The 60,531-nt window shown below is 38.8% G+C and overlaps 5 protein-coding genes across 9 annotated transcripts; 3 read left to right on the forward strand and 2 right to left on the reverse strand.

Moving 5' to 3' along the window:
• Positions 1-7,342: 7,342 nt before the first annotated feature.
• Positions 7,343-26,643, reverse strand: LOC121856242 (cleavage and polyadenylation specificity factor subunit 1-like). Its single transcript, XM_042351617.1, has 26 exons — positions 26,576-26,643; positions 25,467-25,672; positions 24,757-24,968; positions 24,212-24,510; positions 23,603-23,853; positions 23,221-23,402; positions 22,738-22,900; positions 22,289-22,395; positions 21,770-21,943; positions 21,024-21,266; positions 20,434-20,640; positions 19,880-19,998; positions 19,453-19,563; positions 18,839-18,966; positions 18,568-18,653; positions 18,231-18,358; positions 17,803-17,950; positions 17,356-17,508; positions 12,459-12,644; positions 11,825-11,914; positions 11,477-11,604; positions 11,027-11,210; positions 10,697-10,873; positions 9,985-10,178; positions 9,530-9,717; positions 7,343-9,290 (listed from the first exon to the last, which is right to left on the reverse strand). The coding sequence occupies exons 2-26, from the start codon at positions 25,648-25,650 to the stop codon at positions 9,082-9,084; spliced, it is 4,251 nt and encodes a 1,416-aa protein (XP_042207551.1). The 5' UTR covers positions 25,651-25,672; positions 26,576-26,643; the 3' UTR covers positions 7,343-9,081.
• Positions 13,090-16,990, forward strand: LOC121856243. Of its 5 annotated transcripts, none has more exons than XM_042351618.1 (5): positions 13,090-13,372; positions 14,525-14,557; positions 14,870-15,019; positions 15,221-15,318; positions 15,510-16,990. In XM_042351618.1, the coding sequence occupies exons 1-5, from the start codon at positions 13,105-13,107 to the stop codon at positions 16,098-16,100; spliced, it is 1,140 nt and encodes a 379-aa protein (XP_042207552.1). In that variant the 5' UTR covers positions 13,090-13,104; the 3' UTR covers positions 16,101-16,990. The 5 variants fall into 5 exon arrangements, with proteins under 5 accessions (XP_042207552.1, XP_042207553.1, XP_042207554.1 ...); XM_042351619.1 differs by having other exon boundaries at positions 13,318-13,372; positions 14,443-14,557; XM_042351620.1 differs by lacking the exon at positions 13,090-13,372 and adding an exon at positions 13,379-13,532 and having other exon boundaries at positions 14,443-14,557.
• A 796-nt stretch (positions 26,644-27,439) lies between the features above and the next one.
• Positions 27,440-41,969, reverse strand: LOC121856245 (N-acetylglucosamine-6-phosphate deacetylase-like). The gene is made up of 9 exons (XM_042351623.1): positions 41,780-41,969; positions 35,538-35,992; positions 35,165-35,304; positions 34,602-34,736; positions 33,965-34,094; positions 33,477-33,565; positions 32,589-32,727; positions 32,166-32,342; positions 27,440-31,922 (listed from the first exon to the last, which is right to left on the reverse strand). Exons 2-9 carry the CDS (start codon positions 35,785-35,787, stop codon positions 31,693-31,695), a joined length of 1,290 nt encoding a protein of 429 aa, XP_042207557.1. The 5' UTR covers positions 35,788-35,992; positions 41,780-41,969; the 3' UTR covers positions 27,440-31,692.
• Positions 41,970-43,640: 1,671 nt separating this feature from the next.
• Positions 43,641-51,520, forward strand: LOC121856164 (galactosylceramide sulfotransferase-like). The gene is made up of 7 exons (XM_042351491.1): positions 43,641-43,764; positions 44,194-44,252; positions 47,505-47,624; positions 49,586-49,720; positions 49,961-50,129; positions 50,271-50,360; positions 50,725-51,520. The coding sequence occupies exons 2-7, from the start codon at positions 44,200-44,202 to the stop codon at positions 51,466-51,468; spliced, it is 1,311 nt and encodes a 436-aa protein (XP_042207425.1). The 5' UTR covers positions 43,641-43,764; positions 44,194-44,199; the 3' UTR covers positions 51,469-51,520.
• A 97-nt stretch (positions 51,521-51,617) lies between these two features.
• On the forward strand, positions 51,618-57,031 carry LOC121856165 (protein OPI10 homolog). Its single transcript, XM_042351492.1, has 4 exons — positions 51,618-52,392; positions 53,401-53,530; positions 53,728-53,912; positions 54,373-57,031. The coding sequence occupies exons 1-4, from the start codon at positions 52,354-52,356 to the stop codon at positions 54,622-54,624; spliced, it is 606 nt and encodes a 201-aa protein (XP_042207426.1). The 5' UTR covers positions 51,618-52,353; the 3' UTR covers positions 54,625-57,031.
• Positions 57,032-60,531: the final 3,500 nt, after the last annotated feature.

Raw genomic sequence — 60,531 nt, forward strand, 5'->3', positions numbered from 1 at the left:
TAAGGGTCTAATATTTTATGAAATTTCGTATTAAGGTAAATAGATACGTTTTTAATGTTATTTGGTCTATTATACTACTTCTACTACTACTACTACTACTACTTCTACTACTACTACTACTACTACTACTACTATTAGCAAGTGGTGGGAATAGAAGGGATAGTGGTAATGATTCTAATTGTGGTAGTGGTGGTGGTGGTAGAGGTAGTATTAGTGGTGGTAGTGGTGGTGGTAGTTGTGGTAATAGTGGTGATCTAGGTCAAGTACAACTAGATTCTGTCGCTACCCCGAGCCAGGCTACCCGACACACACACACATACGTACACACACACACACACATACGCACACACAGTCATGCTACCACCACTACTGCCCCTCCCTCCCATCCTCCTCCTCTTCCTTACCCCTTCTCTTTCCTCCTTCCTTAATCTTCCTCCTCCTCTTCCTATCATCCTCCTTCATTTCCTTCCTCATCTTTCCTTCTTATTACCCCCTCCTGCTTCCTTACCATTCCTTCTTTCCTCCTTCCTTATCATCTTCCTTCTCATAACCACCACACAGTTGCTAGTTGTATCATCATCACTACTACAACTACTACTACCAACACCATAACCACCACAACCAAACCACAACCAGACCGCAACCAAACCACAACCAGACCCTAACTAACCACCATCATAATTATCCCCAGTCAACCTTGAACTTGTATTTAGGAATGGTAATCAATTGACCCACTTCCGGGGGTCCCTTGTGTGTGTGTGTGTGTGTGTGATATGTTAGTGGTAGGGGTGAGAGAAGAGTGTGTGGTAGGGGTGAGAGAAGAGTGTGTGGTAGGGGTGAGAGAAGAGTGTGTGGTAGGGGTGAGAGAAGAGTGTGTGGTAGGGGTGAGAGAAGAGTGTGTGGTGAGAGAAGAGTGTGTGGTAGGGGTGAGAGAAGAGTGTGTGGTAGGGGTGAGAGAAGAGTGTGTGGTAGGGGTGAGAGAAGAGTGTGTGGTAGGGGTGAGAGAAGAGTGTGGTAGAGGTGAGAGAAGAGTGTGTGGTAGAGGTGAGAGAAGAGTGTGTGGTAGGGGTGAGAGAAGAGTGTGTGGTAGGGGTGAGAGAAGAGTGTGTGGTAGAGGTGAGAGAAGAGTGTGTGGTAGAGGTGAGAGAAGAGTGTGTGGTAGAGGTGAGAGAAGTGTGTGGTAGAGATGCGTGTGGTCATATAATCCAGGGTGTTGTGTCACGTTATGCTTACCTGTGATCGATACTTTATCTAGGTTACTGAGCCACCTGCCCACACCTGTCCTGCCCACACCTGTCCTACCCACACCTGTCCTACCAACACCTGTCCTACCCACCCCTGTCCACCTCTATCCTACCCACCCCCTTCGCTGATGCATTATGGGTCTTACTCGTATGGCTGGTATGGTTAGGTTAGGTTATGTGAGTCTTGGTGAAGGTAAAATAGTTAACAAGTTGAATAAATTAACACGGAACTCAAAAAGTTAAAATATCCTTCACGCTGTTTGTAAAAGTCGCGGAAATATCTGGTTTGAGCTTGGAAATTCGCCTTTATGTTGTGTTCAGAAGAAAACTCACTCACAAAATACCTAAAAAAGTTGAATAAATTACCATAAATGTGCTTACCTGATTAGTATAAATGTTTGTCATGTCTCCAGCAACTAAATGGCCATGAATCTGGTAGTTGACAAGCTAAAAGTCCTCTGAAAAGTACACAATATTGACGTAAAAAACCACACATACAAAAAATCATGTTTATAAAATTACCTATGTGTTTTTTTCTTAGTTCATTAATTGTATGTTATAAAAATGCTCCCAAAACACTGTAGTCGCCTAAGTGTTTAATTACACCCAAGTCTTTCTAAAACAAGTAGGACAATTTTATATTATTGTATATAATTTACTTTTAAATTTAGAAATTCTGTTATTATTATTCTGTTGTTTAATAATACTATACACTTTTTTTACAATACTTTTTTTCTTAATTTTACGAGTGATGAAAAGTAGGTCAGAGTACAAGGTCAAAATAACACCGTCTTATAATGTTGGTGTAATGATGTAGTGAGGATACTTTTCACATGGGGGGGGGGAGTAGTAATTTTCTTCCTCTTTCTTTCTTTATTTTTAATTAATTTTTGCCATTCCGTTTCTCTTCTCTCTCTCTCTCTGACTTCACTTTCTTTTACAGTATTCTCTCTCCTCTTTCTCTTCCTTTCTCTTATCTCTCTTTCTTCTTCTCTCTCTCTCTCTCTCAACATGTTTCCCTGAGAGACAGAGAAAGATATAGGATTTGTTTATATTTTCTTATAATTGATTGTAGTTCTTACCCCCGCCGCTAGGAAGACCATGGCGCTTCATTACGTCATAAAGTCCATGGTTCACCTACCCTAACCTAACCAAACCTAACCTAACCTAACCTAATCTAACCTAAACAAACCTAACCAAGCTTTACCTAACCTAACCAAACTTAATCTAACCTACATAGTATTACGATTTCTTTTACTTCAAAACACTCAAACTCAAGCTCCCTCCTACCCCCCCCTGTAAAACACCCAAACCCCAAGCTTTTCCCCACATTAAAACACTCAAACTCAAGCTTTCCCCTTTAAAACACCGCACTCAAGCTTCCCCCCACTTTAAATCACCCCACTCAAGCTTTCCCCACATTAAAACACTCAAACTCAAGCTTTCCCCTTTAAAACACCCCACTCAAGCTTCCCCCACACTTTAAAACACCGCACTCAAGCTTTCCCCACACTTTAAAACACCCCACTCAAGCTTCCCCCCACTTTAAAACACCCCAACTTAAGCTGACACCTTCACCGACGCCATCTTACCTACTCCCACCTTCAATTCCCCTTCTTGGCTGACCCCATTCTGTCCTGCAACGTCTTAACACGAACGTAAACAATGGATCCACATAACTCATAATCACCCACGTCCCCCCCCCCCCCCCTACGCCGCAGCCCCCACCCCCCGACCAAAATATAGGTTAATGAGGCTGTCGTGGGTTATGGACACTGAATTAAACTTAACACACATGGGAAATGTTTCATCTCACTTCACCCTTGACCTTCTATCTGTCTGTCTGTCTGTCCTTTTGTCTGTTTGTGTCTGTCTGTCTGTCTGTCTGTCTCTCTCTTGTCGGAATCTTTATCACTCTAACCCTTGACCTTCTCTCTCTCTATCTCTCTCTCATAAGCCAACCACCCACAACACTCCTCTTATGGTTCTAATTAACCTAACATATGACTTACTCCATGCGTCGTGTGTACAGTATATGTGTGTATGTACGTGGTGTTGGGTGTACCGTGTATGTATGTACGTGGTGTTGTGTGTACCGTGTATGTATGTATGTGGTGTTGGGTGTACCGTGTATGTATGTACGTGGTGTTGGGTGTACCGTGTATGTATGTACGTGGTGTTGGGTGTACCGTGTATGTACGTACGTGGTGTTGGGTGTACCGTGTATGTATGTATGTGGTGTTGGGTGTACCGTGTATGTATGTATGTGGTGTTGGGTGTACCGTGTATGTATGTACGTGGTGTTGGGTGTACCGTGTATGTATGTATGTGGTGTTGGGTGTACCGTGTATGTATGTATGTGGTGGGTGTACCGTGTATGTATGTACGTGGTGTTGGGTGTACCGTGTATGTATGTACGTGGTGTTGGGTGTACCGTGTATGTATGTATGTGGTGTTGGGTGTACCGTGTATGTATGTACGTGGTGTTATTGTACCGTGTATGTATGTATGTGGTGTTGGGTGTACCGTGTATGTATGCGTGGTGTTGGGTGTACCGTGTATGTATGTACGTGGTGTTGGGTGTACCGTGTATGTATGTACGTGGTGTTTGGTGTACCGTGTATGTATGTACGTGGTGTTGGGTGTACCGTGTATGTATGTACGTGGTGTTGGGTGTACCGTGTATGTATGTATGTGGTGTTGTGTGTACCGTGTATGTATGTATGTGGTGTTGTGTGTACCGTGTATGTATGTACGTGGTGTTGGGTGTACCGTGTATGTATGTATGTATGTAATTGCCGAGGTAACAACCCTCATCAAGGTATCATAAATATACCTCCTATAAAGAGTATATTTGTTCCCATTTGATATAGGAGAAGAGTATACCACTTTTCATAGACGCTATATAACTATACCTCCAGAGAAAACGAGGTTAATGAGGGTAGACTGTACTAGATTCACCTTATGGCTTTGTTTTTCTCTCTCTGTCCACCCGTATTTTTACTGACCTTCGCATAACTTGTATTTTTTGCTTACCAATTACCAGGAACCTAATCTAACCTAACCTAAAACACACACACACACATCCTCATCTCCTTGGGCAAATTAGTCAGTGTGTGAACTGCTGTAACATTAGACCCCAGCCTCCCTCCCTCTCTCAGCAATGTCTTTCTCACAGTAGATGTAATTCAATATATAGCAGAGGTGTAGTTCAAGGTCAGGGGGTGAGGGGGGTCAGGGTGGGTGGGTGAGGGTGGGTGAGGAGGAGAGGGGTGAAGGTATGTGTGTGTGCATTCACAAATCGACGTCTTGTGGTAATGGCGTTCTTATTTACCAGTGAGGAACAGTACGTTTGGCCATGACCCGGGTGTATTTATGTATGTATGTATGAGGACAGGATAAGTATGATTAAATTCTTATGTTAGGTTAGATTAGATTAGGTCAAGTTACGTAAAGTCCAACAATGTTACATAATATCCACGTCATTTCAAAATTGACCAATGTTATTTTTACCCCACAACCTATTTCCTCCCTGGCCACCTCTCACGGAAGATCCCCCCCCCCCATCCCCTCCCCAGGCAATTTTTTCCGTGTTTCTGGCCACACTGAGACACAATAACGTCACATCTCTCAACACTATCATTGTCTGGTCTCACTCGCCCTCCAACACGTAGTGACTCCAAGAACATTTTTTTCTCCCCTCCATTAGAAATTTTATTGTGAAAAAGGTTAAGTATTGAAGCACCAGACCCGGATTTAACCTAATTTTAACTTAATTTACTCTAACCTAACCCGAATTTAACCTAAAAACTTAACCTAACTTATACTAAACTAATCTAATCTTACCCTAACTTAAACGTAACCTAACCGTAACCTAACCTAATTAAACCCAATGTAACGTAACCTTAATCTATCCGGAACTTGACTAAAATAACCCAACCCACCCTAACCTAACCTACCTCTCACCTAGCTTAACCTAACCAGCCTGACTTCACGCTCTAAGAACCAATCAGGTGTGCTGAAACTGACGCCATTATCTGACGTCACCCCCCCCTACACACACACACACACACACATAACAGGTCATATCATCAACAAAGGCTTATGAGACGCTGGTAATTCAACAACAATAACAACAATAATAATAACAATAATAACAATAACAACAATAATAATAACAATAACAACAATAACACCAATAATAACAACAACAATAATAATAATAACAACTACAATGAACCTGGCTGGTGGGGGGACTATCCTGTATCTGGTTTAGTAGGTCATAGTGCTGACCAACACACGCGAGGGGAAGGTGAGGGAGGGGAAGGGGGAAGGTGAGGGGTGGAGGAGAGAGGGAAGGGGAGAAGGTGGTGAGGAGTGAAGGTGAGGGGAATAGGAAGGGAAGGGGAGGATACGATAGGGGGAGGGTGAGGAGAGGAGAGGGGAAGAGAGGGGAAGAGAAAGGGGATAAGAGAAAAGAGGAGAGGGATAGGTACACAAGCAGGCAGGGGGTGAGAGGAGAAAGGGTAGGTGAATGGTTTCTCTCACTTTCTCAAGGGAGGTGAGAGAAGATGGGGGAGGGAGGGGGGGACCGTAAGGGTAAGTAGGTAAATGAGGAGGATAGGTGAGAGGGAGAAAGTGAAGGGTGAGAGAGGAAGAAAGAGGGGGATGAGAGGGAAAGTGAGAGGGAGGATATAGTTTACTCCCCTCTATAAATATTCACCAGTCACCCCTCTTCATTGTTGCCCCGTTTTCTTTATCATTATTAAATCAGAGGAGGATGAGTTACGTTTGTCTGTACGTCCGTGTGTACCTTAATATGTGTACGTCTGCAAACTCGTGTGCGTGGAGTGTGTGAGTGTGTGGATTAAGCTACCTTCACCCTTATCTTAAACGTCAGGTGGCACTTTCTACCACCTTGACCCTGGCTGTGGCATCTCATGTGTCAGGGGTCAGTTATCGGTGCCAGTGTCTCTCTTATGATGATGTTATGTGGCGGAGGTGGAGAGGAAGTGGGGAGGATGTGGAAGAGGAAGAGAAGAGGAAGGGGAAAAAGAGGTAGAGAGGCAAGATGATGTGGAAGAGGAAGAAAAGGAGAGGAGGAGGAAGATTTCATTGTTTATTCACTTGATCCTCCATGACACAGTGGAGGAGTGATACAAACACCAGTCCTCCTCCCCCTACCTCTACCTCCTCCTCCTCCATGAACGTGTGACCTCCTTCTCCAGACAACAGATGCCACTGTGTGTGTGTCTAGGATGAGTCTGGCCAGTCTGTTAATCACATAAATCCGAGTTAATTGGCCAGTCATATAAGAACTTTGAATCACCTGAAGAATAATCTCCATCCCAGCTTATTTCACCTGAAGATTAACCACCCTAACATTATTTTTTGGGGGGTGAGGTTAAGTTAGGTTAGGGGGGTTAATCTTTAGGTGAAATAAGCTGAGGTGGAGATTCTTCAGGTGATCCCAATTTTTTTTTCAGTCTAGGTGCATTTCTAGTTTTAGGTTAGGTTAGGTTACACTAGGTGGCTACGCTAGGTTAGGTTAGGTTAGGATTCCTACCTACGACAAAGTGCACTCGTGTTAACTATCATATCACATGTATGACTTTAATCCAACTTACCCTTGAGAAGTTAAGCACCAATGTTACTTCAAATATAACCCTCACTCTGCTCCCCCCTCAGCTGATGCCCCACTAGGTTGATCTAATGTCTATTGTTCTCTTAGTGGAGTAATGCTTCACCTTCTACTGACTCACAATCCATGCAGTATTTTGTGTCTCTGTTTAAAAAAAATATAAATTCTATCTAAGTATAATGTTATAGTAGATGATGATAATAATTGAGGAACACAGAACTGATGTAGGATAAGTGTCGGTATGGCCTGAATAACAATATGTATGACGTCTTTCGTTAACATTAATTAAACCTAAACTAACAATGCTACAATCTGCCACTTGAATCATTAAAATATCTTAACTGGTTCCAAAGTTATGGTGATTTGAAGGTTTGTAAACTTTAACTTATCCTACCTCAATTCTCTGCACCTCAACTGGCTTCAAAGAGGTTAAGTTTACATAATAAATAACCATACAGTATTTCTTAGTATACATATATTACCAAAGAAACTTCATAGTCAAATAGTCTATAAATATACATATGGTATGACCTTTCCTCTTAGTCTTACAAGTATAAAATCAACCTTATCAAATATTCATCAAAATCCTCTTAAAACTGAATACCTCTTGATCTATGCAACTAATCTCCGTCCACAATAGAGTACATATAAAAATAGTTAATCTGATGGTTTAAAAGATGTTTCCTCTCTGGTTTAAAAGATCAAGTACAGTACAGAGCTGAGCCGTGTGCAAGAGGGACGTACAGTAAAGTGAAGTCTCCATCTAACGGCTTATGTGAGAGAGGACAGTCCATTATATCGAGGTCTGTTAGATAAGAAACCTCCATCTAACGACCTATACAGTAATGACAGTCCATTATATCGAGGTTTGTTACATAAGAAACCTCCAACTAACGAGGCTTCACTGTATGTACTGAGTTACTTCAATAACTGTATATAGTGAGTACTGTTAACATCTTAACTAATATAAAGAAATACTTGAGGTACAAATAATACAGTACAAACTAAATACAGCAAACAAGTCACTGTCTCTTAAGGAATAAACAATAATATCCAACAAACACACAAACTCTAATGGTCTGGCAGTTCATCAATATCTATGTCTCTCTTCCCTGTACAGTCAATCATTAAAGTCCATTCACCTCTCCCTCTGAACCACGAACCACAGGATTCAGATTCGTGAACCCGAAGCCGTAAACTGATACATCATTCTGTCCATAAATGCTCCGGATTCACGTGTCGGGGTTCGTGATTCAGAGGCGAACGGACAGTAGCAATTGTTTATACATTTTCTCTCCAGACTAACTTAAAATTCCTACATCATAAACTTATACAATTAAGAGTTAATTAAAAGGTAGGAGCCAGGTAGATGGAAAATTTACACATAGTAGCACATTATCTATTGACTTAATTTACCCCCTTGAAAATTTAATAGTAATTTAGTTCAACAAGCACATCATATTGAACACAATGTCAAATATGAACACTGTGGCTCCTTCCGTTATCAACCCATATTGCCCACTCACAGATAAGGATGAAACCGACGGCTCTACCCACTGAACTTGACCAATACCTACGAGTAATAATCAACCGGTAGTCACGGAGAGGAAAAGACAACGTCCTCTTACCGTAACCTCGGTCGAGTGTCACTCGAAACATTCAACCAGAGGAGGAAGCATTAAACACATCGCTATAGTTACCATTCAACCATACATAAAAAATAACTTAAAATATTCTGTGGTTGTGAGCAGATTATGTATAAATCAGTAGAAGTATACATGTATACATTATGACCGTGAATGTATACGGATATACATTAGTGTATACAGTATTTCAGTATACGGGGGGGTTGGTGTATTTCAGTCTATTTCAATCATTATTGCCCTGTCTTGCCACCCTGCAGGACAATGCAGTATGGTGAAGAGTACTAGTGTGTGGTGAACAAATGGGACTCGATTCTACACCTACATGAACAAATGGGACTTAATTCTACACCTACAGGAACAAATGGGACTTGATTCTGCACCTAAAAAAAATGGGACTCAATTCTGCACCTAAATGAACAATACGGGACTCAATTCTGACCTACAGGAACAATATGGGACTCAATTTTGTACCTACAAGAATAAATGGAACTCAATTCTGTACCTACAAGAATAAATGGGGCTCAATTCTACACCCACAAGAATAATGGGACTAAAAGTGAGCCGTCATCCGGTCGATCTCCATCAAGTCTTCAATGATGTCGTCAACCTTGGCTCCGATCTTCTTGGCTATCTCGACTTTCTCAGGCGCTGGTAGGTGCAGGTACGACCAGATAAGCTCGGCGTCCAGGACCGCTCGGGAGGGATTCGTGTTGAGTCTGTAGCGGCTTTGGAATGTGCGGCATGCCTTCGGATTTAGACCTGGAAGAAGACGTAGAGTGAAGGGCGTGAGTTTAGCTCCGAGTGAACATGATCTGAAAATACTTCTTGTTACTACTACTTCTACAACTTATTTTTGCTACCACTACTAATTATTATTATTCTGACTAACTATTTACCACTACTACTAACCAATAACATTACTACAACTACTAACCAATAAAACTGCTACTATTTAATGCAACTACTACTAACCACCACCACAATAATCACCCACATACCAGCAATATGAGGGAGGTGTTGTACTAGCAGGTTATAGATCATGGAGAATCTTCTGTACGTTCTCTCACTAACTGGCAGGACGTAGCCGATGGAGCCGTCGAGAGTTGCCATCATGGTAATGTGTCGCCGTTCGATGTTCTGTCCAGCTCGCCGGTCGCTGGACACATCTCCTAGCCGGCAGCGGATTCTGGAGGAAAAAAAAAAAAATAAAAGTTAAGTTACAGGTCAATACAGAATGAGGATGATGTGGATATGGTTAAAATTTATTACAATATTTCTCTTAGTTCCAAGTTAAGTGGGCCCCAGTGTTCAAGTTAGGTTAGGTTTAGGGTTCGGATAGGGTAGGGTAGGACTAATTACTACTGAGAGCCTGTTTAACCAACCACAACTGGGAATTAATCACACAGGTACAACCAATTCCCAAAGTCAAACTACCATACGACACTTTCCTCACCTGAAGAAGCAGTTAACATGAGACCCCAGGTGAAAGTCCCCCTTCCTGATGAGCCGTGTTCCCCCAGCGCTCTCGTGTGACTCCGGGTTATACGTAAACACCACCAGGTTCCTGTCGGCATCGCTGGCTATGAAGGCCAAGGTCGAGTTGTCCACTAGGTACTGAACGCCATATACTTGTAGGGGTTTGAGGTCCTGCGGAGGAGAGCATTATTGACGTGGATGCTTCGATTACGTCACCTCTTCGTGTTTTTATTTATGCGTTTATTTTACTGAATAGAATGTAAATAAACTGGGAAAAAACGTTAAAATATACAGCCAACCGAACCTAATAATCCTAGGTGATTTTTTTTCCATTAGGTTAGGATGACTTGTGTATTGTGCCATTTCCAATAATTTTTAATACGCCGAGACAAACACCACAATAAAGACTACATACAAGAAATAATAAAAGCTAAAGTAAACATTTATATTGGAGATCATTGTTAAACATATTTCTATTTCAAGTCACAATTAATAACAAAAAAGCCAATACGATATAAATTAATAGTAGTAAAAAAAGGTCACATGATTACCTTTAAAGGGAATTATTTTACAGGACAAATCATGACACAACATTCTGGCTACAAGGTTTGATAATTAATTGAAGTCTATTGTCTTATGGAACTGGAATATTTTCAATCTACATTAAAAAAACCACATAAGCGCTTTACCCTGGAGACAAGCGAGAGCGTTCTGTTCTCTTCCTGAAACCGCAGCAGCAGGACAGATTTACAGACGTCAGCGGCAAGGATGAGGCTCTTGATGCACGTTAACTGGTGAACGTAGATCTGAGTGTCTATAAACGCTATTCCCACCAGGTCGGTATTCTTCAGCTGCCAAATATACACCTGTAAACACAACACACGATATTCTCATTAACTTTAATTCGGAGATACAAGTCTAGCCCAGAATATGAGCACTTGAGATGGGTATGGACTCATAATATACTCATGATATAGGTGTGACATTTTTCTTATATCTACTGTGTGTTACTCCAGCACCTTCTGTCCTATGGCTGACACGAGGAGGCCCATACAGTGAGCCAGAGCGGTGACGGGGCCCTTCTGCTCCCCCTCGTACAGCATCTTCAGACGGTTCTTGGTGAGTGGCTGCCCCGGCTCCGGCACCACATCGATGACGTCGAAGATGAGAATTCGTCCACGGCAAGTGATGTCTTCGCCAAAGCTGTGAGTTAATGTTGAATATATGTTAAAATATTGTAGTTGGTGTGTATGAAGACTGAAGGGGGGGGGGGGTAAAGGAATATTCGGGGTTGGATCATAGTTGGTGAGTGAGGGAAGCAAAGATGCAAGCACACATATACACACACACACCAGATATAAAGACGCATCACATACAAAGACAGACAGACAGTGAGACAAACTTACTGCTCTGTCCCCCCATAACTCCCACTCATCAAGTAACGAAGACAAACGACCACTTCAACTCACCAGTAGGTCGTGCCGAGGGCCAGGTAGCCCCTCAGACCAGACCTGTCTCCCTCGTAGGCCAAGATGACATTTTTGAAGCAAGTGATGTGTTCCCACGCCTCTAAGTAGTAATCTGTGTTGGGGATCATCTGCGAGACACAACAGTACTTCCGTTAGTCTATGTCTATAAGATATTCAGGTAAAAAAATATTCTCCCAGGTCTTTACTATGAAGTCTTAATATTGTAATAACTTCAACTCTAATAACCTAACTGCCCCACAATGATGTTAGGGTGGTTAATCTTCAGGTGATATAAGCTGAGGTGGAGATTAGTCAGGTGATAAAAAACAATCATGATTCCAACTTTACCTGCCAATTGACTGGAGAGAAGAGCTGGATGGAAAACATGGGCGCTTGTACCTGGAGAAAACGCTCGTCTCTTTCCTCCTGTATTTCCTCCTACCAAAACCAAAATTAAAGTTCAATGCAAAGTTCAGTAAAAAATAAAGTTCAGAGTAAGTTCAATACAGTTCAATAAAAATAAAACTATCGGTTCTCAAGAGTGAAAAACAAACACACACACACAATACAAGATCTCTAATTATCAGAAGAAAAACAAATTACTGCATCTAAATTTAGTGGACCTGCAAAGACTTCTTGAACGAGGTGATCCATAAAACGATATAAATTGCAAATGGCCTCATCTGTGACCTCAGCCCCAACTACACCATTGACACATTGAAATGATCATTATTCCCTCCTCTTCAAGAATGCAGGGGGAGGGGAGGGGTAAGAAGTGTTAACATAGAAGGAACAGAAACAATAGATTCTCATACAAGGGGGTAAATTTTGTATGCTTTTAACCTCTTCATTACAGGGACGCCGCTTTTAATATTCTATTCAGCGAAGACCAGATGATTTTATTCAGGTTATATGGGATCCTGTACTGAAGTAAAATAAAATATAAATGAAAAAATTAAATACAGAGCGAGTCAGATCTTACCTTATCATCTCCGTTAAACTTCCAGATTTTGAGAGTAGGTTCAGAGCTCGACGTAACAACGCAGTAAGTCTTGGTCTCCAGGTGGTGGACGATGAAGTGCGGCGTACACCTCAGTGGCACCTTCCTCACTGGCCATGGAGCATCGTAAGACAGGATTGTGGGTAATAGGCAGATTCTGAGGGATTCCTGAAAAAGATGAAATGAGAGTAAATGAAAAATCCTGAATGTTGGAACAAAAATAGAAATACTGTATGTGAAGTTTATCAGTTTGGTTAGGTTAGATAAGGTTAGGTTAGGTTAGTTTAGGTTAGGTTATACATACATTATAGGAAAACAATTATTGCATAAGATTACTGATAAGCCATGATGGACTGAGAAATAGGAAATGGTGTTCGAGCGCTTTCATGCATTATCGAGACGTCTTCAGAATCAACAGATATTTTCATGTATTATCAAGACGTCTTCACAAACAACAGATGCTTTCATTTATTATCAAGACGTCTTCAGAAGCAACAGACGTGAGGGGAATACACCAAATAAATACAGTACGGTAATTCCAGGCCAAACACTAAGTAAAACAAGATCAGTTTAGTATGGATCAGGTCCCACAACTGTCTCGCTGTAGTTACCCCTAAATAAATTTACTATGAATGGGTCTAGTGAGGAAAACACCCCCATTTATAATTATACTCCAATTTTATATATATATCTAATAACTACAGGTACAGGGAGGACAAAAAACAAGAAAAGAAACACCACCTCAGCACCAAGTCCCCCCCCCTCGGTTAAGAGAAAACGGGAGGAGAATTCTGTGCCAAGTCTGGTGGTGGAGAGGAGTAAAAATAGACCAGACTCTGCCCGACCATCCTCCTCCCTCCCTCAACAAAAACAATCCCTCCACCCACTGGACTCTGGTGAGCACCCTTTACCCTCTACGGTGTCGGCACATCAATTCATCGCCGCTAATTGTGACATAAACAAGTAACCGTGACGATGCAGGATAAATAAATCTGTTAATTCTCATCCATCACTGTAAATATAAGCCAAATATGTCTCAATAATCAACTACATGAGGTGATTTTCTCATTAATTCAGAATCTTTAGATAAATTAAAAGCCATAAATAAAACAATTACATCAGGTAATAACTCTTATCAGTGCTTTATCAAGACTTTTACCAAATGACATGTGATATATCTACTGGAATTCCTGAAATATTTACAGTGGGGCCTTCAACAGGAGAGGATCTGCTGGCCTAAACACATACAAATACGTTAATTAAATAGTGATACATATGTGTGTGTGATCAGTATGGAGGCATAATTTCATGTGTAATAAATGACTCATTCTTTGTGATCAAGTAAGTGACAATAGTTCTCTTTTTATAATAAATATACAAAATATATAAAAGAAATATATTAAAAAAGTGACACAGAATAATACAATACATAGAGCAATGAAGAAAATATAACTCATCAGTCAAGTGGATAAAGTTTGTTTGTTAAATAACATAAGTAGGAAATTTCTGAGGCAAGGGAATAATTTACTTGTGGTAATTATGAAGTTAGAAAAACATGATATAAAGTAATTGTGAATTACCGAATTTGTGTGTGGGGGGAGACGAGAGAGAGGAAGGAGGTGGGGTAAGAAAATTGCTGAATACCGTCTGGAATTTTTATCGAAACGGTGAATCATGTGTTGAAGAGTTTGTCAAGAGGAGGTAAACTTGTTCTTAGTGTAGGTAAGAGATTCTGTCAAGGATATATGTCGTCACCAAGCTTGTTTAATACAGGGGTACGTCTCCATATCTACCCCCATTACTCACCTATACCTACAGGAAATCAATTATGTAGTGGCAGTTATTTACATATTAATAGTAGAGTGAGAAGCAATAAGCCACACAGATCATAATTTTCTTCTCATAGTCAAACTTCTAATAGAATTTTCTTATAATGTTACTTGAGTTATTTTCTCTGAGTCTACAGGAAAACACGACAGCAGATTCTATAGTGTTTAAGACTCTGACTGTGGTGGTCCTTTGGCACTACTGAAGTATTGATTTTCCAGAGACTTGGACACTTGGACACTGTTTGGCAAATGGTAAATACAACATGTGTTTTCAAGATGTCTATTGAATTACAGTTTGTGTTTCTGATTGTGAATAATACTTCTATAGTTTTCCATCTTGTTTTAGTATTTTCCCATCGACTTCCAAGCCTATTCTCCGCCACTCCCTATTATTCCCACCTTTCTTCAGAGTTTCTGATCGACATTAAACAAAAATGAGATATAAACAATGATAAAAGAGAGATGGATGAATAGAAAGGTTACTGAACTATCAAATGTTCAGTCTTATGAGGATATTTCTAAGGCCATTAAGGTAAATACGACTAATTAATTATCCCCCGACAGATCGCCTCACCATCATGGCCGAGAGTGACCACGAGACCCTCACAAGTGAATCTGGCATGAGGAAGTTTTTCCGAGGTATTCTGCCACACTGGCCGGACTCATCGCCACAGGGAGGAGCAACGCCGGTACATAATGAAACATTGGACACGGGTGAGCAAATAAACTCTTTTAAACTTGTTGTAGGAGAAGAATGTCAAAGTAGAGAGTGTGTGTGTGTGTGTGTGTTTCTCTTGATCCTGACCACCACGTGATACTGTACTGTGGTAAAAGTTAGTGCTGTAAATGGGAGTAAATACGATGATAATGTACTATTTTTACGTGGTTAAGTGCGTAATAGCTCCCCTTTAACAGGTAATGGGGAATTCCACTTCACAGACAACACACGCCTCAAGAGGAAGTCATCTCTCCTGAGGGAAAAGGATGAATCAGAGGACTCAGATTATGAGGAGGTAAAAATCAGCCACACAAACAAATACAATAATAGAATCAAGCAAAATCAATTGAAATACAATACTGTATTCTGATGATGTATGAGATTAAGGTTCAGTAAAGTTGGTTCAAGGTCCCTCAGGTGTCACGCAGGGGATCTGTCATATTACGTGTGTTGTCCTGTATTGAGTTGATTTATTTCTTCATTCAGAATCTTCCATCGTGCAAAAGACAGCGTATCACAGTAGCAGCCATGAGTCGTCTCTTTGCCAAGTTCAGCCTTTGTGACGGAGAACACAGCAACGACGTACCACCCGGGGATAAGAGTGAAGACACATCAACAACCAATTCTAACTTGGATGAAAAGCTCGCCATTCCAGCACAAACATCTCAACCAGATCCGAGCTCGTCTGGGAACACGGAGGAGAAGGATGTCTCCACGGCTCACAGCAACAACAACGATGAAGACATTCCTAACATGAACAATAAAGTGAGCGAGTTTAAGAAAGTGAAACGTGACAATAAACCCGCAGACCTCGATGATCCGCCAGTGGGAAAACGACGGAAAACCGGCGACGTCGCATCGGAACGGGAGGAAAACGACGAACGTCTCCCGGAGAAAAGCGACGCGCCATCCGAAGACGCCGGGAAAAACAACAAACGGCAAGTCGAAGTAAACGAGAGTGACAATGATGAAGACAAAGAGCGTTCGTCCAAAGTAAAACGCACCAGGAGACTGAGAAGGGGACTAAGACTGTGTACAAACATAACCTGCTATATTGAACAAGTCCTCTACAACTAAGACAACACACACAGTAATCACCAAGAACAATCACTAATATTTAAGATCACATACGAGTAGTTCATAAAAGATATATACGTGTGCGTGTGTGTGTTTGTGTGTGTGTGTGTGTGTTTGAGGTGATTTTGTTTTAGCATATTTTAGAGAAATTTTACAGTGTATCTTGGACGAGTGCAAGCATAGTGGCAATTATATATTCAAGAGACGGTGATAACTTAATACAGTACTGAAAATTGACGAAACATTGCCAGTACAGTATTCAACTTTTCTCCCCGTTTTATGCTTAAGGACACTGAATGATTACCGACAAAATAATACGGTTAGAGAATGATGTGATGACTATGTTAACGTCTTAGTCTCTTAGTTGGTAAATGTTAGAATGACAACGTTCATCACTCATTTTATACGGCAATATCAAATGATCATTTCATAGTAATTTTTTTTTTACCATAATACTGTAAAAAGTTCATGTACTGTAAATAGTCCCATTTTATGTATTAGTGATGTTATATTATAGTAGTAATAGTGACTGGTAATTGGGCATGAGGAACACATTCTCCATAGCCCCAGTACATCACAGGTACTGACTGATAGGAGGCAAAGATATGCTTACTGAGTGGCCAGTCAATTACTCTTCCCTGAGTGGCCAAAAAATTAAGCTCACTGAGTGGTCATTCAATAAATGTCACTGAATTATCTGAATGTTAAAGCTCACTTATTGGCCAGTGAGTCAAGCTCTCTTCTCTCAGTGTAGGCTATGTGTTCCACTGCATGAAGCTGAGAATGAAGGTTGATAGACAGATTCAAATAATATTTTTGACACTGCTCATTTTCAACTGATGGTCATTATTATGTTACACAGACATACTGAAACATTAAATAGTGAAGAGAACTATATTCTTTTCATTGACACCAGCAGCCTTTACCCACAAGGAGTCAAGATGGCCAGAACACAGAATAAAAACTCTCTTCTAACTCCCACAAGAGATGTTTTCAGCTATGGTGTTCCCCCTCACATAATAAAATTACCACAGAGGAAGTAATGTCCAATAATACCGGATCAAAGACAAATATGGATATACCTTCACAATAACTCAATACGATGCAATGGGAACAAACACAGTCATGGGAAATACAACCTTCACATTCCCACATTCCAAAAATGGATATAATTAAAACTTCTAAACTCTCTCATAACTTACCATTTTTAAGAGGAATAAAACCAACGGAAGACATACCCAGACAATAAACTCACCTTGCGGTTAAAATAGAGGAATCCGTTCTGACAGTTGACATTCCTGAAGGGGGCGAAGCACTTGACAGATCCATCCACGCTCATAGGGTGGTACCTCAGCTCCCCTCTCACAGTCATAAATATCCAGTGAGGGTAAGGACCACATATAAATACCTGAAAATAACAATATATAATGTAGGTGTGATAATGAACTTCAATATCCTAGTGCAGTATCTATGGGGCCGATAATGTGTGATGTCTCGGAGTCTCAGGGTTCATGAGTCTTAGGGTTTAGGAGTCTCAGGGTTTATGAGTCTTAGGGTTTATGAGTCTCAGGGTTCATGGATGGGAGAGAGAACTACCAGGAATTTTTTAATGGGTGTATGTAACAAAACGGATCGATAACGAACGTGTGCGGCCAACTGTCGTGCGGATCGTTTTGGCAGTTTACACCTGGTCGACTCTTACCCCACTGTACACGCTGATGCTGCTGAAGGGACGTAACTTGGACACTCTGTCTATCTTCTTCTCCTGGCCTCCTTCCTCCTCCATACGTTTCCTGGTCCTGCTTGAGCGCTTCTCTCGGAGGATCAAGTTGTGCTCGATTAACCTCATTCTGTCCAGTAATATAAACAGTTATTTAATGAAGTACACTGATAACTTCTCCATACAACCTAACACAAAAATTATCTTACCAATAACATGTATTTCAAATTTTTGCTCTAGGAAAAAATAATAAGTGAGATATAATTATGGAATATCTTTAATCATCCCATCTGGAGCACAGGTAAATCCTCACTGACCATCCACAGTCTTTCAAAAGGACAAAACTATATATAAACAAACAAACGACTAATTTACGAATAAGAATAAACACCGACATAGAAATACCGTACCTAATTTTGAGTTGAATGGGAGCGAGGTTTTCATAAAAGGGAAAAACTTCGTACATAAGGAGATCCTCGTCGACCCTCGCCATCAACACGGGCCGAAGGTTCCTGTTACCCATCCCAACCAACAGGACCTGAAGAAATATACAAATAAATCCTCAACTAATACAAATATACTTCAATAACAATACACATGCACTATATCCATCCACACCAAGTATCTAAAAATTTCACTTATATCTGGCTGACGAGATGACTTTACAATTCCCCGATTAAAAGATACACTGACACACACACACACACACACGCCAAACTGCTTTATACCCCCCCCCGTTAAACGTACCTCGTGGATGGTGGGAGGATTTTCAACAAGAATTGGGATTGAAGGTGCAGTGCTAGTTTGGCTGCTGTCTGATAGTACCCTGTGTCCTGGGGGGAAAAAGATGTATTTTACTCATTAGCACCTGTTCATATGCTAGGTATCAATAACAATAATAAAATTGTAGGAAAGACTAAAAACATGAAATAGAAACAAATAAAACTCCAGTAATAGTAGAAATAACACAAAACATTTAATATGATAAATTTTAGTTACTTGAAACAGAAACACTCACCAACGGAGAAATTTTTAACACAGTAACACAATCTGACGTCCGGGAGTGTGTACAGCTCGAGGTTGCCATTCTCCCGCACCCCGACCAACCAGTACGTGGGTCGGACCTCCTTCTGCCACTTCTTCCACCTAAAATGTAAATAAAAATAAAGATATAATGGAAACAGTAATCCGCCGAGTCACCCAGAGTCAGGAAATTAGCCGGATATATCGGAGTTTTCAATAGTGAAAAAAAATAAGATGGAGGATTTAGTCATTTTAACTTTCTCAATGTAAGGAAGTAAATGTCACATAACTTATAAACAAATGAGACCAATGGGGAGGGGGGGTTAGGGGGCCAAATCCACCAGAATCATGTTACGAGATGACCGGTTTTGTTTTGTTCACGTTAGATTATGTGTATCTCTGTAACGCACTGTACGAAATGAATCAAAATGGTCTCAGACAATAGGAAATTAAATGTACCTTCAGACTACATTACATTATTATCTTTAAATCAGTTAGGTTTAAGTTCTAAGTTAGCGTGATTCGCCACTTTTACCCCGAGCGCCTTACATAACGTTACCGGTAATTCGCTACAATGAATACGACTCAAGACAGCCAAATTCCACTCACCAATTGTTCTGGTTCTTCTCCTGACTGGCCTGTGGGGTGAAGGTCTTGGGAGGGTCGAACACCGAGATATCTGTGTTCCCGTACAGCATCTCATCCTCGTCGTCTAATTCCCTTAGGAGGAAAAAAGATAACAAAATTTAGAATATATTAAAACCCAGACAACAAATCATAAAACATTCACCAGGAAAACTAAAACTAAATTCTAACTTTCACTCCACAAAGACTATAATACAATCAACAGGACAACAAAAACTAAATCCTATCCACAAAGACCATTTCTCACTAAGATGAAGGGGTCACTGAAATAAAAAACCAAGGTAATTCTTCCTCCTTATTCCCTATAAACACTTGTTAATTTTCTCAAGTTTTATTCTGTTCTCTATCAGGTGACCAAGCAAATAAAACACACATACTCTCAACAACTTACTTCTTTATGTCTGCATCTGTTCTGAAAATCTTAGGGTCTTTTTCTCTGTCTTGTGGGTACTGAGTTGTGAAGAGGCCGGACACGTCACAGTACGCACATATAGTCTGCAGTGGGAATTTCTGAAAGGGGGAATAAAGTTATGATAAACAGACAAATGTTGATGATGATGGTAATGAAACTCTCAACTATTTTCTTCATGTCTCTTCTGTTGCTTTATCACACCAGACATTTATTCTGGGAGTCTTTGTGCTTGTGTTCCCATTATGAAGAGAGGAATAAAAACAAAAAACAGAAGACATTAAAAAACACACAGATCCATATCAACTAACTGTATTGTGAAGTTATTTTTCTTATTTAATCTATTTGTAAATGCAATGACGCCACAGACAAAATAGCCCCCCCCCCAAAAAAAAAATCTCACCAAACCGAATTTAAAAACAAAGATGACTGATAAATGATTCACAGCTGCACAGGCCTATTAAAAAGGTTCCTCATTCTCTCAAGTCATGATTGGCAGTTTGGCACACATAGAGCTAGCAGAAACATCAACATACACCGGCATTTATCGGCTTGCTGGTGGTCAGTCTGGGAGGCAGAGACCGGGTCGTGACGAGGGTGAAGATCATGAGAGTGCCGTCGTTAGCCAGGACTGCCAGGTAGGGGTCAGCTAAGGTTGCCGCCACAAGAGGCGAGCCGACGTCCAGAGGAACATGTTGGATCTGTACTGTACCTTCCAGCAGTCTCACACCACCGCTGGTCACCTGGGAAAAAAAGAGTTAATAAATACCTGAAATAGCTAGATTATTATTCAAGGTGATGTTTACCACTCCAGGAATCTTTAAGTTCGATGGTGATGAATGTAACACATTGGGTAAATAATGGACACAGTTAAATAGTGAAAATAATTGCAGTACAGTAAAGGGAACAATTAAAAATGAAGCAAAATGATTAAAATACAACACAAACTTGGCTGAGTGCATCAACTGAGACATTCGAGGGAAAATGTCTTCTGAATTGGTCAACCTCCTCAGTCTACGCAAGTGTGGAAAATCATAAAATGGCCGTAAAATAGTGAACGACGATAACCAACTTTAATTATATGACATCAAGAATAACTTAAAAGACACTAAAGACTTTTTCTCACCTGTACGATGTATCTATTGTTGCCAACATTTCCAGCAAAGACGGTTCTTGAGGTTGTGTTGAAGCCCGACTCTTCCAGTTCGTTGATTTCCTCCTCAGTGCGTAATATAAGAGAGGTGTCTGGCCGGGTGAGGATGAGGAAAGAATGGTCCTGGATGCCTCCCTCTCTTCTCCTCCGCTCATCTGCTTTACCCACGAGTGTCCACATGTCTTCAACTTCAGGCAAATCAAATGTTGTTAAAACCTGTTCAGGGATAAATTTCTCTTAGATGTTTGCAAAGAAAATATTGATGCCAGACAGTCCATTGGTAATTGTTCACATAAATTTGTTTTCAATATACATCCCTCACCTGTACACCTAACACATAAAACAACCCTGTGTTCCTCCAATCAAGTAACTTCCAAGAGATACAGTATTCTCTTTGATTTCTTACAATTCTATTAAAAATATAAAATGAGGAACACAAATGTGGAAATACAAATGCTTGTCAGGGCTTGAATCTAGCTGGTGGTTTTCCTTAGGTGTCACAGATGTAGGCACACCTAAATCTGAAACCTGCCAAGTATTTCCCTCTGGATTCAAGAGACATCTACACACCTAAATCTGAAACCTGCCTAAAAATCTGGAATCAATAGACATCTACACACCTAAATCTGAAACCTGCCAAGTATTTCCCTCTGGAATCAATAGACATCTACACACCTAAATCTGAAACCTGCCAAATATTTCCCATCTCCCTGATTTACCTGCGGTTTGATGGATCGCTGAAGGATGGACAAGGCTCCGTTCTTGCCGTGGCCTGAGGTGGTGACGAGCTCTACGCAGGGATCCACCGAGCTCTCATATTCCTCGCTCAGGAAGGCCGGCTCACCCATGGCTACATCACCACAGGGCCCAACGTTGAGTAAACTGTCCATCACCTGTAGAAAATTCTCCTTATACAGTATTTATAAGAATACTCCACACCTGAATTTTAAACACTCTTGCAGGTTAATAATGAGATGAGAAAATATTTGATTCCACTTAACTGAGGATTGGAAACTTGTAATATTTCGGTGAGATAAGGTTTCTTCATTCTTACCACCACATTATTTTGTTTCTACTAAAATAAACAACAGACAATTTACCGATTTTATTCCTATCAAAACTACTATAATCCATGGAGACATTTCTATTGATGTGAGTTTAGTTTTTCATAACGCATTTCACGAATTAGTGAAATAAGCAACATCAATTATGTCACCGCAGATTTTCTTCTACTGTACCTCAAAGTTGTATGAAGCGAGCTGGACCGTTGAGGTGTCTTCGTGGCCGTACACCTCAAGCGCATCGTCGTCCCGAATATCATCCACATTACTGGCAATCCAATCACCTGGAAAATGAAAACACTTAAGCACCTGTTTGATTTATTTATCTGAAAAAAAAAAGGAAAGACAAACAGAATATAAGACATAACTTTGTAACTACTGTACTGTATTTATATTGACAGCATCATTAGAGGTAAGTATCCCAAATCAGCTTCAGATGAGTTACTACACCTAACTCATTTGGGGTTTGCATCTTCCATTCTATTTTTGTCACCCGAATACTCTGTTATATGGAGGTTTCACATCTAACGAACCTTGATAAAACAGACTTCACTTTCTCATATAGTCCATTAAATAGAAGTTTCACTGCATTGTGCTCCTAAACACAGACAGGCAGACACACCTACCTAATGTATCGAGCTTTTTTCTTTTGGTCGGAGGTTCTTGATCAGCTGGCATGTTACTCCTAGATCTCATGGGATCACTCAACTCCTTCTCTGTGTAGCGGAGGAGGAGAGAATTGCCTAATCTGGACCCCAAGAACAGGTACTGGTCTTCACACACACACATCTGAAAGTAATGTTTATGTTGACAAAATAAAATAAAACACAAAGTATTAAAGAATAAGATATACAATGTAATTAAGCTGTCTATCTGCATACTTTTTAACCTTCAGCTATACACCAAGGTATATCAAAAGAAAGACTCCAACACATAACACAGTACAGTATATCGATTGCAGGTGTTCCCATAAAGATCACTCTCACATACATGTAATAATCCTTTAGATAATTCCTACAGTAACTTACACTTAACTTGCTGTATTAACTGAAGCTAATTACACATTTAAATAATTGATCAAAGGCACAGGAAAAACTTGTGACACATACACTACACGTTAACACAGACGCTGCAGCCTTGTCAAAGTGAAAGCTGCGCACAGACCGCATGGAGTCTGCCACTAGGGTGAGAACGTACAACTCGCCCCCTTTGAGAGAGATTACCACTCTGTCCTCTGTCAGGAACTCTCCATAGGCACAGTCTAATGAGATCACAACACCTTCTTGCTTTCCTGCGGTGAAATAATGTCTTACACAATGATGAAATGATAAAATATCCAATTATTACTGATGACTGGACTTTCAATAAAATCTACCAGTATAATCAATTTCATCATTACATAAATTTATCTTTAATTCATATATTACAAATACTGTAATCAAATAAAAATCCTCAATATATGGAAAACATTACAGTGGGTACAGTACTTACTCAATGGGAAATTAGTATTTTTATCTCCCATGGAATTGAGAGAGACCCCATAAGGAGGAACAGACTGAGTGAGGTACGTGAGGGAGTTGGAAGCAAAGAGCAACACGCCCCCAATAGGCTTAGGCACCGGCAAGAGTTTCTGACAGTCGTGCGGAAGACAAGTCAGAGACCAGATCACGGGATGGAGGCGCTGTCGTATGTTGAGGGAGATGGCTGCCAGAGCACACGTGTCCTGACGCACCGCTACTCTCCTGATGATGACAATTTACACAGTTAGGATATTTTATTACCTCCTTACGAGTCTTTTACTACGAAGCAAGAGGAACACACACGCTCCCTCATTCAGTTCTTCAAGCTATATATATATAAACTCTGGGTCTTACGGGTTGTTACTAGAGCACCCTAAGTACTGGTTCATTGGTACAGTGTTGTCAGTAACACCTATCTAGTCTACCCTGTACTGTATTGTAGAAGAAAATACTCGAGTGAAAAAATGTAAATTCAACTTTATAAATCCCAATCATATATCACAAATAGTTTAATGTTATATCATGACAAGACCCATTAAATATCTGTAAGTATTGAAGAAGAAATTGTCTGCTACATTACCCCGGGAAAGTTTTAATAGGTTCGTAGAGCAGCATGAGCGTTGGGTCGTAGTAGCCATTGAGGAACTGCATGTCTATAATATTATCTATGCAGGGTGCCTCAAAATCTTTAGGGTCAATGATATAGGACTGCAGGACGGGACCTCTCCAGTTTGACGTGCTGTAGTCTATGTCGTCTGTGGTCAAGTCTCTTCGGAAAGGCAGAATGACTATTTTTCTTCCATATATTAACATGGCTGCACATCTTCCTTCAGGATCAACTCGAACCAATGGTAGAGTTACAGTTTGGACCCAGCCGCCCTGAAATAAAAGTACACATAAACTATTGCACAACTACCCTCCCCTTAATGCCATCTCTTCTCTATACAAAAACATCTATGATCAAATTCTTCTCCCACAAATAACATCACACCTCCACAACCTGGGGATGAAAATAATGGCACAGCACCACACCCCATTTGACACAAGACTCCCATTGTATGAAGCACAGGTAGATTATATAGCAATGATGTGATTCATTTATTAGAGCATAGAAAGATATCCTACCCTGATGTCCTCCTTTTCAAAATAATGAAGTGATACAGTTCTGAGGTGGTGGTTGTAAGGGTCGTATTCCACCAGGGAGAGTTTAGCGTCGCGAAATCCCAGCAGTACGGAGTCTCGTAGGGGAGAGAGCGACACTGATGCCATCGTTGCTACATTATCGTGCAACTTGTATGTGGCCATGCATTCCAGCTTCACCCTTGGAGGAATATTATCTGCAAGTATTGAAAATGTGTCAGTACCAAAGACTAAAGAAAAATATAATAAAGACCAATAGACTACTGTACTGTACTCTGAGCAACTGTCAATATTAAGAAGGCTTTAAAGTTCATTTTTACTCATGATTCCTAATTCAGTGTGGAGTCTAAGAATTCCTCTAAAATTGTGTTTTTGTGTATCTAAATTGATGAGGTAGTGTGTGTGTATGTCAAGCATTTCTACTTATTGTTCCAGCCCCTTCCTCTTACTATACAGGATACGCTTATGAACATTGTTTAGAGAGAGAGAGATATTCCTGATTCCAAAATTAACATCTGCTTGTGTTTCCTTTGCTAGAACATTCCCATCTATCTGAATGACGCCTCCTGTATTCATTGTATGAGTACAGGTATACTGTATCTAAGAAACCAAGCCCACTGTAAACTGTACCTAAGAGACCAGGCCCAAACACCTATAAGAACAAACTAAAACACTGAACTGTATATATACTGTACCTATGAGAACTGGCCTGTCATCTCTTTTATTGGATTTCAGGGGCACCTCAGCCACCAGTCGGAACACCCTGACAATGTTGGCTCCGGCGACAACGAGGGACTTCTCTCTATGGTTGAAGAAGTTGCAGTACATGGACAACTCCACCCCCAGGGTAGGGTGGGTCGTCTTGCACAAATTATACATCGTTGGCTGCTAGTTATCACACCTGCAAGATATCACACGTTAGTTATGGTGGATTCATCTTAGAAGCATTAAGTATCAAGATGATTAGCACCACATTACCCTTCAATTGTTACCTTCCCATATGAAAGAAAAGTTGTTATAATGGTCAGGATTCATACAAAAAAAAAGTTGGGGGATGACAATCAAAAGATGAAGTATTCTCTCAGCCTAACCTAACTTAACCTGACCTGACCATCTCAGAACAGATTTTAGTAAGTTAGGGAAGGTGTCATAGGTTACACTGAGTTAATCTGTCTCAACCTAACCTCGAGCAAGATGTGATGAGCGTAATTTCTCCCCTAAAGTTTTTTTTTATCGTTTCACACAACAATAATTAAGGACACATTTGTAAGTGTATCCTGATCTGAGAATACAAAATAATATTACACAAATTACAAATTCTCATTATTTTATGGGATTTCATGAATTAAGAAAGTATTTATCTACTATGGGCAATATCCTAAAATCCTACTTAACCTATGATAATGGACCTCATTATTACCTAACCAATTCCTTTAAGAAAACTAGATAAACCAACATATATCAACTGCGAGTTATAATATACATCGTTATAGTGGACAAGACAAAATATCACCAGAGGCCCAGCACATTTACAACAGAAGTAGACGTTAATGAAAGTAGACGCTCACAGCTTTTATTTTTGTAGAGCTATACAGTACAATAATACATATAATAACATTTATAAAGGGTAACATAATATATTTTAATAACTATTATGGTAACTTCAAATGTGGTTCTCTACGGTAGTGTCTAAGAGAATAACATATCTACTCCATTATAACTACACCAAACGTCTATTACACTTATTTATAGTATAGAAATGAATAAAGTTAATGGCTGAGGTACGTGTTATATAAGGAATTACCTGGAGTATTTATTAACGAGACATTTTCCCCAGAGTAAGCGAGAGAACTACAGCTCTGAGGCCCGGTGCTGTAACTCACTAAACCACGTTCACCTAACTCATATATAACCTTCAAATACATAAAATACATAATAATAACTACATAAATTACTATATTTTATAATCCTGTGTATAATTCAAATTTATAAGTTTGTTTTTATATATATAATGGAATGTTTTATTAATATATTAGGCTTGTGTGACTAGTATGTAAGTGGTATATAAAGCCTGTCAGTTAACTAGAGAATGGAAATTTTTGAGGGCAAACTATATTAAACCTATAAGAGTACCGCACAATAATTAGATTTATACTTTACCCACCTAAGGGCCACTCACTATAGACTTCCATGTCCAGCAGGTAGCTCCAAACAATTACAAACATAAATAGATTCAACAAAATATAACCAGATATATTATAAAGAATTATTTCCATTTCACCAGATCTTATTTTCAACAAGTTTTCAAAAATCTTAATAAACTGTAGTCTTGTGGTGAAAATCATTATATTTGTACTCACGGAAACTATACCTTTTTATAATAAGCTTCTCCAAGTACCTTTTCTCATTGCAACCGAGATTAGTATTCATTTAGGTGATATGAAATAGCTGATTTTATTTAAATAATTGGTCATTCTTGTCTTTTCTGTTTCATTGAGGAACTTTCTTGTGTTTTATCCATAGTTGTATCATAAAAGTCCCCTTCATTAGTTCACCCATATGGCCATTTGATAGGAAACATTCTGCAATAATACATTTCATATTTATCACCTCACAAATTTTATATTCTTTTCATTTGGTTCAACATTTTATGGTAGACATCATACAATAACACAATAATTTTTTTATTCAGTTTTAAATACAGCCAAGTGCATCAGTGTTATTTTGCCAATGTTTCTAGCAATGAAGTCTCAAACAAACCCTCTCCAGATATCTTTGAAATACCTTTTATTATAAGTATTAAATAATCTTATCCATGCTCCCTGTTAACACATTGTACTGTATTAAGGCAGCACATGAATGTCATGAGGCCAGACAGAGGATTATCCACCAATAATACTCCACTTAAATTAACAACAGACTAACAACAGAATGAACATTATATCTGTTCACTGTTGAGATCATTACCTTCATGATGTGCGATAAGGTGCAGTACAACATAACATTACTTACTGAGAGAGGAGATGCATACTACTGTGACACAATCTCTGTTATGCTGGATTGTTCACTATTCTGAACCATACAATATAATACCGAGTCTGGGAAAGTGATGTACTATTGTGCTAGCAGTCTGAGGCAAATACTATCAATATAACACAACAACTAGGATGAGACTGTAACACAACACTGGCTGGACATAGTTAGTGCGCACTAAGCTTTCACTGAGATTCAACGCACTTTACAATACTTTCATTGCACATAATGTAATCAACTAAAATCTAGTAAAATACAAAATAAAATTTAATGGTGAAGCTTTCCACCATTTATATAACCTTAACCTACAAGTATACAAAATAATGTTGTACACTAATACAAAACATCGAAGTACTCTGTTATAGAAAGTAAACTGGCCTATACAGAGTCATTCAGCCAGTAGGCAACTTTATATCCCTGCACATGCTGATATTGGACTACAGTACACATGAAAGTTCGCTCCTCGGACTTTGAGCCACGTTTAGAATATTAATTCCTTGGTTAGTTGTCATGAACATTTGTTGAAACTGACATACTGCTCAAGTCACACTAGTATACAACTGGAGGCCACATCACTGACAGATATAAGACATGATACCTTGACTGACATGGTGTGGCTCCTCAAAGTTAAAAACTTCCTGGAGTGGAAAGCAAAAGAGAGAGTACATTAATGACTACAAACCTTACTTGAATTACAAAAGGAAAGAGTAGAATATGCAGCTGTTGTTGTTATAATGTTAACTGCAATTCAACAACTAATGTCTTTAAGCGCATAACAAGGTTAGTAATTACACTAAACCATCAACAAATAAACTACAAGAGACAGAACTCCCTGGATATGTAGTCAGCTAATCACATCAACATGAACTACTCTCTTACATGTTCTAATAACCTCCTTTAATGTGCATCAGTGTTGCCATGCACACAATAACCCAGCTCGGCCAAGTACTGTACTAACCAAGGGGTCATAAATACTTTGGTAAATCCCTGTACTGTTACTGGTAGGTCTGCCACAGTAGAATATACAGAGGCAGTGGTTACCCTCATCTCTCACTTATGAGCTGGGTTGAGACACATAAAAAAGATGAGTTTGACTGTAATCTTTTCAACTGTCAAACTGAAATTACTTATTAATTCTAAGTGTGCTCAGTTAAGAAAGCTTCCACTGAGAAATATAAAATCCTAGTTAAAAAATCTCATAATTGTCTTATAACTTAAGTAAACAGACAACCCAGAACACTGAGGTGAAGGGGAAGAGCCACCTTGTCAGAGCTTAATACATAGTGCATACTTTCTATGGCACGTCTCATGAGATAATCTGAAGTTCATTAAATACTCTTGAAAATTCTTATATGTAGTAAAGTCCTGTTCAGCTTCAGACGTTACACTCAGTACACAGCCTTAGTGAGAATAGCATGAATGGTAAAGCTGAATTAAGAATAAAATATGTACTCTAAGCACTTCAATATAATACAAGAATAATACAATAAAATGGAATACACTCAGGCCATTTTATAAACCATGGCCACACAACCTTAAGATGGAGGGCTAGTACTGAACTCTTCTGGGCTCTTGAAGGAACAAATGTCTCTGTTAAGCCTCAAATACAATCTGTATGGTCCTTGAAGTGTTGTGGTGTGTTTATGGCAGGTCATGGCAACAAGTACAGCTTTGTAATATCCCGTGAACTCCTTCTTGGATACTTCAGTTGATTCACTTTATTTATACAGGTTAAAAACAATAATAAACAAAACACAAGTAAAGACAGATGAGAAAAAAAATGAAGTAAAATAATAAAAGTAGAAAAGTTACAAAAAGTTAAATTTACACGACACTTGACTAATATTATTGATACATCTGGGGAACATCACAGGGAAGGAAGAGGATAAAGGTAAACAGTGAAAATGTCAAGACCTTAAGAACAAACAGATGATAATGAATGTGGTAAATCTGTGTTGCTCTTGATGCCAGACACACTGCACCAAGGCACGTCAAGGCCTAACAAGAGTGAAAAACAATTGTCTTTTTGACATAATACAATAAATTCTGATTAATATCAATATATATATATATATATATATATATATATATATATATATATATATATATATATATATATATATATATATATATATATATATATATATATATATATATATATATATATATATATATATTTGTGTTTAAATACAAAGTAAACAATACTATGATAAGAGTCTACCGTATGTCACTGATAATTATTTAAGACTCCTTCATCAACAATACTGTGGCATCTTATCAATATATTATGTAATTATCACCAGACTGAGCATCAAATATTTCACCAGTTATTGGTGCACTTAAAGATAAACAATGGTGACTTATAATCTATCATCATTTTTTGGCTACATCATCTCTAAGTCAAGTATTTGTCTGTCTTGAACCAACCAGCTCTTGACTAAATCTTATCACCTTAGTTTGATATAATTACTGTAAGTAACAGAACAGCTTAGGTACTTTTGAAGTACCACTAAATGTAATTACCATAATTCCAAGGCCATAACATTAAATGTTAATTACTGTTATTAATTATAACTGTAATGAATTACATGTAAGGCAGTCAGATAAATCTATACCAGAAACAAGCATAACAATATAATACAATATATGCCATGCCTGTCAGTAAACAGTACTCAAGTCAGTATCCCCTGTCCTGTTACATCCATACCAAGACAGTCACAGTTCTATAAAATAACCATAAATGTTGAGTTAAGAGTTAAAGTAATGTGATGAGAAGAACCAAGACACAATACCTTTATGGGTGTCAACAATGGTGATGGGAAGGACCTACGTGAGATTATGAGTGACACATATATACTGTATCAAGGATCCTGAGAGTAAAGCAAAAGGTCCACAGTGTACAGTCATCATGGTCTAATAAGAAGGTTCACAGAATAATCAAACAAATGTATTTCAAATATGATGCACATTGGTTGAGGTATTATCTGGATAACTCTTACAGATAAAAGAAGCTCCCCAAATCGCCCTTCAAATACATGGGTCAAAATCACCCCTCAAACACGTGGGTCAAAATCACCCCTCAAACACGTGGGTCAAAATCACCCCTCAAATACGTGGGTCAAAATCACCCCTCAAACATGTGGGTCAAAATCACCCCTCAAACACGTGGGTCAAAATCACCCCTCAAATACATGGGTCAAAATCACCCCTCAAACACGTGGGTCAAAATCACCCCTCAAACACGTGGGTCAAAATCACCCCTCAAACACGTGGATCAAAATACCTCAAACACATGGGTCACCTCATAATGCCAAAACAATAAAAATCCTTAAACAAGAAAAAATATATTCTAGCAAAAAAATTCCCTTATAGAATTGTTTACATCCCTTCATCTAACAATATGCTTCACCGCTGCGTACTGAGGAATGTGTCTACCATACTTTAAAGGGAAATTATCAGAGCATACATGACGATATCTTTAAGTAATGAAGATCCCCAAATGGTTGATAAATAAACACATAGAGCTACATGATCCCAGAAGAAATGGGCAAAGTGCATCATATTAAATTTTTCAGGTTTGGAGGAAATTCACGGCTTGTTCTTAGGATATTGTCCACACACACACACACACACACACACACATATATATATACACACACGAGAGAGAGAGAGAGAGAGAGAGACAGAACTAATCATACAACAGGAGAGACAAAGAACGACAGGATAAAGAGAGAACAACAAGAGAGAGAGAGAGAGAGACTACAGTACAGTATATAAGCTATCACTGTGTTCGACAATACACAAGACTACAGTACAGTATCCATCTACAGTACATTACAGTAGTGGAATTTCTACCCACACATACACATTGTACTACAGTATGAATGGTTATATATCTGAGGGAGATTTCTGGGTGAAGGTGAGATTTGGAGCATCAGAGGCGGAGTAAACACACTCCCCGGCAATGAATGTGTTTAGCACTTTCAAAGGCCCCTTGTCCAATACCAACACAAAGTCCGCATCTGTGCCATATTCCAGAGTGCCCTTGAGGTGATCGATGCCCATGACCCTGGCTGGGTGAAGAGTGGCAGCATCAATCGCTTCAACTAGACTTACACCTGAAGTATGGATATATGTAAGACCTTGTATAAAATAAATGTCAAATATTAACAATCATAATATATGGATCTTTATCAACAGAATGGTCTTAGCCTGAAATTTTCTAATACTACAATACAAAATGAAAAGAAGATATATAATTATACAATGAAATCAGAAGAAATTTACACTGATATAAATAAAATGTTCAATTGGCTTAATGAATACACCTGGACACATTACAATTAAAGATAAGAACTTACCTGCACCATTAATAAAGTGTCTAACACAGTCATCCATGGTGACCACAGAACCAGCAAGAGTGTCAAAATCAACCAATCGTGCTTTTCGTCCCTCCACCAAAACCTTCATTTGTCCAATCTGATGCACCCCATCACCCAGGCCCATGGCAGCCATCGCATCTGTCACTAGCACTATGCCTGGGAACAACAACAATGATTTAGAGTCACACACTGGGCTCAGATACAGGTATAAAACACAGATGTATTAATTACCAATGTAGTGAGAACTGATAAAATTTTGATGGCAGAAATCATTACAGTGATCCTCCAGACAATTATTATTCTTACTGATGCTTTCAACCATCCCATGACATACTACAGATCTGAAGACAAATGAGAAAATGGAATATAAAAATACCAGCATTAAATTAGAGATATACATACCTTGCGGATGAGCACGGTGAGCGATCCTGAGAGCAGCTGGGTGAGTGTGTATGCCGTCCGAGATGATCCCATAGTGGACGGGGTGTGAGATGAGGCGACTGGTGAGCAGCCCGACCAATCCAGGATCCCGGTGATGGAACTGAGTGAAGGGAAGGACAGTAAGACACCACTTCTGAACTCTCTACTCATGGTTATAGAATTAAGACCTCCAAGAAATGCATAAGATTCATAAGAAGTTTCCAAGATCTTCAAGAAGTGTTCAGGGCCATCACGAATTATCCGAGATCTTCAAGGATTATGTGCGAATTATCCGAGATCATCAAGGATTATGTGCGAATTATCTGAGATCTTCAAGGATTATGCGCGAATTATCCAAGATCTTCAAGGATTATCCGATTCCTATACAGCTAAAGACTCCTGCAGGAAGTCTTAATCCCTCAACTAAGTACTGTATTGTAGACTCTAACACAACGTCTTAATCACTAAAACATGAATCAGACTCTAAAACTTCAGTTAAGATGTGAAAATATCATACAGAGTAAATCCTAAGCTAGATATGGTTAAAGATATTTATAGTTAGGTTCGGTTAGTTTAAGCAATAGGGTTAGATTAGGGTTAATTACAGAAAAAATATAAGGTTAGGTTAGACCTGTTCAGTAAGGTTAGATTAGGTTAATGTAGTAAGGTAAATGTTTTGTTAGGATAAAACAGTGAGGTTATGTTGATTTAGGTTAAGTAAGGTTAAGTTTGGTTAAGTGTTATGATGCTTGGTTGATTAAGTTTGGTTATGAGACAGCAATGAGGTAAAGTTAGTTAGTGAGGTAGAGGTGAATAAAGTGAGGTGAACAGATGGGGCAGCACAAGTAATACACAAGAGCGGTGACTCACTGGCAACATGGCATTGAAGAGATGGGTAATAAATGTTGCTCCATTGTTGGCGGCAGCTTCCCCCTCTTCCAAGTTACTGCTTGAGTGACCTGTCAGATAATACAAACCGTCAAACCTCTACTTAATGGACTATATCGAGAGGTAAGTGCGTTATATCGAAGGTTCGTTACATGCTAAATCTCCATCTAACAAACTATATATCGATAAGAAAGTCCATTATATCCAGTGTTCATTAGATGCGAAACAGTCACTCGGTACACAGCCAGATCCACAGTATATAAGGATGCTAGGAAACTTCCCTCACTCAATAGACTAGAGAATAACCACATATTTATTATTTATTTTTTCCCTGATATGCTGAAACAGTCATAAGGGAAAGATGATACCACAATGATGTAGTTCAGAACAAGATGGAGGGACAGAGGGCTAGAGGCTAGATCGGTCATCACTAAAACAAAAAAGAAATACCTCGCTGATCGTTGACTCACCCACAGACACAACGATGCCCCGACTTGACAGGTGACGGATGACCTCTTGGGCTCCGGGTAACTCTGGGGCGATGGTTATCTTGGCGATGTTGTCAATTGACCCGTAAACGTCGAGGACCTTACTCATACCCTAATAGGGGAAAGGTGTTTGTTTTTAATTCACTCTGTCTCCTGTCTTTAATCCACTCTGTCTACTGTTTTTAATCCACTCTGTCTACTGTTTTTAATCCACTCTGTCTACTGTTTTTAATCCACTCTGTCTCCTGTTTTTAAATCACCCTGTCTACTGTTTTTAATCCACTCTGCCTACTGTTTTTAATCCACTCTGTCTACTGTTTTTAATCCACTCTGTCTCCTGTTTTTAAATCACCCTGTCTACTGTTTTTAAATCACCCTGTCTACTGTTTTTAATCCACTCTGTCTCCTGTTTTTACTTCACTCTTATCATTGAGTCCTTGGAGAAAACCTACCATGTTTGAGAAGCCAGGGACTAAACCCAGGACACATTTGAGAGAGATACTGTACATGTGTTACTACTGTGATTATACTCTATAGAAGCAAAATATACTGTACAGCAGGTGGAAATATAGCTGAAGGAGGTAATAGAAGAGGTAACAAGAGGTCCATTTAAAATTACCTCTTCCACCCCTTCAAGGTACTGGAGAGGGTGAGCGCCCTTCTTGGCGGGGCTAATGAACGGACCTTCCACGTGAACGCCAAGTATACTCGCACCCCCGGGCCCCCCTGGTGTCTTTTTTATGCGTGGTATAACCTTATGGGAGAGAAAAAGAGGATAATAATGATGATAATAATGACACTACTACTACAACAACTATTACTACTACTACTCCTACTACTATTACTGCTACGACTACTACTACAAATAATACTTGGTAATAATTAATCTTCATTCTAGCACGCTCTTCCCCCACAAGGAATTACTGCTGCTGGAAAGACAGACACAGACTTTATCTACTGTCTCTCAATCTCTTTTAACCATCATAATACATAACCAGCTTTAGTGTTCCTCCTCTACAACATGGCGTATACCTAGTGATTCATACAGCTCAACTCAACCATTGACCCAACACCATACATGAACAGTCCATCTCCATACACCTTTCAATCTCTTTATCAATCTTTCACTCTTACCACTCAAGAACTCACTCATGACCCGACAGGTGTATCCTACGGTCCTACCTGATGGTAAACGGATTTGGGGGAAGTAACGAGAGTAGGCAGGAAGGAGGTGACGCCAGTTGCCAGGACACCCTTAGCTACAGCCGCTAACCCTTCCTCTAATTTATCGATGTCAGATGAGAAGTCGTAGCCATATCCTCCTGCAAAAAAATATCGTACAGTAAAACCTCTATTTAATGGGCTATTTGGAGAGGAAAGTCATTATATCAAGTGGTCCTTTAGATGTGAAACCTCAGTCTAATGAACTATATAGAGATGAAAGTCCATTATATCGATGGTCCGTTATATGGAGGTTTCACTGTATTGCTGTTGTTGAAGAGAATGACACACACACACACACACACATAAAAGCCAGGAAATCAAAGTCACTTACCATTAATCTGTATATCCAGGAACCCGGGACAGATCAGAGCATCATGACAATCCACCTTTACATCTGCCTGTAGTTTCTCCACATAGAAAACGGGTTCTGGGTTCAAGATCTTGCCGCCTCTAACCCAGAAGTCGTCCTTGACAATACGCCCACGTCGAACTAAGCGGCAGTTGATGAATTGATATATGGTCGTGTCGGTGTGCGTCGGAAGATTCCCGCACGGTGGTGTCGTTGATGTTATGGAAGGCATCGCGGTGTGTCGCCCTCTCGGTGGTTCTGGGGCGTTTCTTTACGTGTTGGAAGGTTGGTTAGGGTTCGCTTGTGTTCTCTCTCTAGTGTTCTTGCCTTGTTATCTGTGTTCTCTCTTGTAATCCCTTATATCAAACTAATCTCTCTTTCTAATCAGTTATGAGGGATTATCTTCACTTTAATTCCTGTATCCACCATCGACGGATCTGCAAAATGCCCACACACAAATCAACATCACAGCAAATAATACTCTCCCTATAATGAAGATATAAATTAACATAAAATACCATCACATCAACAATAGCTTTAGTAAATATAAAAAAAACCCTTATTACATCAGTATACATGGGCACAAGTCCAGCCAACTTGTATCGTGCCCATGACAAATATACCCTCAGGCCAAACTAGTCCCATGCTGTCATACCCCATACGATGACAAAAGGTATGCACTGCCCAAACGTAAACCTCTAAATATTAAATAACCTACATTCAACAGTACTTGTCAAAAATATCGTCTTGATTTTTCATTTTTTATTTGTATTTTTCTATCTAAATAAACCCTTTCAATTCTAATTAGTACAGGTAGTTACTATTTAGCCAATTAGAAACTCACTCAGTCATACTAGGCAATACCTGTTGCATTTGATATAAGAACCAGGAACAAGTAACCAGAACCTCAGACCTAGTTTACACATGGTTACTTCACCACGTCGAGGACCTTGAGAGAGAGAGAGAGAGAGAGAGAGAGAGAGAGAGAGACCCTCAAAATAGCCCCAAATTAACATCTTCCGCCATTTCGTAAGACGTCAATCACGCCTTTAACTTTAAAGTGTCAATTTTTTTCTACATTTAATCAACAGGAAATGATGTAGCAATCAGGTGACGTCATCGTGAGTTGGCGGGAAAGGGGTGTTTATAAAGTCCTTTGATGTTTGTGTTGATTTCTTCGCGTATTATATTCAAGTGTAACCAACGTGTGTGTGTGTGTGTGTGTGTGTGTGTGTGTGTGTGTGCGTGTGTGTGTGTGTGTGTGTGTTATCGCCGCACCTCATTCCAGGAAGTAATAGGAGATAACAGTAATACTCTTATCATGATAAGACTCTTGAAGATAATAGAGCGCGTTCATTAATTAATAGGCTCTTTAAAACTATGACGCCACAATGGCTCTTTAAAACCCTGACGCCACAATGGCTCTTTTAAAACCTTGACGTCACAATGGCTCTTTTAAAACCCTGACGTCACAATGGGCCCTTTAAAACTATGACGTCACAATGGCTCTTTTAAAACTCTGACGTCTGTGGCCTTTAAAACTATGACGTCACAATGGCTTTTTTAAAACCCTGACGTCACAATGGCTCTTTAAAACTATGACGTGGCTCTTTTAAAACTCTGACGTCACAATGGCTCTTTAAAACCCTGACGTCACAATGGCTCTTTAAAACCCTGACGTCACAATGGCTCTTTTAAAACCCTGACGTCACAATGGGCCCTTTAAAACTATGACGTCACAATGGCTCTTTTAAAACCCTGACGTCACAATGAGCCCTTTAAAACTATGACGTCACAATGGCTCTTTTAAAACCCTGACGTCACAATGGCTCTTTAAAACGTCTTACACACACTAAATAAAGACGAGTTCTAAGCCAGTGTTCCCGCACGTATACGCCTTAGGTTAGGTTAGGTTAGGTTAGGTTAGGTTATATACCCCGACGTATTTGGCAGCGTGTGTAGGAATATACTCGTGTAACCTTGAAGAGGACGTCAAGGTTGGTCGACATGTGTGTACCCTGAGTGTGTGTGTGTGTGTGTGTGTGTGTGTGTGTGTGTGTGTGTGTGTGTGTGTGTGTGTGTGTGTGTGTGTGACAAACCAACATACCAGCATCCACTGAGTCATTAACCACGAGAGGAAGGGGGTGAAGAGGGAGATGCGGGGAAGGGGAGAGAGAGAAATGCGACAGCAAGGGGGGGGGGGAGGTTTCCTAGCAACTCTCCTAGCAACATCTAAGACTGGAAATAACACGCGCCATCGATAAGATAAATTTAAGAGACCAACAACAAGAGTGTTTACATCCTGCGACGAGGTCAAGTGTTATCAAGATTGACCTTCACCCTCACATTTTTACACACACACTCAGCTGGAGGCACTTTACAGTACGTGGTTAGGTTAGGGCAGGTCAGGTTAGGTTAGGTTAGGTCAGGTCAGGTTAGGTTAGGTCAGGTTAGGTTACAAGATTTATCAACAGTAACGATTTGACATGGTTAGATTAGGAGAACTAAGGTCAGGGTCAAGGTCAGGTCAGGTCAGGTTCCAGTACAGGGTCAAACTCCCATCAGATGAATAATGCCGTAGAAACATCACCTATACGTTACCACAACAACCACCACAAACCACACAACAATACCACTAACAACAACCATACAATTCCAAACAATTATAAACAGACACTTTTTTTAAGACACTTGTAACCACCTGCACGATCCCTGTATCCGCCAAGACCCAAAACATGATGTAGTCTTATCTAGCAGTTGTTTACGAGTGGGGTGATAGGTGACCCCTTCATCCTGCCTTCACGCTGAGTCTATAGGATGTCTCGCGGCTTTGTAGTCAAGGTGGGAATACCAAGCAAACACAGGAGGTTCTAAGCGGCCGTCTGTCCTATGTTGGGGGGCCTCGTGACGTCATGTTTGGATGAGTTAGGAGATAATATATGCCCTTTGACCTTCTATTGTGGGGAGTAGGAGGAGGGAGGGGGTATGGAGGGGGAGGGAGGAGGGAGGGAGGAGGAGGAGGAGGGAGCTTATCATGAAGAAAAGAAATCTTAACTAATACATATAGAGTAATGCATTAAAATTAGGGTGAGGAAGCTGAGTCTACTAACACACACACACACACACACGCACACACACGCGCACACACACACACACACACACACAGTGCTTCATCCAACCTCAGCCAAGGGATAAATATAGACCAGTCACACACACACACACACACACAGACACAGACACTCACCCCACTACTGGCAATACGCACACGATAGTTCCTAGGGTCATCATGAGTGGAACTACCTTACTGTTTACAATTGTTTGTTTGCATAGCCACTGTCTAGAGCATATTGTTTTATATACTGCACTGTCTAGAATATATTGTTTGTATACCTGTACTGTTGCTCTGGTATATTGTTTGTATACTATGTACTGTCTAGAGCCATATTGTTTGTATACCTGTACTGTCTAGGTATATTGTTTGTATACCTCTTTACATCTAGGTATATTGTTTGTATACCTGTACTGTCTAGGTATATTGTTTGTATACCTGTACTGTCTAGGTATATTGTTTATATACCTGTACTGTCTAGGTATATTGTTTGTATACCTGTACTGTCTAGGTATATTGTTTATATACCTGTACTGTCTAGGTATATTGTTTATATACCTGTACTGTCTAGATATATTGTTTATATACCTGTACTGTCTAGGTATATTGTTTATATACCTGTACTGTCTAGGTATATTGTTTGTATACCTGTACTGTCTAGGTTTATTGTTTATATACCTGTACTGTCTAGGTATATTGTTTATATACCTGTACTGTCTAGGTATATTGTTTATATACCTGTACTGTCTAGGTATATTGTTTGTATACCTGTACTGTCTAGGTATATTGTTTGTATACCTGTACTGTCTAGGTATATTGTTTATATACCTGTACTGTCTAGGTATATTGTTTATATACCTGTACTGTCTAGGTATATTGTTTGTATACCTGTACTATCTAGGTATATTGTTTATATACCTGTACTGTCTAGGTATATTGTTTGTATACCTGTACTGTCTAGGTATATTGTTTGTATACACTGTACTGTTTGTATAACTTCTATAATTGTTTATATACCTTACTGTCTAGGTATATTGTTTGTATACCTGTACTGTCTAGGTATATTGTTTATATACCTGTACTGTCTAGGTTTATTGTTTGTATACCTGTACTGTCTAGGTATATTGTTTATATACCTGTACTGTCTAGGTTTATTGCATGTTTTTTTTTCCTATGCTGTCTAGAGTATATTGTTTTGTATACCTGTACTGTCTAGGTATATTGTTTGTATACCTGTACTGTCTAGGTATATTGTTTGTATACCTGTACTGTCTAGGTATATTGTTTGTATACCTGTACTGTCTAGGTATATTGTTTGTATACCTGTACTGTCTAGGTATATTGTTTGTATACCTGTACTGTCTCTGTATAACTATAATGTCTATATACCTTCTGAATCAATGTAAACTTGCATTAATATATTACTGAATCCAACTATTTCTCCTTTGTGTGGTTAAGTTAGGTTACGTTGGGTTAGGTTACGTTGGGTTAGGTTACTCCGTTGGGTTAGGTTACGTTGGGTTAGGTTACGTTAAGTTAGGTTACGTTGGGTTAGGTTACGTTGGGTTAGGTTACGTTAGCTTAGGTTACGTTAGCTTGGGTTAGGTTACGTTGGGTTAGGTTACGTTGGGTTAGGTTACGTTAGCTTTGGTTAGGTTACGTTAGCTTAGGTTAGGTTACGTTGGGTTAGGTTAGGTTACGTTGGTTCTCTATAGTAATGGTGTAGACACATGACGTCACACACTCCAGCCAATCCCAGCATGACTGACTGGCACTCTCTTGGCACTCTGAGTTGCACCAATAAACCTAATCTTAACTTTACACTGTGCCTCTTGTCTGGTGTCTGGTGTAAACTTGAATAAATTACAAACAATATGAAAAGAGGCTGAGAGGGTATGGTTGATCGTGGAGGTAATTTTGACCTTTGACCTTAGAATGGGCACAAAAATAAGGTACCATCATTTTAATCTTTACGAAAATATGGCACCTTAACATTGACCTTTGACCTCAGAATGGACACGAAAATACGGTACCTAATTTTGACCTTTGACCCCTAGAATAGACACGAAAATACAGTGCCTTAACTTTGACCTTTGACCTCAGAATGGACACGAAAATACGGAACCTTAATATTGACCTTTGACCCCAGAATGTGACCTTGACTTTGTTATTAAAAGACCTTGGAGAATATTTTAAATAAGTGGTAAAATAAAACTCAAGATTGGCCCCTAACTAAAACCTAACATAACCTAACGTAATCTAACCCTTAGTAGCGTTAGGGTAGTCTAATCTTCAAGTGATTCGTAACTGTACTTCACTATCCATTCATGATCATTTAAGCCAAGGGGCCACATGATTGGTTAAATTTATCGATAAGGCGGCAGCATGGGGTTGAGATAAGGCCTCCAAGCCCCAGATAAGAAGCCTTGTTTTAGTACCTCACATTGCCTCATCGAACTGGTCACTGTCTTCCGTGCTTCATGAGAGAGAGAGAGAGAGAGAGAGAGAGAGAGAGAGAGAGAGAGACAGAGAGAGGAATAATAATAAAAATAATACAATAATAATAGAATAATAATAATAATAATAATAATAATAATAATAATAATAATAATAATAATAATAATAATAATAATAATAATAATAATAATAATAATAATAATAATAATAATACGTCTTTGAATCAAACTCATTCCTAGCCAATAAAATACATTAGTAATAAAGTCTTTACCTTATGACAGCTTTACTAAGTCACCTGTAGGTAAAATGTAATTAACACGAAATAATAAAATAAACAATGTCAAAATCTCTAGATCACATCACCAAAATGGAATAGTTTCTATCTTAAAAAATATAATTAATTTCACTTAGTATAAATTACTTAATATGTTTGTACCCTAATTTTAGATCTGAAGTATAATTTGCATATTATTTAAATAATATATTGAATTTTGAATCATTTGTCACTACATTCATACATATTTTAATCAGAATTTTAAGTATCTATTCAATAGTTTACTATAAATGTTAAGTTAGTTAAGTTATTCATCATTCAGAAGAAAATTAAATAATAATAATATAATTTACTATACTGTACACGCATAGTTTCTTCACATACCTTTTAGGCCGTCACGTCTGGTCGTTTGCTGTGATCTGGTCCAGCCAAAACGAAACTGCCACTCACATGTGGGGTATCAGTCGTCCATAATATGATAGTTGAGATAAGACATACACGTCTACACCTCACCGGCCTCGTACTCTACTGCAGAGTCCAGACTCAGACCTCGACTGCTTCATCAACCTAGTAAGATCGGGGCGGTTGTCAGTTCAGCTTAGTTGTCTTCAAAATTTGCAGCAAACTTCAGTGGACAATACACTAAGTATTTCTCAGTAAGAATTTTTATTTTTCATATATCTGTACTTTTATTTATAGTTTGTACCTAAAAATATATGATGTAATTCTTAAATATTCATAATTTTTTAGTATTGCGTAGTTATCTACGAATGTATCTGAAGTTCTTGTTTACTATTGTCAGCTGATGTAAATTTTAACATCACAATCGCGTATTTTATTAAATAATTAAAGGGAAGCAGTACAGCATTTATGAAAATAATATTTGCCAAAAATTATTTTTATGACGATAATTATTTACTTTATTCAACGATACTGCAACAAAATACAAGAGTACATCCCAGGTAGCAACAGTTTCATAGAAAACTTACCTTATAGTTTTGGGGTAACTACTCGATATAGAAAAATAAGCGTTATCCAGTAAAATAATGCTCGTTGTTAAATATTTACGATTAAGTTACTTCAATACCTTCCTTCGCTTAGATAAAATGTATTATAAATATAAATAAATATACCTTGGACAAATATATGATAGAATGTTTAATATTACACAGTGAAGAATTTTTTTTTACGGGATTAGCCCACCAGGGCACAGGTCAATGACCCACATCAGGGTCTGGGGGGGGGGGATAGTAGTAGTAGTAGTAGTAGTAGTAGTAGTAGTAGTAGTAGTAGTAGTAGTAGTAGTAGTAGTAGTAATAATAATAATAATAATAATAGTAATATTATTATTAAAATTCATAAAGAATTTTAAATACAAATATAATAATAATAATAATAATAATAATAATAATAATAACAATGATAATAATAATAATAATAAAATAAAAGAAGATCAATATTGAGAAACGTTGTATTGTATGTCAGAGTAAGAGAAACAATCGAGACCCTGCAATTGTGTGTAAATGAGGCAGAAAGTCAGATCAGCAACCTGGGACTTGGTCACAATTTTCGTGATGCCGTATGGTAGCAGGGTCTACCATTAGACAATACATTAACCTTTAAATATTTTCCCTGGCGGTAATACCTCCCTGTTTGATAGCTGCCTACTACCTGTACAGAGAGATAGTTACAACTACAAATACACGTAACATCCACGTTTCAAAATAATAAATCTCCATATATATTAGATACTTCAATAACTCGACATACTTCATACACTCACGCGGACACACCCGCCCCAAAAAGTACCTTTATGGAGGTGGTCGATAAATTTCCACAATGAACACCGACTCCTGTTGTCTCGGTAGGGTTGTCAAAATCCTTCGTCCGTTGTCATAATTGTCTGACACACAAAATCGTAAAGATATTTTGCTTGAGTAAACTAAACAAGTCTGACGATTTACCACGTGTTTATTGCAGATATGATGCTTTTTTGGCTAAGACATTTATGGTTTATTGCAAAGAGAAAAATCAGGTTTATTGCAAAGATATAATTAGAATTGTTGATTGCTTGAGTAAATTACCTTAAGTTCCCTTTAGTTAGTCAATTGCAAGATGTACAACTATTCAAACACCAACCGCTACACTTAACATAGACAGTTATTTAATATTAAGAGACTCAGCGAGGCAATCTACATCACCCGTGAAAATACAGTTTTTATGGCTTCGTGGAATTGGGGGCGGGGCAGCACCTCCTAATAAGAACACCACGTCCAGGTAAAACAAAGCCTCGGAAGGAGACGAATCAGTACCGCTTGGGCTGCCGTAGGGGGTGGAGGTCTTCCTCAAGCCAAAACACCAAAACAACCGTAAGTATGATAGAGTTCGTGAGAGAAATTATTATTTTTTATTAGTGAACGTTCGCAAATGAATTTTAATCCCTTTATTTACAACCTGTAGAATTGTATCTGGATTAAATAAAATAAACAGATACCGAAAAAATCTTAAATGTTTGTTCTCGTGTGTGGAGCTTGAGTTAAGGTGTTTAAAGCCTATATTTGGCATTTGATCCCCTGATAATAGCAAAAGAACCTAAATCTAATAAGTTTTGTCCGTAATGAATGAACTCCTAAAAGACAAAAAAGCATCGTGGTTATTATTTAAAAATCTGTACGGTAATAATCTCCCAAACCCTTATTTTTTCCCTCTTCAACCTTAAAATTATTCCCTAAACTCAATTTTTCCCCTAAATTTCAGGACTATTTATCTTAGAATTCAAATCTTTTTTTTTCCCCCAGATATTGATGTTATATGAAGGACTGCAGAGAATTTTTAGGGTTTCTAAAACCATATGTAGGTAAGAATTTCACCACAAGGTAAGCCAATTGTAAGAACACACACACACACACACATTCGTTTATACATGAATTAAGAAAAATATGGCTTATAAAAATGTTATATACACTCATATATCACACTTGCTGTAGACCGCCTCATAATTTTCTTACCGAACACGTATACAGTATATATTTTTGGGTATTATTATACTTAAACTTTACAAACTTTGAATGACTTTACGGCAAAAGTATAGTTGATAAATTTTTTTGTATTTAATATATAATTGTCCTTTGTGAGAAATTTGGGGTATAGTTAACAAGCTATTTTTTTATATACCTTTTAAAGGTGATACGGGTGTGTGCGTCTACTACTACTACTATTTTTTTAAAAGGTGGTCTCAGCCTCCCCCAATAGCCACACCTTCACCCCCATTTTATTACCTTAAAATTAAATATCCTGTGTTGAGTTAGTTGAGCCGCAGATCTATGCGGCATCCAGTGACTGTTGCCTCGTAGTCAATATCTGCGACCGTTGTTGGCTTTGGGGTCGATGCTCTCGTTCCCCTGAGGCAGAGCAATGCAGACCTAAGGAGAGAGAAGGACAGTCGACATCTCATCCAGGCTGTAACATAACTTCTGGGCTGCTGCTTCCGTTCAGATAACACTCCCGCCAGAGGAGTGAAGCTGCCCTGATCAACATTCAGAATTCTCTCCCCATATGCCCTGATCTTGTCATTCTCGTTCCTCCTGTGTGCAGCATCGAGAGCTAGGTTACGCTGTCCCCGCGTCCAGAATCCTCGAGCACTGACGTCCACACGGGCTTCGTTGGATGTGTTTGAAGTCCTGTGACGGAGGTTCTCACCGTCCAACGGAAGGAAGGGCGGTTCCACCATGACGTCATGGCAGATTTCTTTCAGTATACAGGTATTTGCTGTTAGATCCCTTACTTCGCCATGCCTCATGCACACGAGGCCCCCTTTCTTACACACCATGGCGTGGTCGATGTCATGAGTCACACGCATTAGGAGGGCAAACCTTCTACTGGCCTACTGTACCTTAGAGCAATGGCATCTGTGAATTCTTGTTTATTAAGGATGAAACCTATTGCCCTTATCGGTAACGTTGTTTGCCGGTTTGAGGCGCCCAACTCCTGCGCTATAGTTGCGTTTTTTTTTTAAAGTTATCTTTCAATTGCTGCATCAGTTGTTGCAGTTTATCACTTTGGGTGTGCTGCCGTTCTGTCGTAATGTACCGTCGCATCTTGTTTAATTCATTGGTATCCACCTGACTTGCTGCATTCTAAGCTATTATGTGCTCAGTGAGAGCTGCCGTGAGCTTGACAGAGTTCTGGTGTTCTGTCCGGGCAGCTCCACTGGATTAGTCAAGCCCATTCCTCCCAGTCTCGGGGGTAGTGCAAGGAGTGACCTTTCTGCTGGGGTTAAGTAAGGGTTTTTCACTAATGTTGGGATAAAGGCGACCTTGATGGCTTCTTCCAGAGGGTGGAGGAGAGGTCCAATATCAGGGATAGTGCGCATCAGGTAGTTCCAGCGATGCTTGACTCTATGGGTGAATGCCACAAAAGCCGCATGTGGCTCTGTATTAGCAATCTCAGACAGAGCTTGGATTTCCTTCACCCACTCATTCACCTTTCCCGTTACGTACTCGGTCTTGAAGTCCGTCGTGCCGATTACTGCGCCTAGGTGTCTTTGGCCATCCCTTGTTTTTTTGACCTCACTTCCACCGAACGCCTTCATAGCCCGTTCATAATGTTCTGACTTCACAATGAGGAAGGACTTGCTGGCGTTTGGGTGGTACCCTATTTGTGGACCTCGTGATGTTATCAGGTCCCACCACTTATTGATGTCCTCCACTTTTCCTGCTCCTGTTAGGTCATCAGCGTAAGCCACTTGCTTGACCTCAGTTGTTTCATATTTTATTGTGTTGGAGCACAGACAGACATAGTGCGTACATTGCCATGGCGACAGGGTCCCCCTGCGTTGTTCCCTCAGTTGACTGTATGGTGGTATCTCCTCTTAGGGCCTTGAAGCTTGTTATATAGAGGTCTGGTGGGTTCCTGGAGGTGTTTTCAACATACATTGCAAAGCTTGGACACTTGATCTTGATGTTGTGCAGTGAGGCCTTGCGGTTGATCATGTTGAATGCGTTGGAAGAGTCAACCAGAACAGCCTCACAATCACGCTGCTCAAATATCGTTCTCGTGGCGTGAATGGCAGCCTCCCCGCCAGCCTGGTGGCCGGCACATACTTGCAGGTTCCCTACAGCTGCCCTGACATGATCATTCACCACCTCCATTATGCATTTTCCAATGATCCGCCTCCGCTCTTCCCCCACTCCTATAGGCCTACATCCTGGATTTTTATCCAGAGGAATGAGGCAGCAGGCCGTCAGAGTATGGAGGTGGTGGCAGCACGCGGTTGCTAGCTTTTTTGCAAGGGCGGTGGTGGCGTTGCAGAGATCACTTGCTACGGGGCCAAACTTGTTAGTGCTGAGGATGACTCTCCAACCGTCTGCATCCAGACCTGAAGGGCCGGCCCCTCCCTGTGTCTTCAGTGCTTTTTTCCACACCATCCCTCCTGTTATTTTCTCGAACTAGACAGCATTAGGAGGGATATAGGCACCCTGGAACCTGATGCCTTCCTCTTCACTTGCAGGGGGAAGCTTTTCCTTCAGTTGATACAGAAACATTCAACCCCAGGACGAGCGAGACACTGGTGTAGTAACACGGGAAATTGTAAATGAGAGCAGAAACCAACTCACCCACTTTACCTCATAACTTTAACGGAGAACTGCAATTATTACTACTTACCCGGAAACCACAACCATCATGAGAACACAAAATGATCAAAGTTTATACAGACAGCAATACTCCCAGTTTTTCTTTTGTGTGTGTGTGTGTGTGTGTGTGTGTGTAACAAAAACAGAGGTTGGTGACCCGTTGGAGACTTTAATCAAAACTTCCCGCACACACACACACACACACACACACACACACACACACATATATGTTTACCGCTGTAACAATAGTGCTCTACAATGCCTCAAACATCCGCCGCCGTGTTGACGTATGACCACCACACTACCACAGTTCATAAGATACTCGCTACTCTATAGGACAATATAACAAAACACTACACTATCCTCCTGACTAATGTTATATTATAATTGTGAAATATTTATAATGTACTTAAACCTATAACTATACTTCAACGGAAAAAAAATTGAGATTGAAATAATTTTGTTTTTTCCCATAGACGAGAATGGTGGCGGTGTGTAAACGCGACGATGAAGGTGGTGATAGTGGTGATGACGATGGTGATGATGGTGTCACTGACCTACTATGCTCCACTACACACCTCTAGACTACTTAAAAGGTACTCACATACACAAATAAATAACTGGATTTTTTGTTAAATGTTACATCTACCTCAATCTCCATAGTGTGTTAAGTATAGTTAATTAAGGTAAAGTTGAATCTTAAAATTGATGTTATATTCACGTGGGTTAAAAAAAAATTTACGCTTTATATCACGTCAATCCGTTAGATACATTAACGATCTTCCGTTATTGGGAATATCTACCAGACATACATACACCACTCAAAAAATATCCGCTACCAAGTTCTTTACAGATCATAAAAACAAATTTCCCACGTATAAGAATCGCAGAGGCACATGAGGTTGGCTGGTAACCATTCTTTACGATGCTATGCTCCTTTATTTTTTACCAAATACGAGGCTATATGCGCTGCTTTATACGACTATTTGTGTTCTGATTATACTATTCTCGCCCGTGTGTGTGTGTGTGTAGTATGCCAAATCATCTAATACCCAAGGACTATCTGCTGTAATAGGTAGTAAGCAGCTAATAGGGGGATATTACCGTCTGGGAATATATAATGTGTCTAACGGTAGACCCTGCTGCCATATGTGACCAAGTCCCAGGTTGTTGATCTGACTTTCTGCCTCATTTACACACAATTACAGGGTCTCAATTGGTTCTCTTACTTTGACAACACAACATACATATATCGTTTCTCAATATGTAAATTCGTGAAAAAAAATCATACTAGCGGTGATCAGAAAGTCGAAGGTATGGATGGAGACTTTATAATGCTATGTACGTACCTCCACCTTGTCTTTATTTATTTTTGGGGTGCTCAAGTTCACCGTTTATATGATGGCCGCCCGTGTCTTGGACGAGGGTATAAATGGATAATTATTTAGACTGGAATCGTGAAGAAAATGCGCTACAGTATAAAGTCCTGGGTTCGAATTCGCCCCACTACGCTTGAGGGAACATGGGGTAGGGGAAGCGAGGAGAAAAAGACGAGTTTGTGTACGGGAGGAGAATGACTCTGTGAAGTCTTCCGGTCCCACGTAATTGCCCACTATATTTTTACCTTATTTACGGAATGACCATCCCACTAGTAAAAACCTTTCTGCATAACTTGACGAATTTATAGTTTTGCCCCTCGTTGGTGGAGCGTGACATACTGACAACAACAAAATAGTCAGAGTTTAGGAAAATGTCATCTAAAAAAAAAACCGCATTAATTTCTAAAAACCAGAGCCGTATGTACAGTGGGGGGGTAAATAATAGTAGACTCGTTATGTACTTCAGTGAACTTCATGTCTTTTCACGGCGATGTTTGTAATCCCGTTGTAGCTTTGTACTCCAAGGCCCGCCAACAGTACTTCCTGTCATGCCTTTAACCACTCTCATACACCGTTGGTTTGGTGATGGAGGCGTATGTGTGTGTGTGTGTGTGTGTGTGTGTGTGTGTGTGTGTGTTGTGTGTGTGTGTGTGGTTCATTTTAACTCCCCACACACACACAGCTATTGAAGCGTTGATGACTAAGACAACAAAAAAAATCTTGGACTTGTTGTAAAATAAAGAAAAATAATTTATTTTAATTTAGTTTTCCTACCACCACCACCACCATGCCTCAGTCACTCGTGTTCCACTTAGTCTGTTCGTGGTTGCCTGCTTGGGTCTGTCTGCATCAGCAAACCAGCCATATTATAGGTTACCATCGGACATAACCCCACCGGACTAATTCCCACTGGACAAAATCCCACGATATTTTTCTTCCCTAAAATGAAAATATATATAAAAACACCATCTAAACACTTGAAATATGGCATCGAAACTACACTGAGACTGTACTGTAAAGGAATCCATTTTTTACATCAATTACGTGTGAGATGAATTCAGTAATGTTAGAGTCTGTGTGTGTGTGTGGGCGAGAACGGCATAATTTGGGAATAAAAGTTAGTTGTTGTGGTCGGTTGTTCTGTTACTTAACCTGACTTCTTTGTATCCATCCCACAGGGCCCTTCACCCGCCCCCCAACACCACCTGGCCGCCATCACAGTCAACTCCAGGAGGTTGTACTCCGAGGCACAATGTTATGTTTCTTAAGACGCATAAATGTGCTTCATCCACTACCCAGCGCATCTTTCTCAGGTAAGAGAGAGAGAGAGAATAATGCCCCCATACCTGTATACTAGAGAAAATATAAATTAATTAGATGACGTCATAGGTACAGGAACACATCCAGGTAGATAAGCGTTAATGAGAATGACCCACAAATTAACCAGGTCAATTATAAACCACAAATACAGGCATACAGGTGTCATTACAGATAGGGTACAGATACAGGTACAGTATGACTAAAGAAAAAACTAATCAAATCCCTCTTTATAGATACGGTAAGACCCACGGGCTGACTCAGGTGCTACCGCTGACGGGAAATTACCTGGGGTCACCTCTACCCTTTAAAGCTGGAATGATACCAAGGGCGCTAATGACTCCCGACCATAAGTACAACATGATGGTGGTCCACACACGTCTGGATGTTGACGCTCTGCACAAAGTACGTTCTCTTATCCTCAATTTTATCTTTAATCGTCTAAACCCATTGAGAATATGAGTTCTAAGTTAAAGGGATATCAGTACATGTGAATATAGTGAATGATCGTGTTTACATTTTCTCCCCCCCCCCCCACCCGTACAGGTGATGAAGGACAACGCTGCCTGGGTGACCATCGTGCGAGAGCCTGTGGCCCAGTTTGAATCCGTCTGGTCCTTCTTCAATCTAGAGGAGGTGAAGAAATAAAAGAAAAATCACCGGAAAAGTTTCAGTGTTTCATTGTACGGTGGACATTGGACACGTGAACACACACACACACACACACACGACACATACACAACACACACACACTACTACTTTGCTGTCATGCCACGGGTGGGGTGGAGTGGGAGACTGAGCTAAAAAGGTGTAATTAAATATTTTTGTCATTCTGAGATGTTTACTTTTATATTTGGATAATAAAATGACTGATTGAAATAACTAAACCATCGTATAGCATAACTCTCTCTCTAAACATTTCTCCCTTATTGTATTCTTTCCGTTTTTTCTCTCATTCGTAATGCTATTCGCCATTGTTATTCGCCCTATCTCTCCACAGCACTACAAGATGCCGATAGCAGAGTTCGCCACCCAACCTTACTCGGCAGTGGTGAGGGATCGTCGACAAAAAGTATTCGGAATCCATCAAATGTTCTTCGACTTAGGCTACAGCAGCATCGAGGATTATGAACCTGGCGAGTTAATGCAGAAGATCAAGAGATTAAACGATGTCTTTGATCTGGTGATGATAGCCGAGAGATACGACGAATCGCTAATATTGCTTAAAAATCTCATGTGCTGGACTACAGAAGATATTGCCTACCTCAAAATTAACGACAGGAAAAGGTGGGGAAGAATACAATTGTTTGAGGAGACGAAGGAAAGGTTACGCCATCTTAACCACCCCGACGTGAAGCTCTACAAATTTTTCTACAATATATTTGACCAGAAGGTTAAGATGTTTGGCGAGGAGCGGATGCAGCGAGAACTAAATGAACTGTTTATAGCCAATGAAAGATTGAAACTGTCTTGCCTGGTGAGTGAGCTGGACCCCCTAAAAGCCTCGCATGAAATGGATTGGGTTGCCTCAGTAAATAAACAGGTGGTGAGGAAAGACAACCAGACATGCGTCGACCTGGCCAAGACGGAACACAGTATGTTGAACGAAGTGAGGAACAAACAGAAGACGTGGGTGGAGGGAAACTGGAAACAAAACCTTACACAGATAATGATGAAAGAAGATCCCCCAAAACAGAATGAAGACTTACAAAAGAAGTTATTCAAGGTGTTGAAGGCTAACTGAGGTAAGTATGGATATAACTGATGAAGAATCACAATTATAAACAATACAAGTTGTTAGCGAGTTTGATATCTTACTTGATGTTAATTAATAAAGACCAGAAGGTTGTCAGGTGGCATCTTGCATCCTTTATGGGGGGATGACTGGCGGACAAATCTAAGTGGCCGTTATTATATTATATATGTTAATTCCATTATGAAATATCACTCCTAAAGTTTGTCATGAATAATTATTATTATATATGTAAAATGTCAAAACTGCCAATTAAAACTATTTCCATATTTATATTCAGAAACTACTTATGGCAACAAACAACATTCGAGAATAGTAGAAATAATTCCTTCTCCAAGCACAAATAACTGATAATGATAACAATTATATGTGGCTATTCAAATTTTTACTAAGCATATAAATAATTAAAGATTATGAGTTATTCTTAAAAACGGAATAATGAACAACAAACATCATTCAATAATGCACAAAGTAACATCTCTTGGTGCATCATAGTCAATGTTAAAGATATCCACGAACAGTAACCTATAACAAAATAATTACTCAGACTCCATTAACGAAGAAAATTTAAACATAACTTTACTAAATTTACATTATATTAATTAGGTAAATATAAAGTTATTATTGTCTACGGATTAAAAATATATAACAAATAACTTAAACTTTCCATTACAGTACAGTTGTTTTACTTAACATTGTCCATCTTGTTTCAGCAGCACGTAGACAAGAGAAGGGAAGCCAACGACCATTATTAAACCCTTATTAACTGTAAATCTCTCTTGAATATAACACAGGACAATTAGTGGTCACAGGAATTCTTATTATCTTCAAGTATATAAAGAAGACAAGTGTGGAGGAAGTTAAAATACCGCTGTCATGGCTAACCTATTTGGTCTTATTGTTTCTGGACGACTGGTAAATGATTTCACATATTTTATTTAACCATATAAAGACGAGTATATATTCAGAATAATTGTGAAGTTATAAGTAAATATTTTGAATAATTTGTAATATATGGAAAAACATTAATAAAGGTATATTTTGGTGGTGTTACCTTATAGTTGGTTTGGAAATTGTTCACACTTGAATCACTAACTTGAGGTCTTCTCATTCTTGAAGATAAATGTTTTCTTATTTAATGAACAGGTAAAAAAAAGTGTGAAGAAAAGTTAATGCTTAATATTGATTTTACTATTTCCTTTCCCTTGTGAATGGTAATATGTAAAAGGGGGCAGTAAAATTTTAGTTACGCCCATCTCTGTATTTAGATATCCAAACTATGTTTTTCCGATGGTTTTTTTACTTGTTTTGAATGATTTTGATCTAACCTAACCAACCTAACCTAGCCACAGTACCCAGGTACTATATCTAACCTAACCTAGCCACAGAACCCAGGTACTATATCTAACCTAACCTAGCCTAGCCTCAGTACCCAGGAACTATATCTAACCTAACCTAACCTAACCTAAATTCCTAAGACTCCCTGGATGACCAAAACTAAAATAATACACCAAAGAGCCAATGAACCGCATCTGTGGCTGCCGGTCGAACTAAAATTGTGAGGCCAGAAGGTTGGATCTAAAACATTTATATTAATGCCTTTGGCAACGGGGAACTGTGGTCACTTCCTCGTAAATTACAACAGATTTATATGATTTTTTTATTTTTTTATTTTATTACTAAGTGAGGTGCACGGCCTAACTGTTTCTTAGGGAAATTTATATAGATTTTTTTATTGGTTTGTCGCTAGATTTACATTTACTGTTTTAAAGCAAATGTGTTGGTGATAATTGTGATTAAAATAAATAAAGATGGTTAATACTAGAATAAATCTTTACTTACAAAACCCTAAACAACTTTTGGCAGGAGACTGTAATCTCTAGTACTGAACTGTATGATTGTATCGTACTTTTGTTATTTCAGGTACAGACAAATTTTGAGCAGGTAGGAGAGACACAGTTCCTGACAGTCATCCCACAGGCGGACAACATCAATCATGTTGTCGTCTTCCTTACGGGAACACAACCATTCCCTGATGGCCTCGGAGGATCAGGTCTGTTAAACTTTGTAGCTGTTTTTGTTTTTTTTAGTTAATATGTACTGTACTATAACTTCCCTCTTTGAAAGTTTTGTATAAATTAAGATTAAAACTGAATGTTATTAGTTATACTTTGACCATTTATAGTGTACTGTACTGTAGCAAAGTTTAGGTTGATAGCAGTTCAGTAATACACCCATGACCTTCTGCAGTGTACTTCAGTTGGCCTGAACCTACTAAGCCTCCCACCTGGCACCTCTTGGGCAATATCACAAATGAAAAACCATCAGCTATTTTCAAAATCTCTGGACTGAAGCAGTCAGGTGATGAAGGCCCACAAACAGGCTTCTCATTTGGTGAACAAAAAATGTCTCACAATGCACAAATTGGAATATCAGTAAGTTCAGTTTATATTACACGAAACTTTTCTTATATTAGACTAACTTGAAAGAAATGAGGCCCATAATTAACCAACGTATGTTTGCCATTACTTGAAATTGAACCATTTATGGCCCTTTTAAGCAAACATTTATCGTACCTTGTTGCATCTATACTCCATTAAACATGAATAACAGTGCCATATTATTAACTCACAAAATATAAAAGTTATATGAGTTGACATATTTACACTCCAGAGATATGAAGTTGTAGGGTGTGGGCGGGTGATCACACATGAAGTGGCTGACGTATTGGGGATGTATAAAGTTGCTTTCTATTTTAACAATGACAACCCCCCCCCCCCCTTTACATGCACACATTCATGGGCACTGTTTTTCCCGAATAAAAAACAAAACAAAACAAAGTAATCGTCATCCATAAAAAAAGGTTAAGGGTATTAGAGTATTTATGTTTTGCAGGTGGAGCCATTAACACAGATTCAGGGGCAGGTGGCTAACCCCTCAACAGAAGCATCCACTCTCAACTCCTATGTGGCATTCAGTCAAGCCATGTGTGAGAACCTCTACAACTATGCCTCCAGCTTTGCTCAGAGTCCAGCACAGATTACCCCCAACCCCTCGGAGCAGTACCTCCCCCTCTCCATCCTCTCTAAGTGGTATGAAAATTTCAGTCGTAGATTACATCAGAACCCAAATTTCTGGAAGAAGTAAAGGTATGGCAGACTTTTATATACTGTAATATAAATGTATTTAAATTGTCAAAATCAGATAGATTTAATTTTTATTAAAGAAAAAAAAATTAAATGAGGTTCAATTTGTTACAAAAAATGTAATTTGACCTCTAAAAAGAATTTATACTGTACAGGTATATAGTCAATGGGAAAATGATGCATAGCATGAACCTTGTTATACTGAACAAACGAGTTTCCTAAGAATACTGTATAGTTATTGTAGGTGTAACTAACATGAACTGTGTCAACCATGTCACCTGTACACTCCTCTGGCACCACTCTCTTTGTTATTGTCTCTCTTGATTCCAATGATCCAACCAACATAAAGAGTGAAGAAAGGTCAAGACAATCCGCACAAAAATTAAATACATATTAGGATATATATCACTAAAGCAGGACCTCAATTATCAGAAAGTTTAATAACAAAAAATCACACAATATCCCGAGAGAAAAAAATCACATAATCTCTCCTCTCCTCTATTACCTGATAATTCATCCATCATCTAAATGTGTCACTGTACTTTTAGAACCAGTCACTATAAACAATGGCAGCACAGTCTGTAGTGTCCCTCGCTTATTATCGTTTACAACTTGCTAAGCAGTCTATTGGTTTTGTTTATTTGTTTCCTAATAAATGTCTGAATACTGGCTGATTGAAGGTGTTCCTCTACATCTGCTGGCCATTGCATTTACAATTTTAACCATCTGTGTCCTGTGCACCTGAGTCAACTGTCTCACCAACTGATGCTTTGCCTTTGTGTATTGCAGTTGACATTTTATTCACCTTCATATTTTTTGGGGGGCAATTTTTATTATGAGATGAGACACAAAGTTTATTTTTAATACGTAAGCACGAATATTATCTTATTTTTTCCAACAGTTGATATACAGTACATAACATTAAATGAGGATCTAACATGTATATGGTGTTGGCTATGTTGGGAATGGTGAGAGAGGGAATCACACTTGAGGGAGAGAGAAATTAATGTACTGCGATCTCCCTCCCACCTCACACACTTCGTCCACTCGTCGTTTAATAAAGTTTGAGTGATCGGGGATTCATTGTACTGTACAGGGTATTGTATTCATCATTATTTCCAGTATAAAGCTACCAGATATTAAGATAAGCATTGGAATATAAATCTATGCAGTATTTAATAACCTGATTGTTTTGTTCGTCCTAGAGGCACATGTGTTCGCCCTCACCACTTTGCTTAGTCTGGTCATTCTCCGGTGTTTCATCTTTCGGGATAAATACCGGATAATCCTCGGTCTGTGTTTACAATGTTCCAGATGTGTAAATGGTTAATAATTCAACATGTTACTGTTTTAAACATTATTGGAGGTAGAGATTATGTGATGTTTATTACCCAAAAACCTACCATTGTTCTGCCCCCATTACAGATAAGAGGTCCTGCTATATTAGGGATATCAATGTAAAAATAGGAAATTGTAAAGAAATATCTACAATTTCTCAAATATACGACAAAATTATAATTGAAAAAGAATTGATTGAGAACCATAATTATACCATGAAATAATTATATACATTACTGTTCATTATATATTAATATAACTATATATTGTTATAATGTTATTACAGTACAGCATTTCATGTGTTAAGTATCAGATTTTTATGAGGTGGAAATTAAGTGGGAGAGTACAGGGCCATTTTTTTTATCCGAGAATCCTAAATGATTATTACTGTATATAGCAGAACGTGCAATAAACAGCAACCTAAAAAATCAATGCAGAGAGTGTTTATTTTCTTCACTATGATAGACTAGTGGTTGTGTCCACGAGAACTTTTGTTACTGTATAGAAGTCATTTGTTATGTGGACAGAATCATGGGAATAACCCTTCAAACTTTTATGGTAGAGGGATGAAAAGGTTAAGTTTGTCTCTTGCGTTGTAAAGGTCAGTACGGTTTACGAGTTTTCTGGAATGGGACTCGGACGTAAATACTGTATAGGGAAAGTATACTGTACGTTGTTTGACTTTACGGTGGCCTCTGTATAAAATGCCAACTGTATGTCTGGTGTGTATTAATTATATCAAATGTTCAGTATGTCTAGCATTTAATTTTATAGTAAAGGGAAATATTCTTAATGTTTACGTTTAGTTTTTCCATTGTTTTCTTTAGTTTAAATGCTGTACTTATAAAGAGAGTGGCACTAGCAATATGATCTCAGTTGTTGCAAGATGTGGTGTTAAGAATCTTCCATGACACATATGATTCATTCCTTAATTATGTTTGAGGCTTTTGTAGTACAGCTCCTCCCCGACTTACGACTTGGTTAGGGACCCAAATCCAGGTCGTAAGTCGAAAATGCTTAAATAATACATAGAAAATCTAAAATGGGTATCTCTTTTTCTTCTCAGCACCACAAAACTCACTTTTAAGCTTGCCAGCCATTTTAAAGGAATTACAAACGAAAATTATGTCAGTACACAGCACAATCACTGACGTTGGGACTCGAAAATGCGTAACTTGACAAAATTTTGGTACAACTGAGGCGGTCGTATGTCCAGGTGGTTGTAAGTCGGGGAGGAGCTGTATATAATTTTTGATTATGTACTTTATTTTTAAGAATACAGTTACCTTTATAATATACTGATACATGTGTTTAATTATGTAGTCATTTTTATTATTTGGTATTAAGTAGTCTGTAGGATTTTCTATTCGAGGGGAATGAAATTTAAGAAATAAATTATAATCATTCCCTTTACTGTTCAGGGTGTCCCACAGTCAGAGGCAGCACATGATAGTTAACAATTTAAGAACTAAGAGGGAGAAAATGTAGGTAGAATTTTTACCTGGCAGTTAAAATGTACCTAACATAACCCGAGACTATTTCTCACCCTTGGTTCACGAGTGTTTGGGTTATTTGAATACAATGAGTTTTGTTTGAAGATTTATATAATGTGATTCTCATGGATACAAAGGGGAAATTTTATTCTTTGGTCCAGTTATTGTTTCCACCTGCTTCAGATATTTAACAAACTATATTAATGGCATGTTAAATAATAAATCCAGATTGTATCATTTACTAATGGTATACAGTTCAATAAGCACAGTACGGAACAGGTTAATACAGTACAGTAATATAATCTGATGGCATGACAGTAACTTTTGGGAACAGGAATTTGTGTGTACCATGTTCAATAACCTGTATCCTGCTGTTAGTGACTAGTTCACCTGATATTATTACAGCTCCATGATTTAATGTCTATCTTACCGCATGGCCGAGCTTGCACGTGTAGCAGTGACAGCATTATGGCATGCTGTACTAGATGGGGTTATTATGATTTGTGGGAAGGGACGGGTTAAACCGTTAACATTTAATTTAATAGTCAATTTGTATACTATTTTTGTTTACTTTTATTGTACAGTATAAGATGATTGTCTTTTGCTATCAAGGTTGGTGCTCTTGTGAGTGGTATATGGCTGATAGAGTACTGTATTGTATTACATTTTATCATGTCCTTCCATTATTGTTGTTTCACCTTCATTATCCCCAGATCTCTCAACTCTTACTTCTTCAAACAGTTGTGCATCATGACATATAAATTTATTTTAAGTCCAAATTGCTGCTATCAGATATTAATATATCATTGAACCAAAGATTCTCGTTTGTCAACTCGTGTACATGACCGATTCATTTTACGTGAATATCCATGTAATTAAACCCTCGTGTGTGGGTTCCCCTGAACTGAATAAAATCATCTGGCATTAGCTAATTAAAATGTTAAAAGTGTCGTCCCCATAGTGAAGGAGTTAAGAAGATACAGTAGCTGTGTATGGAAGTAGAATACAAAATGATATTGACAAGTATCATCACATCATTGTTTTGTGTCGTTATGTAGTTAAAGGGGACCTGGAATGTTATTTGTCTGTTTGTGCATCTGGGTGTTGACTAACGAAGCTCTCTTGACGGTTAAAAACCGATTTAAATATAACTGGATATGTAATTGCATTTTACAGTATAATCTGATATCTCAAATTCTTGGTCAGTCCTTAATAAGTATTTAGTGCAACACATAAGACTCCTAATGACTGTATTTCCCAAGTTAAGCAGGTCTTACATCTCCTGGGAATATCAAGCCTTCTAACCCAAGGTCCCATAGGCATCTCATAAGATTAATACTGGGAAAGGATAGCAGCATATCTATGATTATTAAGAGCATGTGGCAGTAGTACATTGTACTCTGTTGGCTCATCTGACAGTGGATGCTGCCCCCCACAATGATTCAGATTATTCAGCTCAAACAAGCCTTATGAATTAATGAGAGAGAAAGACACATTACAATTTCAAGTCAATGAGAAAAATTAATAAGCAGAAAAATCTTGTAATGTCTTCTCACAGAGCACTAGAACACAATGTAATAAATCCTTAACAAGAGAGTACTGTGTGTAGAACCATTACCCTCGAGGCAGGACCCCAAGTTTCCGTAATCTTCAGTAAATAAAATGGGAGTTACACAAGAGTTCCACAATGCTCTACAACTGAGGTTCTACTCGATAGGTCAGAGCAGACCTCAATCTGGAAACACTAGGTTGTTGAGCTATGAAATTTGAGACCTGTTTATAAAGCCACATTACCAAGTTAGACTACCCAATCTTTGGGGTAACTGATGCTTCACAATACTGTACAGTACATCCTTTTGCAGTCTATGGTTATGGTTGAAAGCAAATTATATATATATATATATATATATATTAGTAGTAGGAACTGTTAAATTATTCACTGAACATCTACTGTACTTTCAAGTATTTGAAGGTAACCTTAAGTAGACATAGCCAACACATTCCTCTGCACAGTTAACAGTAAAAACTCCCTCTTTGACCCAGAGCTTAATGGAGTATGTTGGTTACCATTAGAATGACTGATATAACATGATGCTACTGAATAAACTTATCAAGACACACATACAGACAACAGCTCAATAACACAAGAATGTCAGTGGGTACGGGGAACAGCGCGGTAGCATTCACAAGTAATGGATGTGAGTATGGCAACTTACCACCTAACCCCAAAGAACTATAAAAATGGAGATTGTCTGATGTTTCTGGATATACAGAGATGAGATAAGTGGGAGTATGTGAAATGTGTATGTACAGGTGTACAGTATATGTACAAATTTTTATGCTGCTGTAAGATTAAAATAGCCAATCGTAATAGTTGTAATAAAATCCTTGCTTCCTTACCTTCCACTCCTGTTGATACATTTGTTTACGTACGATATTCACAACCAATGTACCTACAGCACAACCATACACTACAACAGTACTAATTCTCATACAACATACCGGTACCAGTATTGTCCTGATGGCTGGATTGTGCCGAGACTTTCCATAATGTTTTAGGCTCTTAATCTATGTTAGAACCTGTAAATGTAACACAGAAGATACAGTTTAAGTTCTTGTACAGTATTATATTGATTATAATTTGTAATACTAACATTTACCCCTTGCTGTAACATATAGGTCTTTCAGTGCTGCTGTAACCAGTTCTTCTGCATTATTATGAAATACATTTAGCTGTATTATTGTTTTTATCATGTGATCACCCAAGGAACTATTTGCCTCGTGTCTTGTAGTACTGTAATACGTTATTCATTCATATCTTTCACTTCAGAGATAAACTGTTGAGAATATATCTATGGTTCAGTAGTCATTACATAATATTTTAATACATTTTGTTGTTTTGTTTATATTTCATTCAGTTCTAAGTGACTTTTATATAATTGTCAGGTCTATTAATATGTGGTCTTCTCATTTTCTAGGCGGGCTACGATAGAAATATGCCCCACGCAGATATAGTAGAGTTGTTTTGTCTGTTATTGTAAAATACAGTATACGAACTTTTAATTTTCATCTAGGAA

Source organism: Homarus americanus, unplaced genomic scaffold (assembly GCF_018991925.1).
Source record: "Homarus americanus isolate GMGI-L3 unplaced genomic scaffold, GMGI_Hamer_2.0 scaffold48016, whole genome shotgun sequence".
In the NCBI taxonomy this organism is placed as follows: Eukaryota; Metazoa; Arthropoda; class Malacostraca; order Decapoda; family Nephropidae; genus Homarus; species Homarus americanus.

Bases quoted from the DNA above. Each gene is read 5' to 3' on its own strand.
- LOC121856243 (XM_042351618.1), top strand. From the start codon at position 13,105: ATGAATGGGTCTAGTGAGGAAAACACCCCCATTTATAATTATACTCCA. The intron at 15,020-15,220 runs GTGAGCAAATAA...CCCCTTTAACAG, and splicing joins TAATGAAACATTGGACACGG to GTAATGGGGAATTCCACTTC. The intron at 15,319-15,509 runs GTAAAAATCAGC...TTCTTCATTCAG, and splicing joins AGGACTCAGATTATGAGGAG to AATCTTCCATCGTGCAAAAG.
- LOC121856242 (XM_042351617.1), bottom strand. From the start codon at position 25,650: ATGTATAATTTGTGCAAGACGACCCACCCTACCCTGGGGGTGGAGTTG. The intron at 22,396-22,737 runs GTAGGTGTGTCT...TTCATTTTCCAG, and splicing joins AAAAAAGCTCGATACATTAG to GTGATTGGATTGCCAGTAAT. The intron at 10,179-10,696 runs GTAAAGCGCTTA...TCTCCTCCGCAG, and splicing joins CGCTCTCGCTTGTCTCCAGG to GACCTCAAACCCCTACAAGT.
- LOC121856245 (XM_042351623.1), bottom strand. From the start codon at position 35,787: ATGCCTTCCATAACATCAACGACACCACCGTGCGGGAATCTTCCGACG. The intron at 33,566-33,964 runs GTGAGTCAACGA...ATTATCTGACAG, and splicing joins GGGCATCGTTGTGTCTGTGG to GTCACTCAAGCAGTAACTTG. The intron at 31,923-32,165 runs GTAAGTTCTTAT...TCCATACTTCAG, and splicing joins ACACTTTATTAATGGTGCAG to GTGTAAGTCTAGTTGAAGCG.
- LOC121856164 (XM_042351491.1), top strand. From the start codon at position 44,200: ATGTTATATGAAGGACTGCAGAGAATTTTTAGGGTTTCTAAAACCATA. The intron at 49,721-49,960 runs GTAAGAGAGAGA...CCCTCTTTATAG, and splicing joins ACCCAGCGCATCTTTCTCAG to ATACGGTAAGACCCACGGGC. The intron at 50,130-50,270 runs GTACGTTCTCTT...CCACCCGTACAG, and splicing joins ATGTTGACGCTCTGCACAAA to GTGATGAAGGACAACGCTGC.
- LOC121856165 (XM_042351492.1), top strand. From the start codon at position 52,354: ATGGCTAACCTATTTGGTCTTATTGTTTCTGGACGACTG. The intron at 53,531-53,727 runs GTCTGTTAAACT...GACCTTCTGCAG, and splicing joins TGATGGCCTCGGAGGATCAG to TGTACTTCAGTTGGCCTGAA. The intron at 53,913-54,372 runs GTAAGTTCAGTT...TATGTTTTGCAG, and splicing joins ATGCACAAATTGGAATATCA to GTGGAGCCATTAACACAGAT.